At 38.6% G+C, this 72089-nt stretch overlaps 3 protein-coding genes across 5 annotated transcripts; 2 read left to right on the forward strand and 1 right to left on the reverse strand.

Moving 5' to 3' along the window:
* Positions 1-23226: 23226 nt before the first annotated feature.
* Positions 23227-27759, forward strand: LOC107809991 (glucan endo-1,3-beta-glucosidase 14). Of its 2 annotated transcripts, none has more exons than XM_075237195.1 (4): positions 23227-23384; positions 23921-24951; positions 25105-25252; positions 27408-27759. In XM_075237195.1, exons 1-3 carry the CDS (start codon positions 23327-23329, stop codon positions 25159-25161), a joined length of 1146 nt encoding a protein of 381 aa, XP_075093296.1. In that variant the 5' UTR covers positions 23227-23326; the 3' UTR covers positions 25162-25252; positions 27408-27759. The 2 variants fall into 2 exon arrangements, with proteins under 2 accessions (XP_075093296.1, XP_075093297.1); XM_075237196.1 differs by lacking the exon at positions 27408-27759 and adding an exon at positions 26326-26450.
* Positions 27760-34194: 6435 nt separating this feature from the next.
* Positions 34195-36594, forward strand: LOC107809990 (biogenesis of lysosome-related organelles complex 1 subunit 1-like). The gene is made up of 3 exons (XM_016634710.2): positions 34195-34354; positions 34510-34715; positions 36344-36594. Exons 1-3 carry the CDS (start codon positions 34249-34251, stop codon positions 36431-36433), a joined length of 402 nt encoding a protein of 133 aa, XP_016490196.1. The 5' UTR covers positions 34195-34248; the 3' UTR covers positions 36434-36594.
* Positions 36595-36863: 269 nt separating this feature from the next.
* LOC107809992 (putative calcium-binding protein CML48) lies at positions 36864-42809 on the reverse strand. 2 transcript variants are annotated; one of them, XM_075237197.1, is made up of 6 exons: positions 42282-42809; positions 41305-41351; positions 40438-40613; positions 40331-40349; positions 37383-37462; positions 36988-37120 (listed from the first exon to the last, which is right to left on the reverse strand). In XM_075237197.1, the coding sequence occupies exons 1-5, from the start codon at positions 42721-42723 to the stop codon at positions 37406-37408; spliced, it is 741 nt and encodes a 246-aa protein (XP_075093298.1). In that variant the 5' UTR covers positions 42724-42809; the 3' UTR covers positions 36988-37120; positions 37383-37405. The 2 variants fall into 2 exon arrangements, with proteins under 2 accessions (XP_016490198.1, XP_075093298.1); XM_016634712.2 differs by lacking the exon at positions 37383-37462 and having other exon boundaries at positions 36864-37120; positions 42282-42804.
* Between the last annotated feature and the right edge of the window lie 29280 nt (positions 42810-72089).

A 72089-nucleotide genomic window follows, 5' to 3' on the forward strand; every position in this document is an offset into this window, starting at 1 on the left:
GGGTGGTCACCGGCGTCCTTGCCGCCGGCTTTACGGTGAAGGTGAAGGGTGGCGGCTAGGGTTTGGGAACGGGAGGTCTGGGTTTGTGTTTGGGACGATGGAAGGGGGTGTTCGGATAGGGGGGCTGGGTAAAGGTTTAGGTTTATATACGTAATGGGCAATTAGATCCTGGCCGTTGGATGAATCGAGATTGATGGCCAGGATCTTTCACTAAATACAGAACGACACCGTTTGGCCTTGGTTGGGGGTCTGTTCTAACCGGTTACTGGGTCAGGTTTGGAAACGGGTTGCTGAAAGGGGTCCTGGGCCGTTGGATTGACCTGGACGGATGGCTCAGATCAAACGCCCTATGCGGCATCATTTTGGGGATGTGCCTGGGCAGGCCTAGTTTGGACTGGGTCTTTGTTTTGGTTTTGGGCCTCATTTTGGGGCCCAATCCGATTTTCCACAATCATTTTTTCTTTAAGAACCAAAATTAAACAAAATTCCTAAATAAATTGTAAAAAAAAATTAAAAAAAAAATTACACACATATTAGTTAACACCTATAATAATTAACACACAATTTAACATAAAAATCCATTAGGGACAAAAACATATATTTTTTGATTTTCTTTTTCTTTTGGAGTAACTTCCGTGAAGCAAAAATCACGTGCTTACAGCTGCCCTTCTTTTCCCGAAGACACGAAGGGTTTTCATGCAAAGATAAAGTGAGCAATTTTTGCTTGTCCGTGTACTCCTTGTGAAGCATTTTTTTGAAAAAGATTTGACAGAACCTTTGCTAGAGAGGTTTCCTACATATCCTGGGCTGAACAGGAATCAGGTCAATGTAGTTCAGGAAGTTTTGGTAGCTGGGACTACCATGTGACTGTCATGTTCGCTGTTGTTGTGTGCTGTTACATGCTGCTGTATGCTGTTATTGCTTTACCGATCTTCTTGTTACATTGTGCTGAAAAAGAAAACAAAATGCTAGGCTAGACTACGGATCATAGGATCTCATCTATCTTCAACTTGTTCATGTTGCCTTGCTTTCTTGTCGGCTTGTGCTTCCTTGGTGCTTTTCTTCCGTGAATTTGGGGATGACACTGGTCCTTTGTCTTCTGAATACCAGCTTTCATCATTTTGCTTGGTCCGCTGAGGACATGGCTTTCTTCATCAAGCTTTTCAGTGGTTCCTCTGGTGGTACGACTCTCTTTATCAGATTTGCTATGTCGGGCATGATTTGATGTTCACAAGCTGCTTTTTTCAAAACGCATCCTTTCTTTCCTTTTGACACATGCACTTGAGTTTGCAACCTTTTGCTTCCTGGTCCTAGGGATTTTTATTGTTTCCTGCTAGGTATTCCTACTGTAGCCTTTGGTCTTCCGGTGGGGTTACTGCTCTCAAAATCTAAAATATTTAAACTAAAATATGAAAAGTATTCCTCTCGTTATACAGGTGGACGCCTACTACGACTGAAAAGTATTCCTCTCGTTATACAGGTGGACGCCTATTTAAACTAAGACTGAAAATTATTCCTCTCGTTATACAGGTGGGCGCTGAAAATTATTCCTCTCGTTATACAGGTGGGCGCCTATTTAGACTAAGACTGAAAAGTATTCCTCTCGTTATACAGGTGGGCGCCTATTTAAACTAAGACTGAAAATTATTCCTCTCATTATACAGGTGGGCGCCTATTTAAACTAAGACTGAAAATTATTCCTCTCATTATACAGGTGGGCGCCTATTTAAACTAAGACTGAAAATTATTCCTCTCGTTATACAGGTGGGCGCCTATTTAAAATAAGACATGAAATTATTCCTCTCGTTATACAGGTGGACGCCTATTTAAACTAAGACATGAAAGTTATTCCTCTCGTTATACAGGTGGGCGCCTATTTAGACTAAGACTGAAAATTATTCCTCTCGTTATACAGGTGGGCGCCTATTTAAACTAAGACATGAAATTATTCCTCTCGTTATACAGGTGGGCGCCTATTTAAACTAAGACATGAAATTATTCCTCTCGTTATACAGGTGGGCGCCTATTTAAACTAAGACATGAAAGTCATTCCTCTCGTTATACAGGTGGATGCCTATTTAGACTAAGACTGAAAATTATTCCTCTCGTTATATAGGTAGGCGCCTATTTAAACTAAGACATGAAAAGTATTCCTCTCATTATACAGGTGGGCGCCTATTTAAACTAAGACATGAAATTATTCCTCTCATTATACAAGTGGGCGCCTATTTAAACTAAGACATGAAAAGTATTCCTCTTGTTATACAGGTGGGCGCCTATTTAAACTAAGACTGAAAATTATTCCTCTCGTTATACAGGTGGGCGCCTATTTAAACTAAAACATGAAAAGTATTCCTCTCGTTATACAGGTGGGCGCCTATTTAAACTAAGACATGAAATTATTCCTCTCATTATACAGGTGGGCACCTATTTAAACTAAGACATGAAAAGTATTCCTCTCGTTATACAGGTGAGCGCCTATTTAAACTAAGACTGAAAAGTATTCCTCTTGTTATACAGGTGAGCGCCTATTTAAACTAAGACATGAAATTATTCCTCTCATTATACAGGTGGGCGCCTATTTAAACTAAGACCGAAAATTATTCCTCTCATTATACAGGTGGGCGCCTATTTAAACTAAGACTGAAAAGTATTCCTCTCGTTATACAGGTGGGCGCCTATTTAAACTAAGACTGAAAAGTATTCCTCTAGTTATACAGGTGGGCGCCTATTTAAACTAAGACTAAAAATATTTGAATCTGTTTTCTCGTTCCTCCGAGAAAATTTTTGACAACGACAGAAAATTTTCTGCCCCGGTTTTGGTGACCTTTCTGGCATCGCGTCCTGCTGCCATCATCAACCTTTATTTTCCTGCAGCAGACAAAAGGATTTAGTTAGTTTTAATCATGGCGGGCAGCGGTGTCCTTGCTGGGGGATGATTTTTCCTTTTCTGTTCCTTGCTCTGTGCTCCAACAATTGGTTGGTGGATAAAGTCGCTTGCTGGGGGTACCCTGCCTACTGGGGATGGTTTTCCATTTATCCCCTTTTCTGCTTTCTCTTTATAGGACACGCTGTGGGAGTCCACTTTAATCCCGAAACCACTCCCTTTAGGAGTTTACTTCCTCCCAGAACTGCAAGGCACAACATTGCATCGCCTGGGGCTAGCCTTTAGGACGGTTAGGGTTATCTTGCATCGGATTAATTTCCCTTTCCTGTGGCGTCTGACCACTTCGAACTTGGGCCCGTGATTTGTCGGCATTCTGCGGGGACACCTTCTCAGAATTTGGTCCACAAGTCCTTCACCCGTTTTTTCCGCTCTCTTTACCCTTAACTTTCTGCACAATTCGTCCTTTGGTTTTCTCAACCGATGCCTTTTGTCCCATTGCCTCGGCCTTTGGCCTATCCTCTCCGTATTTTGCTTTTGTACCCCTTCGGCCTCTGGTAGTAAACTTTGAAAAATCCTTTTCAAAACGAATTTTTAGAAAGAAAAATGAAAAAGATAGAAAAGGAGAAAAGTCTTTCTGAACCAATACTTGGTGGAAAAAGGAAAAGAGAAGAACTTATCTGGATGACATGACTGGTCCTTGTGATCATGACGTGCACCGTAGATTCCCGACCCAATCTATTTGTATCAATCAACTTGCCTGATGACCTTACTTGTTGGGGATAAATGGGTGTCTATTTATTTGCGAACGTGGACCCTTTTGTTGATCTGTCTTGTCGCCTCATAGTGCCCTTCGAGGGGTTTTCACTAATGAGACTCTCTCTTTTCTCTCAGCTCCCGGCGCCTTATGGTACATGTGAAGGTTTTCACCGATAAGACTCTCTCGTTTCATATCTCTCATCTTTCGTCGCCTTGTGGTGCCTGCGATGGTTTTCACCGCCAAGACTCTCTCATTTTATTTCTTCAACGGAGAATTGGAGTGCCGTCGATATGACCCTCTCTTCTAGAGATTCCTTTGGACTATCAATTCCTTTCTAGTTTTATGATCCTCTTCTTTGTCGGGGATCAGTGTATTATTCTCGGCTTTATTTGCCTGACTTGGAACCTCTTGGAGGTTGATCGGGAGGTCTTTTTTGGACATCGATGTTGGTTTTGGTGTGGGGCTAGAAGAAAAGCTATCAAAAATTTGAAATAACTCTGACGGGTGAACCACTACAACTTTTGGAATCAAACCTTTGTTGGAACTTTAAAACATAACTTCTGCCCCAGTTTTCTTGCTTGGGGGATTTTATTTTTTACACTTTGTTGAGCTACGTGCGTTACGCACACTGTGCCTACTATGCACACTTATATACACTATGCACACTATGACCGAGCCGTGAGGCGCCTACGTATCCTCTTCGAGGAATCAGGTCAAACGTAGTTCCTAACGGTTTTGTATTTCTTGTGATTTTTATCTCTTTTTTTTCTCTTTTTTTTCATTTTCTCTTAAAAATTTTCTTTTCTTTTTCTTTCTCTTTTTCATATCTTTTCCATTAGTGATTCCAAAAGAGGGGTATGAAAGAATAACTTAAGGCTCAAAAGGGGGAAACAAGGGTTAAAAGTGTTTGGATAGAAGAAAGAATTGCCTCCGTCATTTCATTATCCAATAAGTACCAAGTACAAACAAACGAGCCAATAATTGCCATAATCAAAGAAATTACGCATAATATCTCTTGACTGCATCCGAATTGATAGCCATGTCGACACATCTTCCCTCGATATCCGTCAGACACAAAGCACCGTTGGACAACACTCTGGTCACGATATAAGGCCCTTGCCAATTTGGGGCGAACTTGCCTTTTGCCTCGACCTGATGCGGGAGGATCCGCTTCAATACTTGCTGCCCTACTTCAAACTTCCTGGGGCGTACCTTCTTATTGTATGCCTTTGCTATTCTCTTCTGATACAGCTGACCATGGCATACTGCTGCCAATCTTTTCTCGTCTATCAAGCTCAATTGTTCCAATCGAGCTTTGACCCATTCGTCATCATCAATCTCGGCTTCCGCAACAATTCGGAGGGACGGAATTTCGACCTCTGCTGGTATTACGGCCTCAGTTCCGTACACCAACAAATAAGGAGTCGCATCTATGGAAGTCCGGACGGTAGTGCGATAACCTAACAAAGCAAAGGGTAATCTCTTGTGCCATTGTCTTGATCCTTCCACCATCTTTCACAGTATCTTCTTGATGTTTTTATTGGCTGCTTTGACCGCTCCATTCGCCTTGGGACGATATGGGGTGGAATTGCGGTGTGTAATCTTGAATTGTTGGCATACCTCTCTCATCAAGCTGCTGTTAAGATTTGCACCATTGTCTGTAATGATCACTTTTGGGATCCCAAATCTGCAGATGATATGGGAGTGAACAAAATCCACCACTGACTTTTTAGTTACCGACTTGAAGGTTTTAGCTTCGACCCATTTGGTGAAGTAGTCGATGGTCACCAAAATGAACCTATGGTCGTTGGATGCCGGCGGCTTGATAGGCCCAGTGACATCCATGCCCCATGCAACAAACGGCCAGGGTGCTGACATCGTATGTAACTCTGTTGGCGGCGAATGAATCAGATCTCCATGTATCTGACACTGATGGCATTTCCTCACGAAAGTGATACAGTCATGCTCCATGGTGAGCCAGTAATACCCTGCTCGAAGGATCTTTCTTGCCAATACATATTCGCTCATATGTGGCCCGCAAACTCCAGCATGTACCTCTGCCATAACCGTCGTGGCTTGACCGGCGTCTATACATCTTAACAATCCCAAGTCCGGGGTTCTTCTGTACAAAACTCCTCCGCTGAGGAAGAAACCATTCGACAGACGCCGAAGGGCTCTTTTTTGGTCTCCAGTGGCCTGTTCCGGATATATCCCCATTTTGAGGTACTCCTTGATATCATGAAACCAGGGTTTGCCATCTGCTTCCTCTTCCACCGCGTTGCAATAAGCGTGCTGATCACGAACCTGGATGTGCAGAGGGTTGACGTACATTTTGTCGGGGTGGTGTAACATTGATGCTAAAGTGGCCAATGCATCCGCAACCTCGTTATGAATTCTCGGGATATGTTTGAATTTCACCGATAAAAATCGCTTGCTCATATCGTGCCACATTGGAACTGGTACCACATTGGCCAACCACTCGGGATATCGAGTGACCCGAATGACCTTCGCCTGCAGCTGCTTAATCACATCTTCTTTGATCTTTACACTCATTTCTGTTTTAAATTTCCTTAGCTTTTGCTTGACCGGAGGGTATGCCGGGTCAGTGGGCAATTTGTGAACCACTAAATTGGTGCTTAATCCCGGCATATCATCATATGACCATGCAAAAACATCTTTGAATTCCACGAGGGTTTTGATCAATTCTTCCCTGACATTTGGCTCAATGTGGATGCTGATTTTGGTTTCTCTGACATTATTAGCGTCTCCTAGATTCACAGCCTCAGTGTCATTTAGGTTAGGCTTGGGTTTCTCTTCAAATTGGCACAGTTCTCGGTTTATCTCTTCGAAGGCTTTATCTTCGTCATATTCAGATTCATCATCATAAACGACCTCTTGTATCATTAAGTCGGATTCAGATTGATTTATTAGACTAGGTCGAAGATCCGCTGTGCATGCCATGTCATTAGAACCAGTAAAAAGAGAACTGTTCAGAAAGAAAAAGAACAAAACAAAATTAAAATGAGACAAAATAAGAGAACTTTATTAAACTTGCCAGATAAAAGGGTTCACACTTTTACAAAGCAAAAGTAAAATTTGGATTACACCCTGGAATAATCCGAACAAATCAAAACAAACAAAAAACATAAATCAAAGCCTACTACCAAGACTCCCCCCGGACAGGAAGAGGAGTAACCGTCCAATTGTTGGTCTTGGCCTCAGGCCCCACAAATTGTATCTCCGCTCTGCTGGAACTCTCTCCAGCTTCTACCATACTGACATCAGCGAATAGCCTCTCAAAACTCTGATTTAGGTCCCCGTCCATCCCGATCAATGGTCCGAGAATCTTTGGGACCGGTGGCCCCTTGGCACTTGCTCTGACAAAAGACTTTGAGAGACGTGGCACAGGTTTGGGAAGATACCAGACTTTCTTCTTCATTTTCCGCGCTTGCTTTACATCTGCTGCACTTGGCTTGAACCCCAACCCGAAAGTTTCCAAATTTTTAGGCAGGGAGACAGGTTGGACAATCCCCTAAAGCTCGACTCCCAAGCCTTTTCCCGGCACAAATCCATTACCCAGCATTTCCGAGACCATCATGACTGTTGCGGCAGCTACCCTAGGGTGCGGGATGATTTCTCCTTCAGAAATTTTGTTTGCCGACACTGTATCGAAAATCTGGTAGACCCAAGGACCTTTGTCATCATCGGTCTCTATGAAGGGCGCAATGGCGCCACCCATGCTGCACGCCGTGTCTTCGTCGTGCAATACGACCTCTTGTCTATCCCACTCGAACTTAATCATCTGATGTAGGGTGGAAGGCACCGCTTTGGCTGCATGAATCCACGGCCGTCCTAACAGAAGGTTATAAGATACTGTGGCATCTAGCACCTGGAACTCCATGGTAAACTGGATCGGACCGATGGTCAACTCAAGTACAACATCCCCTACAGTGGCTGTTCCATTTCCGTCAAATCCTCGGACACAGATGCTATTCTTGCGGATTCTTCTGTGGTCGATCTTTAACTGGTTTAGGGTGGACAATGGACAAATATTGGCACTTGAACCGTTATCCACCAATACCCGAGTAACTACCGAGTTTTCACATTTGACAGTTAGGTAAAGAGCTTTATTATGCTTCGTACCTTCCACCGGCAGATCATCATCTGAGAATGTTACCCTGTTCACCTCGAAAATCTTGTTGGCAATGGTTTCCAGGTGGTTTACAGAAATCTCGTTGGGCACATGAGCTTCATTCAATATCTTCATCAGGGCCCGACGATGTTCCTTAGAATGGATCAATAATGATAGCAGCGAGATCTGGGCTGGTGTTTTCCTCAGCTGTTCGACCACGGAGTAGTCCTGCACTTTCATCTTCCTCAAGAACTCCTCAGCCTCTTCTTCAGACACAGGTTTCTTGGTTGTAGCGGGGTTGGTTCTTCTCAGCTCCACCGGAGCAAAACACCGCCCAGATCGAGTCAGCCCTTGCGCTTCACAACTGACTTCCTCCACTTGTTTTCCTTTGTACATCACCACTGCCTTTTCATACTTCCAAGGCACGGCCTTGCTATTAATCATCGGCAGCTGGACTACAGGCTTTATGGTGACCAGTTCCTTGTATACCCTTTTCAACACAACTGCGGGTGTGGGTGGAGTCCCTGGTATTACCAACTTGTTTGGCTCGGGCTCGCTTGTTATGGTGGATGGGCTCTTTCCCAATATCACTACTAGCTTGATGCCTCCTCCCTGCGACTGTAACCCCGTTCCTCCACTGGTCAATCCTTCTTTCAGAGCGGCCTGGATCATCATCACTGTCTATGAGGGCTTTCTCAGCTCTCCTCCCTCGTACACCAACTCGATCATGTGAGTCTCGTGGTGCGCTGGCAGTGGATTCTGGTTGATGTTAGGTGCCTCTGGCGTCTGGACCTCGATTTTGTTATCATCAATGAGATCTTGTATAGCCTGCTTCAGCCTCCAACACTTTTCAGTATCATGTCCCAACATTCCTGAGTAGTACTCACAGCTTATTGACCTGTTCACATTTTGAGGTGGGGGGTTTTGCTCTCTAGGTTCGACAGGACTCACCAAACCCAACCGTCTCAATTTGTGGAATACGGCGGTATAAGTCTCTCCCAGCTCAGTAAAGGCTCGATGTTTCTGCAGCCTATCACTTTTAGCAGCTTGACTCCCTCAAAAAACCCGTCCCTGGAGGGTTCCTGTGTGCTCTTGGTGGAAGGTAGGTATTTTGTGGTGGTGGGTAGGTATTATGGGGAGCTGGCGCACGCCATTGTGGGCGAACTGGAGGTTGGGTGTATATCTGGGCTTGATGGACGGTGAAATGCAGTTCTTGGGGTGGATAGTAGTGATGTGGTGGGCTGTATGGGTAGTTTGGCCTGTGGGGTTTGGGTTGGTTGTAGTGTGGCTTGCCGGACCCGGACCAACTGCCTGCCTCGATCGTGGCAATTTCTTCTTTCTTTCTTCTTCCCAGCGCACCTCCCGTGCCGTTCTGAATAGCCTGGGTCGTTTCCTTGAGTGCTGAGTAATTCAGGATTTTGTCAGACCTCAGACCCTCTTCTATCATGACCCCTATCTTCACCACCTCGTTGAAGGATTTTCCAACCGTCGTCACCAAGTGACCAAAGTAGGTTGGATCCAATGTTTGCAAGAAATAGTCCACCATCTCTCCCTCTCTCATGGGAGGATCGACTCTGGCCGCTTGCTCTCTCCAGCGGAACCCTGAACTCGCGAAAACTTTCCCCGGGTTTCTTCCCGGTCCTCAACAACGTGAGACAGTCAGGGACTATCTCGAGATTGTATTGGAAATGACCTGCGAAAGCCTGCGCCAGATCATCCCAGGTGTACCACCTGCTGGAATCCTGCCTGGTATACCATTCTAGTGCCGATCCGCTCAGACTTTGGCCGAAATAAGCTATCAGCAGCTCATCTTTGCCGCCTTCCCCTCTCATTTTGCTGCAGAAACCCCGCAAATGTGCCATGGGGTCACCGTGCCCTTCATATAAATCAAACTTAGGCATCTTGAACCCAGCCGGGAGTTGGACGTCCGGGAAAGGGCATAGATCTTTGTAGGCCACGCTGACCTGGTTACCTAATCCGTGCAAGTTCCTGAAGGACTGCTCCAGGATTTTGAACTTCCTTAATACCTCATCTTGTTCAGGGGCTTTAAACGGCTTTTCAATCTCTGTCGGTACCTCCAAGTGCGGATTGTAGGCATGTGGTTCGGGAGCATGAAATGTGGGCTCAGGGGATAGTATTGCGTATCGTGAGCCTGAAACAATGGCTCGCTGGTCGTTCTTTGCAGGGTGGCTGATGTGGGTCCCACAAAAGTGGGAACATTTGGTGTCGGTAGAGGTTGATGGGGTGGTGGAGCTTGGGAATCTTGGGGGCTTCTTTCCTGATGATAACGGTGATTCCGGAGGCTTGTTGAAGGGCCGGAGTGAGGGTATTCCGGCATGTGCCCTAGTGGCTCAGGGCTCTTTTGTGCTTTGGCTAGAGCTAGCTGCATTGCATTCATCTCTAGTCCCATGCTTTCAATCTTTTCCATCGCTTCTTTTAACAACTGGCTCATCGGCCTTTCTTCCTCGGTACTATTCTCTGAAGTAGTCATGCTCGTTGTTACCGGTCCTTTGGATCTGGTTTGGTAAGGGTGTGTTGCCAGAATTCTTTAACAACTAACTATCTGGATGCTGACAACAACAAACTTTGTTAGCGTTAGATTTTAACAGATTTGATAACAACAACACATTGAGGATGCCATGCTCCTAGGCAGTTAACCGTTTCTACATGCTTTACTTCAAACAACCTGCGTCATCCCAGCTTGCTCATTTGTCCTTTTAAGGTACTTTGGGAAACCCAATATTTTATTTTATTTTTGTATTTTCTTCTCTTTTTTTTCTTTCTTCCTTTATTAAAGGCGGTCGAATCTTATGTGGATTGCCTACGTATCACGTCCCCGCATGAATCAGACCGGCGTAGTTCTGCCATAAAGTAAAGAAACACAAAATTCTTTTGGAATCATTAAATTCATCCTCAAAATTTTCTATTACAAATTACTTCAAACGAGGAACAGTAATAGTACAGACTCCACAGTTCTTAACCCGGTTTGACTAAAAGAAAAGAAAACAACATATGGGAAAACAACAAAGCCAAATAAACAGGACTCGACCAAAGATTAACTTTCCAACTTAGGGGCCCACGAGGCATCATTCGGCCTTTTCGCGGTTCTAGGTGTGAGGTCTCTCTGCAAGCTTTTCAATTCATTCATGATCCGGTGGACGCAGCCCATGATGGAAACAAGGAGGGTTTTTCGAGGCATTTGCTCGCATGCTAGGCATCTCATGTAGATGTAGTGCCCAATCTCGTCGATCCTTCCTCGAATGTTGTCCCTTTCAACGAACAGTTGCTTTATTTGCCGGTTTTTTAATCCCAGTGCTTGAGCATTGTCGGCAAGTCGATCCTGGAACATCTCCATTTGTCTTTCCATGCAGGCCATTGCATTGTAACAATGTCTTCTGTCGGCCTGGGCATCTCGTGCTTGTTTGATGATCTGATTATGAAGAGTGACGTTCGTTTTCCTTAATATCCCGATGCTCATTTCATAATCCCTTATGACCTGTTGCAGACGCTGCCTCCGGGCCATTGTACCTTTTGCCCATCTGACCTTCATCCTTGCTACGCAAGCTTCTGATTGTTCTAATTCTTCTTGGCTTTGAATGACCTAATTTCTCAAACTTGCTATCAATCTTTCGTCGGAGTGACATTTCTGTCGGTCAATGTTACTCTTACTGGCTTGGCGAATGCGGTCCTTTAGTGTCTGGTTTTCTTGGGCTAACTTGTTCTTCTCAACCCGCTCGGAGGAGACTTGCACGTTGTTCTCAAATACAAGCCTTTCAACTTGTTGTTTTAGCTTCCCGATTTCAGCCCGGTAGCCTTCCTCTCTTTTTAACCAGCCCCATTGTGCATGTGATGATTCCTCAAAGTCTTGGATGTGAGCTCTCTTAATTGGTCTCTGGTGCTCAAGCTCTCTTCGGTACCATCTGAGGTATTTTGGCGACACTTCGCCCTTGGCCCTGTCTTGTACACAAGTATCTACCTTCAAGGTTTGACATTCATTCCAGATGCGCCGAACGACCGCCTCAGGGAACTGCCTACCAGGCCCGATTTCAATCACCTGGCTATTGAGATCCTCTTCTTTCGGGATTATTTGGTATCGTCCCAACTGTCTCAACACTCTGCATGGTGCGTAGGGCTGGATACTTTGGAGACCCATCAACAGCAAATAAGATTCGATGGCCAACATGTGTATGACTTCCTCTATAGGTAGCCATTCGAATGCCCACTCTATCTGGTTTGCTAAAATAGAGCGCACTAGTGTGACCCATTCGGCGACCCCTTCCGGCAATCCGAACCCGTCGATCCTGGTGGGAAACTCTTCTATACAAGTCTTTTGTGATGACCCATATTTCAGCAATTGAGGGCGATGACATAGATGCTCTATCATCCACATTTGCAGTAGTATGTTACATCCTTCGAAGAAACCTCCTCCGGTTTTGCAAATAGTGAGTGCGCGGAAAATTTCCGCAATTATCATTGGTGCTAGAGTGCTATTTTCTTGTCTGATCAAAGTATTGACGACCCCAGCGATTTGTATGTTAATTTTTCCATCTCTTCTAGGGAACACCAGAAAACCCAGAAAGGCTATCATAAAAGCAATACATCTATGCCTCTCCCATTCCAACCGGCTCTCCCCACTGCAGATCTTACTCTCGGGATTGTTGAACCCTCCCAGATGACCATATCTGTCATACAGAAATGCCAAAATACAAAACCCTTTTGATAACTCTGGGTTATGTACCGTTCTGCGGATCTTTACGATATCCAGGAACTTGTGTATGGTTACGGCCCTTGGTGCGATGAGATACTGCTCTTTCATAGGGATGTTAGGACATCCAATGTACCCTGCCAACTCCTCCAGTGTCGAGGTGAGTTCGAAATCTGAGAAGTAAAATACATTGTGGGCCGAGTCCCAAAATGAAATTAGAGCCCTGATAACGTCCCCTCGCGGATCGATGTCCAGCAATCCAACCAAATTTCCCAAGTATATTTTGACCGTATCTTGCCCTGATCCTCCCAAGTCGTTCCACCACATGCGTAAGCCCAAAGGAACTTTGTTTATAATGGCCTCAGATGAACTCCTACTTGTGCTCATTCTGCACATTTATTAAGGTGATTTTAGACAAGAAAGAAAAGATTTTTATTTTGACTCCAAACATTTTTTTTTGAAAGAAATAATATATGTATATACATGGGTATATATATATATATATATGATTATTGGTAAAACAAAATCGGGGAGTTGGACCCGATAAGGGTTGCCTACGTATCCCACATCCGGTGGGAATCAAACCGACGTAGTTCAGGTAAGAAATTTATCTAAATCACGGGTTTTCTCAAAAACGAAAAATATTTGGACATTGCTTTTAAGTGAGAAACTTTTGAATTATTTATTTATTTATTTATTTATGTTTTCAAAATTCTTGTTATCACCCGCTGGTCAACATGCAAATTCGAAGCAAATTAAATGCGATAACAGGCAAAATGCCACATGATAGTTTCCGTTTTTTTGTTCCAGGTTGCTATTCCTAGACGGGCCCAGCCCCTATGTTGAGCCCCCTAAGTCAAATGCAACGTGATGCAAATAAGCGTTTTCCTACTAGGGATCCGGCATGAAGTTATGTTTTACTAAGCTTCAAACTAGGCTTTGTTCTAGACCTGGCTTGCACGAGCGAACAACTCAAGTCGAGGAGGGGGCTACATACCGGGGACCCGCGGGGTCGTCTGGCTTTGTAACTTATCCGAGCCTCTTTCTACTTGGGTATGACACTAACAGAATAGGGAGTCTCGACCAGCGAGCTTCTCCCCGGAGGTAAGAAGAGAAAGGTTTCAGCACAGTTTATATATACAGTCAAATAATATCAAAGCGGTAACAAACCATTTTGCACATGAAGCACATATCACATAAAGATATCAGATAATAAATAGAGCCAAATAGAACAATTATTCTAGGCTCGAATTTCTAACCCTGATCCGGTGGTTCTGGGTCATTTATCCCCAGCAGAGTCGCCAAAGCTGTCACACCTCCTTTTTCCGCCCCCGCGAGGGGCGTAGGAGTTTTTTTCCAATTAAAGGACAATCAAAACGGGATTTGTTTATTTATTTCAGAGTCGCCACTTGGGAGATTTAGGGTGTCCCAAGTCACCAATTTTAATCCTGAATCGAGGAAAAGAATGACTCCATATTACAGTCTGCGTACCAGAAATCCGGATAAGGAATTCTGTTAACCCGGGAGAAGGTGTTAGGCATTCCCGAGTTCCGTGGTTCTAGCACGGTCGCTCAACTGTTATATTCGGCTTGATTATCTGATTTTATACAAATATGAACTTATGTGCAAATTTTAACTTTTTACCGCTTTCATAATTATTATTATTATTTTTTACAAGGAATTGCAACGTTGTGAAAATATATCTCGAACCGCGTTACAATCAATGTACCCGCAGTCGTCGACACACTTTGACTCCGTTGAGATTTGGATTTAGGTCACATCAATGTGCACGCGTGTTTAAGAAGGTTAAATTATTAAAGGTGCGCCTAAAGCAACTAGCGTATTGTTATTTTGGGAAGGCTGTAAAATTCGCTAAACGGCCTGTCCCGAATTCTAAGTATTTTAATATATACATTTAGAGGGCCCCGCAGCTTGTGCATTTTTGTTTGTCGAGGCTCGTCTCATTTTTATTTAAAAGGATAAACCTACAGTGACTATATTTTTTCTATTAAGTTCGTCTCTAAAATAAAAGAAAGTTTCCTAATTATTTACATGCTGAAAAACGTAACTTATTTATTAGTTCACGACTAATGCGAATGGAAAATTGCGATCGAGTTTGTACAAAGAAAAACTGCTTTCATTCTATATTCTATTATTCATTAATACTAGAACATGAGATTGACGCACAATAATATCGAAACAGATTATCTATTTTTAGATGAAGAAATTAAATGTATGCAACCTTATTTATTGACGGGCACACATATGAGGTTCAATTAAGTATTCCTACACACAAAGGCGAAAAGACCAAAACGACCTTATCTAACTTAGGTGGTATTACTACCTGTTTTAGGCAAACTTTATCCAATAATATAACCTGCACGATTTTGTTGTTTATACATATATTTTCCCAAATTGCATAGCATGCTTTTGAAATATGCGTTATATACTGGTGAGCCAAGGTAAAACAAACGTGATTACTACATTACCCTTCTTAATCGACCCTATACGAAACCATTTGTTGATCGAACATCACTGATACACCATTAATTTTGATTATGATACACCGTCAAATTACTGGACCACACTCTTATAGAATGAAAACTACTCCATTACACGGTATGGGGTCAAACTTTACATGTATACATAATGCTTTAAACTGTAATAGTAGAAGATGAAAATCACTACACTAAGTTCAAACAACCATTCTCTTTAGACTCTTAATCATGCTCCAAGTTCATCATTACACCAGTGCAATTAGAATGTGTACCTGGATGCTGGACAATAAGAATGAGAAGAAGAAGAACGATATCAGCAACAATCGAACAGACAGCAGTAACACAACAGTATCACAGCAGCAACAAACAGCAACTATACAACCACTAGTTCACGAACAACCAACAGTAGTTCCCACAATGATAAACCCACAAATGGTCGGGCATCAATCAACAAACCCAGAACAGAGTGGTAGACCAACAGAAAACCCAGGATGTTTGATGCAATAGTGCAAACAGTTCACTAATCACAACAACTTGACCAATAACCAACAACAAACTCAATAACAATGAGACCAATTCGATCAACAGCAAACAGAGGCCCAAATTACCGTAGTACTCTCACAGGGAAATCAGAATACCCTAAAGAGATAGTAACAGACCAACCCTTTAGAACTAAACAGTTTTGTTCTTCTCTGAGCACTCTATAATTTTTCAGTCTATCTTTCAAATACTCCCTGACCTCTCTGCTTTTCAGAACCCTTTTCTAATTCAGAACTTGCCTCTTTTTTAGCCCCTCTTTTCTTCTTTCTCTCTCTCTCTCTCTCTCTCTCCTAACTAATGGAAGCTCTCCCCCTTTTATAGTTTTCCTTAGATCATTTAAAACCTGTTAAACCATTCAGATTCCCTCCATCCCTGCTGTTTTTCCACTCAACTATTTATAATAACCAAACCTCCCATGAGATTCCCCTAACAAAACTATTAAAATGCCTTATCACTTATTAAACTAAAACCAAGCATGGGCAGCAGGAATGTATTCCTGACAGCACATACTGTCCAATTGACCCTAATTCATTAAAGAAATACAAATTGCCATGCCTTTCTGATTTCCAGCCATTAAAGGCACTTAATATGTCATTACTTCCACTATTGGTTAATTAATTCTATTAGTTGAATCAATGTTTTAGTACCTCATTGTCAGATCATCTTGCCTTTAAGCATTTCAGGATTTTATAACCCCAAACTAAACCTTTTAACACCCCTGACCATTACTGTTTTATCCCAACTTCAACAAAAATGAAATTCTGAACTTATGGGAGTTCAAATTCAGCAACTATCCTATCTGAATTCCAACTATTGTATTATAGCTAGCAAGCCATTCACAGATAGTTTTCAAGCAACCAACTAATCAATACTGGTTTGATCAAATCCTATGAAGCTATCAGGAATCAGGACATTTGAACATTCAGGCATAGAAAACTAATCGACGACGTTTATCGAATCGACTATACTAATTATAACACGGGACAAGCAGTCGACTAAAAAAACAACACAAAACAAAGCATAACACTGTTCTTTGACACTTTTGCACGATATTAGAAAAACCAGACATTATTGATTCGACGATGTTATCCTGAATTGAAATAAACATACTACCACATAACGGACTAAACAAACAACCAAGCAAAAGGTCTTATGGAGACGGGGAAACAAACTGATAACAAAAATCCCAGAACTAGACAAACAACTAAACATGCTAATAAATTAATCTAAATAACAAAATGGACGATAAAAGGGACAAATGAACAAACCTGAAAAGATTTAAACATAGTTGACCCTAGGCCCGGGATTGATTTGCCCGTTTGAAGTCAACAAATCCTAACCGAGGTGTTCTCGACCGAGAACACTTCGATTAGGGTCTACTAGACCCCAAACTTGTTTAAATTTAAACAGACCCCACAAAATCTTTGTGTTCTAGGGTTCGATTTTTTCCAAATTTGATTTTTTTGGATTTGTGGGTAGAATCGGACCAAACCAAGCATGGTTTGGTCACGAGGGAGGTCGGGGGAGCGCCTGGCATGCATTTGGGGTGGTTTGGTGTAGATCGAGTTTTGTCTCGAATCTTCAAATGAAGATTCGAGAAGGTGGGGGAGGATTCGAGCCAAGCTGTTGGTGGATTTGGATTCAGGGGGTTGAGGTGGTTCTAGGATGTAAAGGGGGTGGTCACCGACGTCCTTTCCACCGGCTTTACGGTGAAGGTGAAGGGTGGCGGCTAGGGTTTGGGAACGAGAGGTCTGGGTTTGCGTTTGGGACGATGGAAGGGGGGTGTTCGGATAGGGGGGCTGGGTAAAGGTTTAGGTTTATATACGTAATGGGCAATTAGATCCTGGCCGTTGGATGAATCGAGATTGATGGCCAGGATCTTTCACTAAATACGGAACGACACCGTTTGGCCTTGGTTGGGGGTCGGTTCTAACCGGTTACTGGGTCGGGTTTGGAAACGGGTTGCTGAAAGGGGTCCTGGGCCGTTGGATTGGCCTGGACGGATGGCTCAGATCAAACGCCCTATGCGGCGTCGTTTTGGGGATGTGCCTGGGCAGGCCTGGTTTGGACTGGGTCTTTGTTTTGGTTTTGGGCCTCATTTTGGGGCCCAATCCGATTTTCCACAACCATTTTTTCTTTAAGAACCAAAATTAAACAAAATTCCTAAATAAATTGTAAAAAAAAAAATAAAAAAGAAATTTACACACATATTATTTAACACCTATAATAATTAACACACAATTTAACATAAAAATCCATTAGGGACAAAAACATATATTTTTTGATTTTCTTTTTCTTTTGGAGTAACTTCCGTGAAGCAAAAATCACGTGCTTACAGCTGCCCCTCTTTGCCCGAGCCTAACAAACTTTGTCTTCCTTAAACTTGATGTTAGGCAGATCTATCACTAGGTCCTTGGAGACTAATTTGTTATGTTGACTTAGACTTGCATGTCCAAGTCTTTTGTGCTAAAGGAGGGAATTATTGTCCAACACACTTAAGCAAGTTAGTTCATTTTCTAAAAGAGTGGAAAAATCTACAATGTATATATTGTTTACTCTTTTTCCCTGAAAAACAATCTTGTCAGTGGTAAGATTTATCACAAAATATTTGGTAGAGGTGAATACTACCAAGTTACCTCTGTCACACAGTTATGATACACTGATTAGGCTATATTTCAAGCCATCTATCAAGTAGACATTCTTAATGGAGTGAGTACGTCTTACCTACCTTTCCAACCCCAATAATCTCATTTTTATTGCCATTTCCAAAGCAGACATTACCTCCATTTAAGTCCTCAAGTGAAAAGAACTGGTTCTTGCTTCCAGTCATATGCTTTGAACAACCAATATCCATGTACCATATTTGGATGCTCCCTTTCACTTGGACCTGCAAAGAGAAATCAGGGGTTAGTCTTAGGAACCCAAACTAGTTTGGGTCACTTTCTATAGGCAAAATGGTGAATTAAATTCTTTTTAGCCCATCCTGGCAGCCTATTTTTTCCTTGAACAAAAGTTTTGTTCTTTTGATTGGCCTTTTCTTTTGCAGTACACTCACTTTTGTAGTGACCAATCTTTCCATAGTGTATGCAAATTTTGTTCTCAAGAAGAGTGATGTACTTGCTTTTGGGATCCCACTTAGGTGCATGGGTCCCATAGCCAAGTCCTCTCTTATTGCTACAATGGAGTTCTTGATGCCATGATAGTGTATTCTATTTCATTTACATGTTCTGTCTAGTTCATGCTTCACCTTGCTTAGATCTTCTTTTAGGACTCTTATCTGCTCATCCCTTTTGTACAACTCATCCTTCATTTTTTTTAGATTTTCTTCTAAGGTGAGATGTGTGTGATCAACTTTCTTTTTACCTGTTCCTAATTTCAGTTTTAAATTTTCAGATCTAAGCTCTAGCATAGTGGAATCGAGTTCAAGAACCTAGTTCTTCAAATCAGCATTTTTACTATCACTTTCACTAGTCCTGAGTTCCAGATTTTTGCACTTAGCTTTCACAATTACACATTCTTTAGATATCTGGTCCTTTTCGTTGTTTATGACCTCAGATTCATCAATGAAATCTAGCAGTAACTCAGATAGATTTTCATTAGACAAAAATTTAATCTTGTCTTTGAGATGAATCATACTTAACTCTGATTCCTCATCAGATTCTCCAATGGCCATAAGTGCTTGTTCATCTCCATCTCCATCTTCTGAATCCTCATCTGAGCTCTCTCCCCAAGCAGCAACCATAGCCTTTGTTGATCCTTTGTTTTTCTTGGGATGAACTTGTTCCTTCTTCCTGTTTCTTCGTTCAGCCCTTTCCTTCTTCCATTCAATTTCCCATTGAGAACAGTTTTTGATCATGTGGTCAGTCTTACCACATTTGTAACAGCCGTCGTTGGTCTATTTTTCAGGGACTCTTGGTTTGTTCTCTTGAAGAATCCTTTCCTCTCATTAGATACTTCTTGAAATCCCTTGTGATCAAAGCCATTTCATCCTTCTCTAAACTGCACCTTCAGCGATTCTGAGAGCTAGGCTCTTTTCCTTCTTGGGTGCATCCATCATCATAGTTTTCCTTCTAAGTTCATAGGCAATGAGATTTCCGATTAGCTCGTCCAACTTGAGAGTGGAAATGTTCTTTGATTCCTGAATATCAGTGATTTTGCTTTCCCAAGTAACTGGCAAAACTCTTGTCAATATTTTCTCAACCTTGTCTTCTTCAAGGATTATCCTTCCAAGAGACTTAAGTTTATTTGTTAGTGTTATGAACCTTGTATACATCTCTTGGAAAGTTTTTCCTTTCTTCATGGTGAAATTCTCATATTGAGAGTACAATAGTGTTCTTCTTGATCTCTTCACTTGATGATTTCTTTCATGAGCCACTTGCAAAGTGTCCCAAATTTCCTTAACAGTAGTATAACTTTGAATTCTCCTGTACTCGTCTGGACTAAGTCCACAGACAAGCTATTTCTTGGCCTTAGCATTCTTTTCCCACTTTTTCAAGTCCTCGGCCATGCAGTCAGCTCTTGTTTTTGGCACTTCTACTCCTTCAACAGTCTTTTTCATGGTAGCCAGGGGACTGTCAGTGACAATGTTTCATAGCTCATAGTCTTCTTCGATGATGTGATCTCTCATCCTATTTTTCCACCAAGAGTAGTATTGGCCATTAAAGAGTGGAGGCCTAGCGGTGGATTGCCCTTCCCAGTTTTCAGGTGGTGCGCTAATCTTGATATGTTCTTAAGGTGTTAGTCTCTTCAAGGATAACCTGCTCTGATACCAATTGATGTTTTATACTTCAATACCACACAAGAGGGGGGTGATTTGTGTGGTGTCCAATTTTTTGCTTAAACTGATTATAGAAGGACCTGGTTCTTCTATGTATTCCAACTACTACTGTTGCGAAATAATAAGTACAAAAATTAAAGAACACAGAAATTTTACGTGGAAAATACCTGGCTCAAAAGGTGAAAAAACCATGACCTACTTTCCAGTAGAGTTTTCCCAAACACTCCACTAAAATCACTGAGTCAAAAACTGCATTTACAAAAACTCTTTAGGACTAACTTTAGTCCCGTTGTAGCACACAATCTCAACTGTTGCGACAACTTCAAATTAACTCTAACTTGAAAACTCTGAGTACATAATACAATTGCTTCTAGATAAAGCTGAGAGGTACAATATGAAAACACATACTACAATTGAACTAGAATAAAAGACCGACACTTGGAACTGGTTATTCTATCTGGTTCAAGTAGCTTCAGGTTTGCACGCTTGAATCACACACAAATTGCTTGCAAAATTGCCTTGTTATTTTGCTCTCAATTCACATTTAACTTCTGTTTATGTGCGTTCCCTGTACAAGAGAACAACATTAATATTTATAGAGTTAGTAAATAGAGATTGACTAGAATTCTGATGCTACTCTTCCTTGGTGGAAAAGTTCTAGTTGATCTCAACCTCTAACTCTATCCTTCTCTTAAACCGTGTTCTCTTTGAGTAAGGAGTCCTTCTCCTCATCCAATATGCAATCTTTTCGATCAGGATCAGGAGATATTACTTCATTCAAGAGATATCTTTTCGATAAATTTATCTCCTTCACGTGCATCTCACATGCTTAAGTTTGTCCATATCTGTGCACTAGGATGAACCTGGCTCATGTCTGAGTTCCTTTGTCAATCTTCAAAACTTAACCTTTACTTGGGCCAACTTAAATACTAATCAAAAGATCTCATTCCATGTATATATTTGACATCTTTTTCCAATTACACCTAAGTAATTCATATGCCAAAATTAGGAAGTATATTTGTGTGGTTCCTCTAAAACGATAAAGATGAGACAATAAATGTGTTATTAGTATGTTTTCAATGTTTAGGAGGTTGAGAGAAGGTTATAATTCAATTAGCTCGACTAAATTTGAACGGGTTACATTTAACGAATGAAAATTAAAACCCTAAATTTCCCATAACACTTTTATTCTACCTCTTAATATTCGTCCGGCTCCACAACTCTGATACCATATTATGATAATCCATTTGGTACATTACAGTCTTGTACTCTTTCCGTTCACTTTTAGTTGTCAAGCATTCCAAAAATAAATTTTTATTTTTACTTGTCACTTTTTGCATATCAAGAGAAAAATAATTTATTTTTCTTGTTTTGCCCTTAGTATTAATTATTCATTTCAAATTATTTTTCAAATCCATTAAGTCTATAAACCAATTAATACAAGTATCATGGTAAATTATGCACTTTATTTATTATTTCTTAAGGAGTGTGCAAAGTTAATAGTGGACAAGTAAAAGTGAATGGGGTACCATTTAGTCTAATTGACCTCACGAATTTGTCTCTAAACTCATTAATTGTTGAGTCAACTTCTCTGTTTTGTTGAATAATCACTACAAATTTGAGTTCGACACATTTTAATAAATTGTGCATAATTACTAGCACAATAAATTAAATAAAAACCGCATTTTTAGACAAGATCTTAGGGCATTTACTAAAAGATATGGAAATGGAGCTAATATGCTTTAGCATTACATGATCCTTTGATGAATTTCACACAATGATTAAGTTGAATATAAGTATAATTTGTGTTGAAACTATGGTACTCAATATTTGTTCATATTAATCACAAAGTGTGGTAAGTTGTATTTATCATTAAAGATTATTCATAATTTTATAGTTTAACCTAGCTGTAAATTGCATCCTCGCCATTTCACTCGGAAAAAAAGAAGAGATGATCTACAAATCAATTGACTAGAAAGAACAGTATGATCATTTTCCACTACATAATTTGGACCAAAAGAAAAATGCATAAAACGGGAAGTTTTCTTTTAATCACGCGGTAATTGTTGGGAAATGATTATTGCACTTTAGGAAACAAAACAGAAAGTCATTGCAGCCAAAATGTAATAATGAAAAACTTCAAGGGTCTCTTTGAAAATAAGAAAGTTATGTCGGTAAATTTCACGCGTCAACTACATACAACGGCCCTGATACAGAAAGGAAACCGAGAACTTACGTGTAAGAAAGCGACTGGAAATAGTCACAAAATATCTTAACATAGATTTCACCAAAATAATTTGTGCGTTGCTGCTAGCTAATAATACTACTCCATATAATATACTTATCGTTTTATGTTCATAAATGAATGGTCAAGTGGTCGAGACACGAAAGTAACAGTATAATAATTTAAAGTTAAATTACAGTTAGTTTTTGATGCAAGTTCATCTACTTCAACTTTGCCAAATAAATTATTTTATTAACATGTACTTGCAAGTTTAACAAATTTAGATGCCTTTAGTTAGACCAGACAACACCTATATATAAAAAATTATATATAATAAGATATTTTTCGTAGGCAAGAAGATAAATGTGTAACTTATGATCTTGAATGTCATAAAAGGACAGTATGATTCACTAAGTTCCCGCTATGTCCAAGGTTTGGAGTAGGATCGGACTACAAGGGTCTATTGAACACAACCTTATCAAGCATGGCTGCAAGAGACCGTTTTTTCGGCTCGAACCTGTGACCTCCTGATCACATGACAATAACTTTACCAGTTACGCCAAAATTCTCCTTCATTTGGAATATGTATCTTTAATTTTTCTTAAGAGTATAACTAAAAGTCTTAAATTATTTTTATATATAAAAGTATATTTTCCTTTTAAATAGGGCTTAATAAGGAAATAATATATAATACTAAAGGAAAAAGAGAAATAAAGGAAGTTTTTGCATGTAGTATAAATAAGGATACATATACATCATTAAAGAGCCGTCGTGGCTGAGATTTAGCTAGGCTGGCAAAGGGGGAAATGGCCATCCTCTTCAACTTCCTCAAGCCTCTTCTTCTCCTCCTCCTTACTCTTTCAGGTTTCTCTTTTTCTAACTAACCTTTTTTGTACAAATCTTGCATGTCCTTTTCATCAACTAGTTTGTTTTTATGCTATTTTGGTTCTTGGGTGAGGTAGTTTGGTGGGGTTATCTGGGGGGTGGGGAGTTGGGACTGCCATTTTGGTTATAAAGATTCAGTCTTTTTAAGTTGGTTTCTTGTTTACTTGGTCGGAATTGTAGTATTGCTTGGCCTTTAATGTGAATATGAATTCTTGCTCAAGTGTTTGTCACCAGATTTATGGATTCTTGGTCCTAAGGAATAGGGAATATGTGTTTCTTTATTGGATTATTCTGTTCAGTTATTGAAGATAGAATTGAAGTTATCAGTAGAGGATGGTTTTAGTCATTTGATTGGAAAAACAGAGTTTTTGTTCTGATTTTCTTGGTGAAGTATAGGTGGATATGTGCAGTAGTTAATTTTCTACTGGTAGGTAGTTTCTTAATTGTTAAACGATCGTGTTTTTCACATATTTTCCCCCATAAGGTATTTACTGTTATTTCAACTGTTTGATCAGATTTATTTGGCAGTACCCTCAGCCTTGGAATTGGAATTAACTATGGCCAAATTGCCAATAATTTGCCAACACCGTCGCGAGTTTCCTATCTCCTCAGATCTATCAATGTTACGAGAGTAAAACTTTATGACGCTGATCCAAACGTGTTAAGCGCATTTGCTAACACGGATGTGGAATTCGTTATTGGACTTGGGAATGAGTACCTACAAAGAATGACTGATCCTCAACAAGCTCAGGCTTGGATTCAATCGCATGTTCAACCTTACCATACTCAGACTAAAATCACTTGTATTACTGTTGGGAACGAGATCTTAACGGGGAACGATACACAGATGATGAATAACCTCCTCCCGGCAATGCAAGGTGTATATCGGGCTCTTGTTAATCTTGGCCTTAGCAATGATATATATGTGGCACACGCCCACTCGGCTGGGATCTTGGGCAACTCTTTTCCGCCTTCCTCTGGTTCATTTCGACAAGATCTTGCTGAATACATTCATGGCATTCTCAATTTCCATGCCCAGACCAAGTCCCCGTTCCTTATAAATGCCTATCCATTCTTTGCATACAAAGACAGCCCCGATCAAGTCCCGCTTGATTATGTACTTTTCCGGCCTAATGCTGGTACGATTGACCCAATCACAAATTTAAAGTATGACAACATGTTATATGCACAAATTGATGCAGTTCATTCAGCGATTAAGGCAATGGGCTACTCAGACATTCAAGTTAAGGTTTCTGAGACAGGGTGGCCATCGAAGGGCGACCCAAATGAGTTTGGAGCAACACCTGAAAATGCTGCACAATATAATGGTAACTTGTTTCGGCGTATACAGCAAAATCAAGGAACTCCAGCAAATCCATCTGAGCCCATTGATATATATGTGTTTGCGCTCTTTAATGAAAATTTAAAGCCTGGTCCAGCATCAGAGCGGAATTATGGCCTCTACTATCCCGATGGAACTCCAGTTTATAACATCGGGTTACAAGGATTTCTTCCGCGTATGGATTATTCAGCTGCCAAGAAAAAAGTAAGGAATCTGTTATTTCTTTCTTGCTTGACATGTCGCGTATTTTCTACCAACTTCTTTTAATTCCAAGACTTGTTTCCATGATTTTTCTGAATGTTGAATCTTGCGTATTATACATACTCTTCTAATGTTATCCTTTTATTTTTGTTTCAGGCCTTGTCTGTTTCTGCTTTTCTTCTGCTTGTTCTGGTTTTCTTGATACACTTCTGAAAGTTGTACAATAGATCAAATATGGAGATACAAGTAGATTAGAGATTATTCAATTTTGTCAAGAACTTTTGCTGATAGATAGGTATTAAAGGTAAGAAATACTGTCAACCTCATCTTTCTCCTTATTTATAGGCTTTCGTTATTCCCTTAATTTTCTTAAATCAGTGTGATGTAGTATATATGATGCTGCTTCAAAGTTGGTTTCATGAATTTGCAATTTGTAAGCTGAAAGCCCACCTTATAATATTCTAGCAATAGTCAACTGTTAATCACAGTTGATCATGAAGGGGAGCCTTGGAGCAACAGTCCCTCCGTATTGATGCTTGCATTAGAATAGATTGTTTATATTACACACTTCTTGGGGGTGCGGCCCTTTCCGGATCCTCCGTGAACGCAGAATACCTTGTGCACCGGGCTGCCCAGTTGACTGTTAATGACCTACTTTCTAGGATACCTTTCATTGTATCATTTCTTTATTGAAGATATGGTAATGGGTCTCATCACCCTTATCTTATTTCCACTAGCAATCATGCATATGAATCTCATTTTTACAAAATTCCCATCATCTTCACGAAGACAAAAGTCCATATTGGCTTGTATTGGAAAAGAAAGCCACCCTCTCTGAGTCCATCTATCAACATATTCTGAATTATTTTTCACATTGAATATAATTGCCAAGTGGAAAGGCTCATTAGTTTTTGTATTTGCTGGTGAAGCCTATATCTGATTATGACATCTCGTGTCTTTCTTTTTTATCATTATTTTCAAATAGAGTATTTGTTGCATCAATCTGATGTGGAGCAGTCAATGTTGGCGTCACCTATCATCCTCGAGTCAATTCTAAGTTGCCTCTCCTTTAACTTCCATCACCTTCTTTTTTTCCTATTTAATACTATAATATATTCCTTCTACTTATCCAAATTACAAGTGAAATTCTTGGTTTTGATAGAACAACCAATGTAATTTTGCCAAGTCGCAGAAAGTGGCCCGTGTATTAGGAGAGAAGTGGGAGAGGGGGGCACAATAATATGAGTTTTATGTGCTTTTTGATGTGGGATTAGTGCTTAGTAGACCTCTTCATCTAGCTATCTCAGGCTGCTTTTTTGTGTATAGTGTGTGTGTGCTTATTCTCTTTCCTTATTTATTTATTTCATTTTCTTGTAGGTCGAGAGGGGGGTCGGGCATAAAAGGAAAAAAAATATCCCTTTAGATATTTATTTTGGTTTTCTTGTAGATAAAAGTATGTGCTTATAAAGAACTGATCTGGCATGATGGAAATTTTTGGTTGGCAAATTCTTGAAAAGGTGTAACACAGTAGGATTCTTTTAGCAGCAAAGTTGGCTGCGTGACTTTAAACATGATGGAGCCCATTTGTAATCTTTTCTTACATCAGCAATGGCTTAATATGAGTAGATAAACTTGACAAATGGAAGAATCCACTTTGGCATTTTCCACATACTGCCTTTGCTATATTCCCACTGAATTTGATTCTCTAGTTGTTATGGCAAACCTTCACCACATCTAGTTAGTTTCAGAAACTAGTACTACCACTTTATACCCTCTTTGCTACAAAGTTTTCTCTTGCTTTGCGTACCGATCAGAAAAAGTTCTCTTGCGCTGCCAGCCTGCCCTTCACTACTGGACATGTATCTACTGACCGGCCCTTGGTTGTGTTCAGCGGCAGAGCTAGTATTTGAAATATATGGGTTCAGGATTCTGGTCCTTTTAAGTTATTAGATTCTAAATTAATAATTTATTCATATTCAATAGATTATTTAAGACAAATACAGGATTTAGACGGAAGCTACTGCAAAGAGGAAGCTCCGCCCCTTGTTGTGCTGCCGGACATGCAGGCACTTGTCGTGATCTTGATATAGAACTTGACATAGAAACCTGATTAGGGCAAGAAACGCTTGATTATGAAGGTCCTATATCTCTGTGTTGTTCCATTGATACAAATATTTCGACTTTGGATATCTTTAGACCTGCCTAGATTCCATCTGGGGCGGGAGATACCCTGCGCGCGTTTAACAGATCACTAGTGATCGCGACAGGAAACAGCTTTGAAGCGGACATATTCGATGCGTTTAATTTTGTCTTTGACAACAACTAATTTTCAAATTTGGCTGTGAAACATGCATGGCTGCTGAAATATATGTTATTATACTCTTCAGCAGATAATGATGGTTTCTTAGTCTTGATTCGGTTCATGTAATGTGTATATTAATTGAATTTTGCTTGCACAGGTAGTCGAAGACGGCGCAGCTTTTATTTTCTATTTCACACTGCTAACTTGGCTGGGGAATTGCTTATTGGACTTGAAGTCATGATCAATATACATTATATTCATACCAAAAAAAATTCATAGATTAAAAAACTCAAAAAATTAGTTGAATAGTTGATTCGTTTACAAATTGAATAAGAACAGAAAAGTTTCTCTGGCAATAGTTGTCATCCCATTTTATTAGAATTATTATAATAAGGGAACTATAATTGTGCTGACATATCATAGATTATGACATATTGCATAATTGTAATACTAGCCACTAGCCATGTTTTCTTTTTTGTTTTTTTAATCGTTGTTATGTGGTTGTGACTTGTCATTGTCCATTTCCAGTTTCTTTTATGCTTCAATTCCAAAACTTCCCAATTTTCAGAATTAAAGTTGCGTTTATTTCAAAAATTGTTGGAAAATATATATTTGAATATCTTTTCAACCAAACGTCAATATAGAAAAGTTTAACTTTCTTAAAAAATAAAATAAAATTTACGTAATAATTCAGTATTTCTAACTTTGATGTGAAATTTTATCATCAAGTTAACATTAAATCATTACTATCATAATTTTCTGCATTATTGCTGGATTTTAAATCTGATACGTTCTTATATCAAATAAAATGGCAGAGAGGGCGCAGAACAAAACTCACGACAAAAGAATAATAGAACATTACCCTTACTTTAGCCTACTCAGTGCTGTTATAATTACCATTAAGTATCATTTTCCTCAGTTCTGATCCAATTATAAAATATCCATTAGTTTTACAAGACTGCAGTACTTACCAAAAAATATGGTTTTATACCTTTCTATGATATTGTTGTCGAGATATAAAAATATAGCAAGCAGGGTGAAACAAGCCATAATGTGATTTAGAATGATCTGAAGTTTAAAGATACGTTAAGGTACATTATAAAGATATTTTGGAGATTTTGGAATGTTGAAATTTAATTAAAGCTTACAGGTTAAGAAGGTTACATAGCCTCAATAAAGATTAAAAAGAAATTAAAAACACTAAACTAAGAACATCTCTGTCCATCAATCTTCATAAACAAATATCCTTAAAAAGGAAGAATTTTTTCGAAGAATTGAGGTAAATATCTCTAAAAAAATATTTGTCAAATTTACCATCAGTGAAATTAAAATTCTTATAGTGGGGACTTGGGGATATATGCTTAACAGATATAAACGTTAAAATGAGAGTCACACGTACCACCAAAAGATGTGGTGCATTGGATGAGACTGCTCTTCCCTTAACCAGAGGTCTCGAATTCGAGTCCTGGGTATGGAAAAATCCTTGGTAGGAAGCGCTTCCCCCCGAATGGGGCCCTACGCAGCGCGAATTTAAATATAGTCGTACTCCAATGCGGATACCAGATACCGGATGGAAAACCAAAAAACCAGATACCGGATGGGAAGCCAAAAAAAAAAATCCACGTGTTTTCCCGACGGTGTTGCCTTTTATTTTTATTTTTCCCGTGGAAAGTATTTTCTAATATTGAATAAAAATAATTGCAAAAATGTGTTTATGTACGTTTTTGGGGTAATGTATAAAATCCTCCCAGCGTATAATCACCCAATTTCTTATTATTTTATTAGTTCCCTTTTATTTTCAACTAGTCTCTTCTAAGTTATTCATTCGATCTCCCATCTTCAACGGTCGAAACCAAATTCTCAATCTCCCATCTTTGACTCCTTCACAAAAATCACTCCAATCATAATTTTCTCTTTATTCTATTGCAAAATCGGCTCTAATATAATGTAAGTATGTAGTCTCTAACATTGTCGTTTATCGTCTTCGATTTCAGTACGTCGTTATAATCTAGGGTTTTATTTGATACCGTGGTGTTATAATCAAGGTCAGCGCAGAACCATTAGCCATTTATTGGTCACAAATCAAGACTAAAGGTTAGTTCTTTACCATATTCAATTGATTTTTTAGCAGTTTAGGGTTTTTTAATAAATTTGTTGTTATACAAAATTATGAGATTTTGACTATGAAACTGAGGGGTTTGCATGTCCATGTTAATACTAAAGTTTTGATTTTGCGTGTTTACACTGATGTGTTCCTGGTTGTAAGTAAATAAATAGTTTTCTAGTGCTGCCCTATTTTTCGGCATAATAATTTTGTTGTTGGGAATTTGTATTAATTTATTGTTATTGTTTATTTGCATTCAGGTATGAGTGTGTTTATATTGGTGACTTTAAGATTGTCTCATGGTGAGGTCTTAGAGGTTGAAAGTGGGGAACCAAGATACGTGGGTAATGACTAAATATGTGAATGTTGATGTAGATACAATATCTTATTTTTTGAGCTATTGGATTATATTAAAGAATTAGGGTATAACACAAGTTGCACATTTAGTGTTAGGCCAACCTTACTGTGACATTATAGAGAACAAGAACAATGACAGGGAGCTTTCAAGAATTGCACAGTTCTTGCAAATGGAGCTATTTTAGAAGTATATGTCCAACACATGGGTGGAGAGGAATATGGTTCAGATTTTAATAAAGAGAATGGGACCATTGAAGGAAGTGTTAATCAAAATATTGGGGTTAGTGAGGAGGCTTTAAATGGTACAGTTGCAGCTTCACCTACACCTATTGATCCAGCAGCTCCTCTACCATATCTAGATTCATCTTCAACTGAGGAGGAATCTGATAACTCAACTGAAGATAGTTCAAGTTAAGAAGATAGTGATTTTTTGGTGAAGGTGTAGAGGATTATGGCAGTGATATACATGAAGATTTCATAGAGTTTAGGGCTGAAAGAAAGTCTTTCCAGAGAAGAAAAAGAAAGGAGAGAGTTCTTGCTGACCCTAAAAATATTCCATGTGGTGTAGCTGGACCAGATCTGGGGTTTGATGAGACTGAAACATGTAAAAAAAAGTATAGAAGGTAGGATAGGAGGTGATGAACCATATTACCCAAGTTCTGATACATGTAGCTTTGAAACAGATGAAGATGAATGTTGGTTTGAAGATGGGGAAGAAGTTAGGGTAAATCTACCAAGAAGGGGATCTTCTTCTACAAAGAAGGTGATTTATGGTCCCACAAGTAAAAAAGTTGTGTGGCAGCTGGGTATGATTTTTGCATATGTGGATGAACTTAGATATGCAGTAACCAAGTATGCAGTTCAAAGGAGGGTTCATGTGGAACAGTACGCGAATGAGCCAACGACAATCAGGGTAAGATGCAAGGATAGTTGTTCATGGTTGTTGTATGCAAGCCTTGAAATATCAAGTAATAATTTTGTGCTTAAGACTTATAATTCAGTTCAAAAGTATAATACGGCCACCAAAAATTATTTGTGCAACTCTAAATACATGACTAAAGTGTTTAAAGATAAAATAATTGAGCAAGCAAACATAAGAATGTTCAAGTTACAAGAGTTAATTAGAAAGAAGTTTAAAGTGCATGTTGGCAAGACCAACACTAGGAGAGCAAGAGCCAGAGAATTGAAAGAAATTATGGGTGACCCTATTCTTGAGTTTGAAAGAATTCTTGATTATAGGAATGAATTGTTAAGGACCACCCTGAGAATACTTGTATGGTGAAACTTTGTGAAGCTAATGAATCTGGTAAGACAGTATTTTAAAGTTTCTACATCTGTTTTGGTACATTAAAGAATGCATTCATGGGGAGCAGAAATATATAGGTTTAGAAAAGAGGCAACTGAAACAAAAAATTCTGGAAAGTTGCCTAAAAATGAACTTGTCATGAGGTGTAGCATTTGCAAGAGTAGTGGTCATAACAAGAGAGGGTGTCATAAGAGTGCTAGAGAACCATCAGGTTCAGGAACTGCTGCACCATCAACTGTAACTTCTAGTGATGCAGAACCGTCAGGTTCAGGAAGAAATAGAGTCAAATCAAAGGTAATATAGTATATCTAACTATATCTACTTTCTTTTAAATTCAAATACTATATCTAACTATTTATCATCTGTTAGAAACCAATAAATTTAGAAGCTGAACCTACTGCAAAAAGATGGAAAGGAAGACCTAGAAAATCAACATTTATTGCACCTAATACCTCTATTGCAGCTAAATTTTCAACAATTGTAACTTCTGTTGCTGAATTTTCATCAACTGCATGTACCTGTTGCAACAGCTAGTATAGAAGGGGAAGGGGAAGATTAAAGAGTACAATTCATTCAGTACCTAATGCAACATCTACTGCTAGTAGAGATAGGGGAAGGGGGAATCTAGAAATGCATAGCTGCAACTAGTAGAGGTAGGGGAAGATGAAGATCTTGGAATGCAAGTCCATCAACACCTAATGTAACATCTACTGCTCATCATTCACTTGCCAGTTGGTTTGAATGTTCTGCACCTAGTACATCATCAACACCTAATGCATCTGCTACACCTAATGCCTCTACTACTACACTAAATAGAGGAAGGGGAATGATGTGGAAAATACAAAAAAATGTAAAAGGCTAAGAGTGATGGGATGAGTGTGTTTCAAGCTGAAAATGGCTTCAAAACTTTGAATGTAAGTGTATATGTATATTTGTGTTATTCAATTTGCTTTGTATATTTGTGATAACTTATTAAGTTATTCTTTCTTTGCAGTCTAGTATGCCAAGTAGCAGAATAGTATCCAATGATCCAATAATGGTAACAAGATCAGTTGATGTAGCTAGTGACATTGGTTTCAAACCAAGTAGTGGACTAAAATGGAAGGGGAAACCATCAATCACAATAAGAAGGCTTCAAGAGATTAGAGGACAACATAGAATTCAAATAAGGACTGGTGGTTCAAACAACCTAAGCCAGAATAGCAATTTTTTACATCCACAATAGATTTGGTTATTTTTTTTGCTGCAATCTGCAAGTAAATAATTTTTTGATGTTTTTGGTTGACTGCAAGCAAACATTGTTTATCCTAAGCCAGAGATGTTGACTGTAATATGCAGTTTTTATCCTTATAGAACGATAATTTATTAGTATTCAAATGCTACCTTAGTACATAGGATGTTTTGTTTACTAAATTTGGTGGTATTTATGAAATATTGCAACTTTATTTCTATTAAATTCAGTGTTATCTTGCATTTAAATAAAGCTTAGCGAGAATCCACTTATTGAGATTTAATATTGTATTGTCATTTACACAAAAGCTCAATGTGATCTCTGTATTCATCAAATTATTGACTTATACATAGTAGTTGAAAGAATCAAAGAATCGATCATAAATCCAATTCATACATAATAAACTTCCAGATAGCATATACTAAAATAAAGTTAAATACCACAATAACAATAAAATAGAGTTATTACAGCCTTAATCAAACACTTCTAAATAATTGCTACAAACACAAAGCAACTGCTATTGCAGCTTTATTTGATCACTCTCCAAGTTGCCAACTTGAATTAGGATGTTGATACACATAGCAACAAATACATATCCCAATACACAAAATGAACTTCCTATTCAACCAACATTAGATCATTTTCTTTTTCTCCTTTGGCCCCTTCTCTTTTTCATTGTCAATCATAGCCAAATTAATATCGGCATTTTTCAAACTTTCAAACTCAACCAACCACCTCTTGAGGCTTCCATAATGCGTCAAACCTTCTTCCATCTTTTTAATTTTGTTGAACAATCTTGGAAGAATAAATTTCAATCTTTCATCAACTTCATTGTCCCTTCATTAAGAAAATTTGCAACACTTCGCTTGAAATTTCAAAAATTGGAATCAATTTAATGACAAAATACAGAGTTAGTCAACTACAATAGATGGACAATAAATGAACACATTGAAAAAATTTGCAACTCTTCGCTTGAAATTTCATAAATTGGAATCAATTTAATGACAAAACATAGAGTTAATCAACCAAAATATATGGGCTATAAATGAACACATACGCCATAGTAGAGGCAAGACCAAAATCTTCTACCAAGATTACGCTTTGACCAAGAAGTCTGCATTTGCAACAAAATTTCATGTTTGCATCGCACTTCAATATTGAGCATTAGGTCTTCATCTTCCATACAAAGTCTATTCAAGTTGGTATTTGCCATTTCATAATCTTAATATCTAATAGATAAAAGTTGGGGAAAAATATTCAAACCCTAAAATAAAAATAAAAATTCGAATTGACTAAAGATTAGTAATTTATGGTCTATTGATTAGAACTCACCTCTTCAATTTCAGCACCACCAGTAGAAGCTCTTCAACAATGGCAAATACTTTATATTTAAGAGGAGTGATAAAAAAATGGGGTTAAATAAAAGAGCTGAGTTTTACGTTTGAGAGCCTTTCTTATGGCTTATTTGGCATAACACAAGGCGATTATATAGCAAATGAAACTTTGAAATTTAGTCCTTACGCGCTTGGCAGAAGTGTAGTCACGTACGGGTTTAATTAAGCATATAAGGTTAAATAAATTCTGGAAAAAAATAAGTTTAGGGGAGGGAGGGGTAGTAGGACCTCCGAAAAGAAAAAGCGCATATTTGATAATATGGTCATAGGTTGGGGAGGATTTGATGCCTTATCCCTAAGTTTTTCAAATAGTTTTCGTAAAAACCCATTTTAATGTAATAAAACGTTTGAGGGCGGTTTGTTAAAAGAAAAATTCAGCTACACACAAAATGCTAACAAATCTATAAAAACTAAAATTATCCAAACATGTTTGCTTTTTGTGTCCAAATAATTTTTTTCCTTCAAAATTTGTCCAAATTGCTCCTTAAAATAACTTTGGGCCACATGTTCACATTCTGAAAACTATAAGACTCAATTCGGAGTTTAACAAACTTCTGAGAATTTAAGCATATACAATCTAAAGCAGCAATTGCAGTGTGGAAGGAGATGGATCGGTCAAAACAAGGAGATTCTGCTCATGGCTTAGAAGCTTCACTCATTCAATTCATTAACCTTCACCATTCTTCCTCTGTCAAGCTCCGTGATGCCACCGGTCAGTCACACAAACACACAAATCGGTTCCAATTTGTTTAATTATTTTTGGGGCATTTTTTGGTTATGGGTATTTTGGATTTTTTTTCTCAATTGGGTAATTGAAAGTTCGGATTTTATGAATTGGGTTATGATTTTCTTGAATTTTTGTTACAGAGAAGGCGAAGAAGGATGCAATTCGAAGTGCGAGACGGGTTTCAGAGCTGTTGGTGGACTCAGTTAATAGAGAAGTGCAAGAATCTTTTGTAATGCAAAAGAGAATTGAAATGGAAATTCGAGCTTTGGCTGCAACTATTTTGCAATTTGGGAAGCAAACTGATCAGTGGCTTGCTGCTTCTCACTCCATTAATACTGCAATTAAGGTCAGTCCATATTGCTATGTGTGTTGTCTTAGTTTCCAATTGCATTTTTGTTTCAATTTTATTTGTGTTTATAGTTTTCAAGATTGAATTCTTCTGATGAATATGTAGCTTCTAGTGGAGGGAAACAAGTACTCAGTATTGATAAAAGGAAAAAAAAATGTAGCTTCTAAGCTAAAACAGCCAGCCAATGTAAATGGCACCTTGTTTTAGTAGAACTAGTATGTTCACTTATTTTTCTGAGCCGAGGTGTACCGAAAACAGTCTCTCCACTTTCTCAAGGTAGGGGTATGGACTGCGTACGCACTAGCCTCCCCAGACCCCACATGTGGGATTTCATTTGTTATTGTTGTAGTAGTATGTTCACTTATCATTATAGAACTGTTTGAGGCTTGAGCATAGTAGTTCTTTTGGACTATTATTTGAGGAAAGTAACATAACCAAAAAAAGGAAGGAAGGGCAACCCCAAGAAATGTCTAATTTTGTGGTCATACATGCTGATCTTCGGGGGATGGAATTCGATTTTTTTGTTACATTTACTTTGCTAAAATTCCATTCCACTGGTATAACTTCAGGAAGGAAATTAAAATCAAATAACACCAATGAGTGATTCGCTTTTTGAAGTCTTAATTTCCAATTGCAATTTTCTTTCACTTTACTTGCCTTTATGTTTTCAAGATTGAATATTGTACGAGCTAGCACAGTCAACAAAGTGCTAGGTGATTGCTTTGCATGTGTCTTAAGTCTTGGTGGGTAGAGTTACCGTTACTTGCTAGTGGGAGTTAGCAAGTACCGGTACTGGTGAGCAAGACACCACCCGTTATCGAAAAAGAAAAGATTGAATATTCTGATGAATTCCCAGCCAAAGTAAATGTCGCCTTATTTTAGTAGAACTAGTTTGTTCACTTGTAATTATAGAACTGTTCTAGGCTTGAGCATAGTAGTTCTTTTGGACTACTTTTTAGGAAGAGTAAAGTAACCAAAATAGAAAAGTGAAAAATGGGAAATCGGAATAGAAGCCTATAATTTTGTGGCCATACATGTTGGTTTTTTGTGGATAGAATTTGAATTTGCAATCACATTTACTTTGCTAAAGTTCCATTCCGCTGGTATACTTCAAGATGGAAATTAGAATGAAATGAAACCTCAGTGATTCATTCATGATCTTCTATTTAGTTGACTTGGCATAGTTTATCAATCTTAGTCTTCACTTATTGAGAAGTTCACAATCCTTGCATATGTTCATATATTACAGAAATTTAATTATGTAATAGTAGAAGCATATTTGTTAGTTGCTCTTCGCTCAGCTAAAATGTCATAGCCATGGTTGTTAGAAACCCAATTTAACTCCGACAATTTCCTATTTTTCATGATTAATCCAGATCCCAGATCCTGTGAAAATACTTTAGTTTTGCTTTTTGGTCCAAACATTGTGAACCTTTTATTATGTGAAAGACCTGACTATTAGATTCTCCTTTTGACCGAATGTTGGTGAGGTGTAGCAAAATGAGATGCTTTTATACAGTGGAAAGTGTGAATTTTTGTATTGATATGATGTATGTTGGTATTATCCAATTCCGCAGATACATATATATATATATCAGTAGCTTCAATGCACTTTTTTGGCGCAGGAAATTGGAGATTTTGAGAATTGGATGAAGACAATGGAGTTTGATTGTAAAAGTATTAATGCTGCTATCTGCAATATTCACCAAGAATGACATTTGGACCTGAGTTTTCAAAGGCCTATGATCTGTATCTAGTAATTTAACTCTGTTGACACTCTGTACAGGATATTCTTTTTGGATCAATGATATGAGATTGTGTTGATATCCGGACAATGACTTGCATTTGGCAACATGATTATAATCCTTTTGGCCAATATCACTAGTATATTACAAGTCTTGCAGTAATACATACAAAATTTCGTTATTCTCTTCAATTCCTCTCGAGGCAGCTGCAGCCTGCACTAGAATACCAACTGAACCATATTTTTGCAAACGAGGAGATTAAGTTCTTTTGATTCCCGAAATCCCAAAATAATAGAAGGGATAATAGCCTAACAATTTATCGCGCTACATATACTAGAAACTATACACAACCATACTTGAACAACACATCTTCTAATATACCAGTCGAAGAATAAAGAGATGATCAAAATGTAATTGAGGAAGAATAGACATGAAAAAACTTGTACAGACGATTGTACATATACAATGCCAACTTTAGACATTCCCTCCAAAACCGGAAAACGTGTCAAATAATAAATAAAATAAAATAAAAACTGAATCTCTAACATCCTAGTATGACACAATAAAAGGTAGGATCATGGACATGAACTCATCATAGGTCAGTTTTGCCGAGCCGGTATAACGTGTGTCTTTCTCCTTGAACTTTTCAGTCAAGCCCTGAAAATGCAAAAACAGAAGGATTCAGAGACAGTAACATCAAGGCAAAATACTTACTGTTGACAAATTTAAAAAGAATTCCATGTGATGTGTGCAAATATTATATTGAAGTTGAATTCCACCTCAATTCATTTCACTTTTTAAGGCAATATATCAGATAACGCACACTATATCTATTAGCATCTGGATGATCTTCTATGTTTCTGATATATAACCATTTTAACTTATATTCGGAAACACAGAGAAGTTCTCAATGCACAACCTATTCCCAAGAGATCCCTATGATCAACAGGCAGACATACTCTGACTGACTTGAGAAATGTGCATTTGTCCTTCATAAACCTGTCAAATGTCTATGATCTGAGGAAGTACATAATTCACATCAATGTTTTAAGGGCAAAAGGAGAAAGGGAGAAGTTTCACTCTTCTTGGGCAAGGAATTAGCCTTTCGAGATCGATTTATTTTAATTTTTGAAACAAAAAAGAATCTACACAAAATAAAGGATAAAAATCAATAATATAACATAAAATTCAAAAGAAAATCTGGAAGATTAATAAAGATTATTACATATTTTCTCAAATAATGCACAATACGCTGTTCCTACTGTATCCAAATAATGCACAATACATTGTTCCTATTGTTCTGATAAGACAATTGATTTACTTCTTAGACACAGTTCCATGCTACATCCTATTGTTCCTACTCCATTGCACTATCCACCATTATTTTTATTGTCAGACAAATAACAAAGAATCCCGACCCTAGAGTTTGGGGCCTGCCTTAAGGACCAAGTGTAATGGCAATGCATTGCCTCCAATGTTACAATCACCTTAGGATACTTATTAAAACATCAACTTCTTTGGCCTATTAACCACCAAACTATTTCTTTGCATAGCCTATATTAACCAACTCCTTCCTCTCAGCAATCATCTGCTCATTACTCACTGTTCAGCAAACTATAGTGCTAGTTTCTTGATAACCCAACATCTCAATCGTCATCGCTCACTATCAGCGAACCTAATCATACTGACCTACAAGACCACCACTACTAGCCCTATAGCCATTAATTTACTTCTAATAAGCCATGACATGCTACACCTTTTTGTTCCTATCTATAACACTTTCTACCATTACCGTTCACTTATGCTGGCCTGCATCGAGGATCAAGCTTCACATCTGATAACTTGTCCACAGAAAATGCAAGGTAATCTAACTTGTCCACAGATTTGTTGTCAAATTTGGTTTGTGAGGTAGCTAAAATAAAAGGAGAACCATTTCTTGAATGTCCTCATAGATTCCTCTTTTTTCTGTTGCTTCTCTTTTGTTTTGTTCTGCTTTTTCTTCTTTTTCTTCTTTTTCTTTTCCTTTTCCTCCTTTCCCAAAACACGAATTCACCATGCTTCAGTTTTCCAAAGTGGATTTGAGAAGTTTCGGTACTAAGACTAATGAATGCAAAATGGAGAAGCTAAGCTGATGGTGTGTGGACAAAGGAACAAGGTGAAAATCTTGAGAAGTATTTAAATTGATAAACTGAATTTTCAACTTCATAGCGGATCCTAAACAGTAACAGTATCGTGTTAGTTGTTAAGGATTGGTAGCCATGGCAGAAGGTAAGGTTATACTAGTGAATTCTCATTCATAGGTTCCTTCCAGGTGGAAAGGTCTGAAAGCATATTGAGAAGCTTTACATAACTGATGAGGGTTACTTAACAGAAGAGAAGATCTAGGGGTGGACTAAGCATGATTGGACAAAATTCAATACCAGAGCTTCATCAACTTGCCTCTTAGATGGACAACATACAACTCCAAACTATTTTTAGAAGTTCCATTAACCACCCTCCTAGTGAAATACCATAGTGCAGAATCCTCTTCTATGCTAGTTGATATACATGCTATTATTTACATATTATATAGACGTTACACGCTTTTTTATTCAGCGATCACCCTCCTAGAATTTATTTTTCACCTTTCTCTACTTGAAATGAAAAGAGTTCTAGGTAACTAATGCTTTTAGAAAAGGCTAGCTAACACAAGACAGTTACAAAGATTTATCTGAGAGGCAGATAAGGGCTACCACTTCGTGGACAAGGAGTAACTTGACATGCAAAAAAGGCAGAATCCAATCCTCAAAGGTTCTTCTGAGAAGCTGAAGATGGATGTAGCCCAGGATATACAACTTTCTCATATTTTAACCGTGTAGCTATAAAAGCTTAATTAGAAATCACATTATATCCCTGTCAAACGTAAGCAGCCAAGGGAATATTGGAGAGTAGAATTTCAGTTGACCCAATGTTGATCAAGGATTTTCAAGTCAGTAAGGATTGAACTCCTAAAATTTGATTTCTTTTATTAGGAAATTAAGCAACGGGGATTCTTCAATTCAGTAAATTAAGGTTAAAATTATTAGCAAGGGTTAAACATGATTATCAACCCCAATGATGGGAACATGTTAATTCCTCATGCTTTTCACTCGATAACGCAAGGAAGTGATTGGATTGACTAGTTGTAGTAAATACCAGTAACTATTCGAGCTTAGAGATGAGGAGAAACCTATCTTTAATTGATTTATCATTACTAGCATGATTTCTCAGAAAGTATGTATGTTTTTGGACAGAATTATTAGATCTCATATTTTAAGTACGTTTTATTTATATGCTTTCCAACCTGCACATGCAAGGACAACTTGATGCTTGTATTGGCGTATTTTAAGTTTCGGCTAACAAATTGAGTAGCTTGATTGATACTATATTTGATGATTGCATCATGTGTTTATTGCGGTTCTTAACAAAGTATAGTTCAAGTTACATGTGTGTACTCATAACCTTTTCACATATGTTCTAGACGTCTTGGGATACATTATACTTCCTTATATGTTGTTTACACGCCTGAAGTAAATTTGTGTTTCTCGAGGAAACTCTAATAGGGGGAAGTTGGTATCACTTTCTGTAAAGGGGCAATTTCAAAGAACAGTACACATAGGGGTGTAGCAATTTTAGTGTATGCAACTCATATAGTAGCTTAAGATTCATCTTTATCAAAAAAAAACAGTAGCTTAAGATTCTGATGTTCTAGCACCCCCTAGCTAATGAGGGTAATGTCAGACCAGTGACTAAAATGAGGAAAGAAATATATAAAAGCCAGGCAGATGTATTACAGAAATTGAGATATCAAGTAGCAAAGTATTTATAGAAAGAGATCAGTTATTTTACCTTCACAATCATCCCACATCTGCATCATTAAAACATAAAGTTCAGAACATAGCCAACTTAAGAACCTATCTATTCGATGAAAAGGTTTATTGCAGAATGAGGCTTACTCGACAAAGCTATCAAAACATAGTTCAGGCCTCCGACTGCATCCGTCAGTATATCTGGAGATCAAAACTTCAAGAACAGAAGGTGGCACCATGTATCCAAGACTGTAGAGAGCATCCCTTAGTTCTGTCGCATCAATCTTCCCACTTCGATCTCTATCAAATCTCTCAAATATTGCCTACAAACAAGAGGATCAATGTCAGAGGCAGTAATTATAATTTGCAAAGTGGTAAAGATGATTTTGGAAACAAAAACGGAAGGCAGTGGTAAGGTGAGAGTGAGGCACAATGGTATATCAGCCACTATGTTATCCTCAATACTGCGCTCCATAATTTTTTTAATTGTTAATATTCTCCTCCATAATTCTTTTGGAGGCAAAAAAGAATTCCTAAACTCATCCATAGTAAGTCCACAAAAATATCCACACTATGAGCATCTTTCAAGTTACACTATAAGAACGAGAACTGTAAAGCTTTAATTTTTACGCATGATAAAGATGAATGTCTGTTCTCAGAACATCTATAATTTCTCTCTCCAAATTGTACAAAATGTTTACAAACCACTTTCTATACTGCAGTAGCTTCTCTCTCTAATGTTCCATAGGTGTCGAAAACCTAGAAAATTACCCCAGGACAAGGACTTATTGGGCTGCATATAATTTATTTAGTGTCATTCTCTCTCTTCCCCCCCCCCCCTCCCTCCTTCCTCAATCCCCTCCCACCCCTCCATCCTCTACAGCCTGCTACTACTCATGTCAACCTCCATTTCTGATATCTTTTTTGTCTTCCTGATAGAGGTTTTGATACTCTAATTTCTTGACTGTTAATACTTAATAAAAACCTAAAGTAGAAAGCAATTGAACTGTGTACCCTCCATTGACCAAGACAACTCCATAGTGCAGCAAATTCCTTTGGTCCTGTTCAACAATACATGGCAAAGCTCAATTAAATAAGATATAGCAAAAACAATATTTGGAGCAACAAAATTAGACAGCAATGTCATATAGCTAACACCCACAATTTTTTTTAGAAGCAAAGAAAAATACAAGCGATATATTGTACTCATTATTTCTGATCAGAACAACAAAATCACCATTGTAAATTTGAACTACATTGATAGAAAGGAAAAGTTATATACGAACTACGAAGTGATTAGACTAATAGCAAAAAGCGAAGACCTAAATTCAAAAAAAAAAAAAAAATGAGTAAAAATTGAACTAACTCTTGCCAAGCCGTTTGGACAACTTTTTGAGAAACTTTTTGCATATTTTCAAAAAAGATATATGTTTGCGCAGCTGTATTTTTTTTTAAAGATTTCGGACTGCTTAGTGGGTAGAAAAAGAGCTTTTCTCAGAAAGAAAATCCTCCAACCACCTCTTTAGCTAACTGATTGTTTTTTGGGAAAATTAATGTGCAAAAGTTCTTTAAAAGAAAAACATCTCCCTCTGCTCCAATTTGTTGGCACTATTTCCCTATGCATACGTTCCAAAAGATTGATACAATTTCTATATCCGGAAACATCTAACTTTAAAATTCTCATTTGAAAGTCAATGAGAAGCTTTTGTAGCTACACTAATGTTATGGCATGTAAGACCACACATCCCAAAAGTCTTGTAATTATACAAATGTTATGACATGTTTAAGACCACAAGTTTTAAAAGTACTCATTTTGTCTTAAACTTAGTGTTGAATCAAACTATAGGGAAGAAATTGGAAAGGAGGGGTAATCCAAAAGCATACTTGGGATAAAGAACCCGACAACTAAAAGCATGGCAAAAAGGGAAACTTATTTGTAAAAAATGACCAAATAAGAAACCCAAGAAGGGGAAAAAAAAGAAGAAGCTTACCAATGCGTGGGAACTGGTCAGAGGGATTTTTGAAGAGAAAGATGAGCAAACGAATAGTCCTAAGCCTAAACCTTTGGTAACCCGAAGAAAGAGCCTCTTGTAACTCCTTCTCTTCAACAAACCCACTTTGGTCCCTGTCCACCATCTGGAAGCTCTGAATAACTTGTGGGTCAGTCCCTGGTGGAAAAAAAGCAGCATAATTTGGAGTAGGCTGCTGGTAATTATACCCATAAGAAGAAGAAGAAGTAGGCCCATATCCATAACCACTACTCTGTGGCTGTGGCTGTGGCTGCTGAGACTGAGGGTAATTTGGGTAATTTGAGTAATTTCCCGAAGAAGAAGAAGGAGGAGGATGATAGGGATGGGCTACTGGGGGCTCGTTTGGGTCGGAGAGAGGTGGTGCTGAAGGAGAATAAGTTGCTCTGTTGCCGTAGGATGACATTGTTGTGTTGATCGTGAAATGGATTTTCTCTGGGTAACGTCAGAATAATGGTGGTTTAAATTGAAAAAAATGGGTTTTTATTGTTGTAGTTGTGGATTTGAACAGCGGATAGAGTATTGCGTGTGTCGCTGTATTGACAACTTGACACGGTCAATGTTTGGGTTAATGCTGCTCGGTGGGCCGGGCCTGAATCGGACCGGACCGGGCCCGTAGTTCTAACGGGCCTGGTGGGCCGGTCTTGGGTGGGCCGGTCTTGGTGGGCCTCCTGAGCCCGTCACGGGCTGGTCTCCATGGGTGAGCCCACGAGCCCGGGACCGTTTAGCCCGGGACCGGCAGGCGGGCCTGGGCCGGTCCTGGCGGGCCCAACGGCTATTTTTCAAAAAAAAAAAAAAAAAAATCTCCAACGGCCATATTTAAAATCTAGCCGTTTGGGCTGAAAATATGACCGTTTTTTAAGTTAAAAAAATGGCCATTTGGCCCCCAAACTTTATATAATTACACTTTTCCCCATTTCTCAACTATAAATACCCCCTCATTCTTTCATTTTTATTCACCAATTCATCAATATCTCTCAATATCTCTACTACAATTACTTAATTTATTGTTGAAATTTCGTGAAAAATTGTGAAGTTGTTGAATTGAAGTTTTCAAGTGTTCAACGATTTTCAATTTTCAAGAAGTTGTTCGGCAATCCGGTAAACTCGTTTCAACTCTTACGTTTTTAGAATATATTTTTGTGTGGTTTAGTTTGCATAATTATAATTAATATGGCATTTACTTTGAAAAAAATGTTTGGTAAAGGAAAAGATAAAACCGGTGAAAGTAGTGGCCAACCAACTACCCTTCCCCCGGCTCCCCGACCTAGAAAAGATAAGCAAGTTGAAAGTAGTCGCCAACCTAGACGTCCTCCTCCTTCCGTAATTCTTGATAGTGATCACCCTTGTTTTCAATTTACCGATAGTGAATTTTATCATAATGTTGCACCAGGTGATAGATTAGATGATGAAATTATGAATGCTCTTTATCCTAATGAAACCATCTTAGAAAATAATGAGGAAAATGAGGATGATGATGAAACTCAAGCACCGGATTTAGATGATACACCTACTAGTCCTCTTAATAACCCAAGTGATGCACCGGTCGACCCACCTGTAGAAACTCCTACTTTTAATAGAGAACCTGCTAAACGCTTAGAAACATCATTAGTTTGGAATTGTTTTACTCAAGTAAGAGAAAAAATAAGGCTAAGTGTAAAACTTGTGGGAAATTAATGTCGCATAAATATGTAGGAGACCGTAGCGGCACAGGTAGTTTGACTAGGCACATAAAAACACACCCTAGAGATAAGGCTAGATTTTTTCAAATGAAAGCGCATCTAGAGGGGACAAGTGTAGATTCTGCGATTAACCCTAGTACAGGTTCAAATCTAGTTCAACCAGGAATTAACACTGTCACTGGAGGTATTTTATATTACGATCCAAATAGAGATCGTGAAGAATTAGCAAAGATGATTACTGTTATGTGCTTACCTTATACTTTTGCTTCTAATCCTAATTGGGTTCATTATATTAGAAGAGTGTTTAATCCTACTTATAAAGGTTGGCCTCGCGCAACAGTTAAGAGTGATATTTATAAATTCAAACATGAATATGAACAATATTTGCGTTATTTATTTACTCATATACCTAATCGGATTTCTATTACTACTGATATTGGTAGAAGTGGTAATGATTGTGATTACCTAACTGTTACAAGTCATTGGATAGATGAGGAATGGATAATGCAAAAACGCATAATTGCATATAGAATAATTAATTCGCGTCACACAGGTAAATTTATAGCTAACACTGTTGCAGATATTTGTAGATATTTTTGCTTTAGCGATAAAATAATGGCAATTTCAATGGATAATGCTTCTAGTAACACCAGTGCTATAGGCATGCTTACAACAACACTAAATCCTGCATTTACTAATATTTTCCATGTTAGATGTATTTGTCATATTTATCATTTAATTGTCGGTGATGGTATGCGAATATTAAACATAGAAATTGAAAAGGTTAGAATGGCTCTTAATTGACTTTTTTATTCAAACCGTAGAAGTAGACTTAGAGAGTATTTTAAAAAATGTGATGAATATGGCCTTAGAGAAAGAAAGGTTCCTAAACCTTGCCCGACTAGATGGAATTGTATGTACGAAAGTTTAGTAGTAGCATATGAATATAGAAACCCAATTAATGCAACGTTTAATTCTCGGGTAGGTGGTGAAGATGATGATGAAATGCTTACCACTCAAGATTGGACTAATGTTAAAATTCTTTTAGATTTTTTAGAACATTTTCAAATTGCAACAAATGCATTTTCTGGGCAATATTATCCTACTATTTCAAACTGTTTAGTTTATATTGCAGCACTATCTGATTTGTTTGTTGAATTTAGTGAGGGTGGGGATATTTATGAACTTGCTATAAATGAAATGAAACAAAAGTTTAAAAAATATTTTTTTCCTATCCCTCCTATTTATGGTCTTGCTGCAATGCTAAATCCTACAATGAAATTGGGAGGTCCTCATTTTTGGTATTCAAATATTTATAAGGCTTTAGATCTTTCAAATGAGGAAATTGCGACACTTGCAGATGCAAAAGCTTCAATTAAGATTAACGCTCAAACAGTTTATAATGCTTATCAACTTGCCTTAGAGCATGCTAGGCCAACTATTCCAACTCCTACTTCTAATATAGCCATGATACTACAAGAAATTGTCTAAAAAAAAAAAAACCGCTAGGCCCGCGAAGCCCACGAGCCCGGCCCGTTAAGCACAGGACCATGTGGGCTTAGGCCCGTCATGGGCCTGTTCCACCCATTAGGCTCACGAAGCCCGGGACCGCCAGAGCCCGGGACCACGAAGCCCGGGACCGCGAGGCCCGGCCCGTTAGGCCCACTAAGGCCCGGGCCCGGGACAAAATACAGCATTAGTTTGAGTCGATCAAAAGAAGCGAATCGAACTCCTGTTATTGGCAAATCACCACGTAGTCGGAGTCGATCACTTGCAAAAAGTATATTTTATATGTATTTGATTTTTTTTTGGTCAACATCCCTCCGGAGCGAAGCCACCTTTTACACCAAAATATTACGAAAAATTACATTGTATATACAAGTAAAATACTGATTTTAGATGTATAAAATATATATTGAACACCATTTGTCGGGAATTTCTTTTTAGTTCTTTCAAGTTTGAACACTCTTGGAAACATTTCTGGCTTCGCCACTGCTCCCTCCGTTCCAATTTATGTGAACTTGTTTGACTGGACACTGAGTTTAAGAAAAAATAAAGACTTTTAGAATTTGTGGTCCTAAACAACTCAAAAAGGGAACCAGAATATTTGTGTGGTTATAAAAGCTTCTCATTAAGGGTAGAATTGTAAGTTTAAGCTAAATTGTTACCAAATTTAGAAAATAGTCATTCTTTTTGGAACTGACCAAAAAGGAAATAGGTTCACATAAATTGGAACAGATGGAGTATTAAATTAAAAGTAAGAGCCAATACAAGGAGCAAAGTGTACGCTTTGCATATTGTTACAAAAAGAAGTAATATTTGGACCACTATAATGATCCCTAGATGAGCTACAATATTATCGCCACTGTCATGTTCATGCATACAAAAGGATATGTTGTTTGTTGATGTAGGCATTGTTACGTTTCTTGCGTAAGCGCTACCCTTTGGTCGTCCAGAAGTTGCTGATTCAAAAAGGTGGGTGGTTGTTGTAGGATGAGAGTCTGCTCCAGTGAGGATTGTGTGGCTCCATATTGTGCAAGTTTATCTGCAACGCGATTCTTCTCCCTGTATGTGTGCTTGATGGTTGGGTTACCCAATTGTCGAAGCAAGTACCTACATTCCATTAGTATTGATGAGTAATGTAAATTGTGATGGTTTAGCATCGAGATTACCTCTGTAGAATCCACGTTGATTTCTAATGGGATGAAGTGATGATGTCGTGCTAATTGTAATCCCTATAATAAGGCACATAGTTCCATATATGCAGAGTTTCCTGTGGGTCTTGTGCCCATGAATCCAAGTAACCAATGTCCTATATTATTTCGGAAAACTCCACCTATGCTATTTCTGGGTTGTTGGCCTTTAGAGGATCCGTCAGTGTTTAATTTAATAGTACCATGTGTAGGAGGGTACCATTTGACATACATGGGTGTGATTGTTGGTTTTTGTGATTGCTTCTGAATAATAAAGTTATATTCAGCTGTTTGTGAAATTAATTGCTGAATTTTTGGGATGGGCGTTTGATGTTGGAAAATGAACCAATTACGTAGGTTCCATATATTCCATGTTGTATATGGACTTAATAATCATGAAGGTAGGTTTAACAACAGATTATTAGTGGTGTGAAGTAATGTGTGGATGATTTGAATATGTTGTGTGCTTGGAATATCCATACAGTGTAGGTCGTTTGTGAGGCCTAGTTGAGTCCATATGCGGAGAGCATTTGGGCATTGGAATATGAGGTGATTAATTATTTCCTCACCGTGTAAGCAAATGGAACAGATGTTTGAAGTTGTGATATGTATCTTATAAAGATGAGTGGCGGTGGGCAACCGTTGGTGGGAAATTAACCACAGGAAAAGGATGATTTTTGGAGGTAGGTTTAATTTCCAAAGTCAAGGTAGGAGTATTGGTTATGAGTGCCAGTTAATTTATTTTACAAAGATTTTACTAAGAAATGTCCAGAGGATGTAAGGCCCCAAATTATTTGATCAAAGGAATGGAAGTTAGCAAGTGTTGGAACATGAATTTTACGGATTAATGAGAGGGTTTGGATAGGTAGGTCAAAAAACAAATTAATAGTATTAATCATATTATTTGTAATGTGTTGATTGACCTTGGAATCTTCTTCATGTTTGTGTAATGGCCATTCTATGACTTTTCTATGTGTGATATTTGGTCCTATCCAAGGTTCATTCCAGAAGTTAATATGCTGGCCTGTAGCGATATGTCAGACAACTCCTTTTTGGCAAAACTTCCAGCCTAATTGGATAGCTTTTCAGATGTTGGAGGTTTGGCTTTGGTGAGTAGAGTATCTAGTTAGTAGTAGGGAGGCCTATAATGAGCCAGGGGATTTTAAAAGTCACCATGCTAAGTTTCCTAGTAGGGCATTATTCTTGGTGTTCAAATTTTGAATGTATAGGCCTCCTTGACATTTTGATTGTTGAACGAGTGATCATTTGATAAGGTGAATTTTCTTTTTGTGTTGAGTAGTACCCTAAAGGAAATTACGTTGATAACGGTTCATTTTAGATATGACCTGTTGCGGGAGTTTAATGACTTGCATTACATGATTAAGGAGTGTATTCAGCATAGATTTAATTAGGGTAGTTCGCCTTGCTATTGTAAGCATATTGACTTTTCACCCCGCCAATTTTGTTTTAAAGTTATCCAAGATGAACTAAAAGTCGGATTTGATGGGGCTTTGTACTAATAAGGGAAAGCCCAGATATTTTCCAAACTGGACTCCTTCTTGCATATTGAAGGAGGTTAGGACAAAAGATTTATCTATTTGAGTTACATTTCTAGAGAAATAAATTGTTGACTTAATAAAATTAATGCTTTGTCCTGATTTTTGTGTGAATTGATTAAGAGTATCTATAATGGAGTGGACACTCGTAGTGGTTAACCTGGAAGTTAATGTGATATCATCGACAAACAATAGGTGAGAAATTTTTGGGCCATTTCTTGAGATCTTTATGGCCTTCCATTTTTGATAGTCAACTAAATAATGAATTTGTCGTGATAAATGTTCCATGCATAATATGAAAATGTAGGGAGATAAGGGGTCACTTTGGCGAATGCCCCTTGTGGTGTGGGTGAGAAGTATGGTCTTGGATGACCATCTAGAAGGATAGAGATGAAAGTGGTGCTGATGCATGACATAAATTGGTTTATGAATTGGCTTGGAAAATTAAAGAAGTGCGAAATTTCTTTAATGAAACTCCAGTCCATTTTATCGAAGGCTTTTTCTAGATCGAGTTTGAGTAAGAAATTAGCATACTTACCTTTCTTTTTATGAAAAGAAATAAGGATTTCTTGGACTATTATGGCATTATCCGAAGCTCGTCTTCCTTTTTGTCATGACCCAAAAATCCCTCCGAAGGAGTCGTGATGGCACCTAGTCTCTAAACTAGGTAAGTCTAACATTAACTGAGATAACATTTATATTTACTAACTTTAATTTAAATAACTCTTAACAAATTTCAATTTCCTAAACTGGTGGTACAAGTCATAAGCCTTTCTAAGAGTAGTTATACAAAATAAATACATCATTGTTCCGAAACAAAAGAAACAAATGAAAATAAGTACAAATGAAGGTGACTCCGAGACCTGTAAACGCTGCAGCAGGTTTACCTTGAGTCTCCACCGCAACGACCCGCACAACTACTACCGATCAAATACCTGAATCTGTACACAAAAATGTACAAAAGTGTAGTATGAACACACCACAACGGTGCCCAGTAAGTATCAAGACTAACCTCGGTGGGGTAGTGACGAGGAACAGTCAAGAAACCTACTGGTCAAATAGATTAAACATGATATGATAACAAATATCAAGATAAAGGTAACAAGGTAATATCAACAACAGGGATAAATCAAACTACAAATTGTCGAAATAATAAAAGGGGACTCGGATAGAAACGAAAGATAACCAAGTAAATTAACACCAACATAGCTGGAACACAGACAAGTAAAAAAATGTACACGAAAGGCGATGTTAGCTCAATATATCATATCATTTCTAATACACAATTCCAATCATCTCAAACTCGATGTCTCATATCATAATCTCAATTACCAAACCTTTAGCACACCCGGCATCTTGTACCCACATATTTCTATCTCTCTTTGCACAACAACGTTCTCATGTTACTCAGTACATAGGGTCCATAACCAATATACTGAGTACAACATAAAGTAGAGTACAACTTCTAAGCCAATTAAGAACTCAACAAGAAAAGATGAAGTTATTTTTAGAAATCATTTGAATAAAGAAAGTACCATTTTCAATTAAAATACAACATCGAATGAATTATTATATTTACCATGGGATTTAATAAATTAACTTAGTAGAAATATTTTTTTAAGTAAAATACAACCTCAGACGGTTTAAGAAAATTTAATTGAGTAACTAATTGAATTACAAATGAACAATTATTGAAACTTGAAGTATTGAAATATGTATATAAATAGGGCAAAGTATCGAAAAACACTATGTGGTTCCATCACAAAGGATCACAACAGTAAATGAATCTAAACAATTAAAACACTTGAATTGATAACCACAAATAAACACAACAAACAGAAAGTGAACGACATCACCCTTTGTGCTTTATCACTCTTCCTCACTATATGCATAAACAAAAATGTGCACGACATCATACTTCGTGCTTTAACTCTCTCATAATCATGGCACGACATCACCCTTCGTGCTTTTACTCTCAATAATATGGCACGACATCACCTTTCGTGCTTTACACTCTTCCTCACAATATCATGCACGACATCACCCTTTGTGCTTTACACTCTTCCTCACCCAAACAACAGAAACAATGACATCCCGGTAAGGGAATCAACAATAGAAATCAATAGAATCCTGGCAAGGGAATCAACAATAGAAATTAATAATATCCCAGCAAGGGAATCAACAGTAGAAACAATAACATCCCGACAAGGGAATCAACAATAGAAACAATAATCTCTCAGCAAGGGAATCAACAATAACCAATCTTATTTCAACAGCTGGCTTCGCAATATAGATCTCAACTTGAGTCAATACTCAACAATGGTCAATTACCAAGAGAATGTCATAAGTCTTGTTCAACATGAATAATTGTCAATTTAAGCATGAATAATACGTAATAAGGATCACGGAAAAACCAAGAAGCACAATAACCTTAACAAAACAACAAGACATAATAAGCATGTAATAATTACACCGGTAATCACAACAATTGGACATGTAACAAATTTGCACGAAGTCATAGAGGAATTCACAATCAAGAAGTATCAAAACAATAAGGAAGGCAATCACTTCAATTAAGGCAAATAAGGGTCAAGTAGCAAGTAAGAGTGAGAGGAAAGCTAACAACATCATATGGAGCATATGGAAGTGAAACAAGCAATTAGGAAACCCAATCATATCAGAAAAACTCCCCACTTAATGAACATAAGGACCTAAGAATCCTAAAAGTAAATTTTCCCCAAATAAGTCCGAGCACACACTCGTCACTTCGCATGCACGGACTACAATTAGCATAGAAGACTCAAATCCTAAGGAGGAGTCCCCCACACAAGGTTAGGCAAGATATTCACCTCAATCTGGCCAATTCAATACTCAAATTAGCTTTTTCTTTACCAATTCATTAATGCTCGGCTCAATCTAGCCAAAAACAACTTGAATACATCAAACAATGAAAGAGAAAACAATTCCAATTAACAAAATTATGATTCTTATACGATTTGCAAAAAGTCAATAAAAGTCAACTACCCGGCCCCGCACCTCGGAATCCAACAAAATTTACAAAAACCGAATACTCATTCCGATACGAGTTCACCCATACCAAAATTATCAAATTATGATACCATTTGGTCATTCAAATCATCATTTACATTTTGAAAGATTTCCCAATTTTTCCTAAATTTTCCTTTAGATTCTCATGAATTTGATGTTAAATCTAAGATATAATCACAAAATATAGTTGGAAATTGATTAAAAACACTTACCAATGATTTGGTATGAAAATCTCCTCTCAAAATCGCCCACTCTCGGAGTTAGGGTTCAAAATTATGAAAAATGAGAAAAAACTCGGAATACTCAGCTTTTAGCAGGTTGCAGATGCCGCATTTGCGACACTGGGTTTGCAAATGCGAACTCGCAAATGTGGAGATAGCTTTGCAAATGCGAAGCCTAGAATTACCCTGCTAAGGTCGCATTTGCGACAAAATCTTTGCAAATGCGATGAAGGACTTTCGCAATTGCGACAGAGTTCTTCGCAAATGTGAACTCTGCCCAGCAGCTCGGACCTCACAAATGCGAACTCTGCCCAGCAGCTCGGACCTCGCAAATGCGATGGCTGCTTCGCAATTGCGGCTGTCGCATTTGCGACCAATACATCGCAAATGCGATGATACCAGTACCAGCTATCAAGACTATGCAAAAATCATTCTGGAACTCATCCGAGCCCTCGGGGCTCCAAACCAAATATGCACACAAGTCTAAAAACACAACATGAAATCGCTCGCGTGCTCAAATCATCAAAATAACTTCTAAAATCATAAATCGAATGCCAAAATGCATGAAAATCAAACTTAAACTTCAAGAATTTCTAGAATTACAACCAAGCGTCCGAACCATATCAAATCAACTCCAAACGACACCAAATTTTGCAGGCAAGTCCAAAATGACATTATGGGGCTATTCCAACTTTCGGAATCGTATTCCGACCTCGATAACACAAAAGTCAACTATGGGTCAAACCTCTCCATTTTCCAATTTTCAACTTTTCCAACTTTCACCGAAATGCCTCAAATTAACCTACGGGCCTCCAAATCCAAATACGAACACACGCCTAAGTCCGAAATCTTCATACAAAGCTATTGACATCATCCAAAACTCATTCCGGAGCCGTTTACTCCAAAGTCAAATTCCAGTCAAATTCCTACCGCTTAAGCTTCAAAACTAGATTTCTTCTTCCAATTCGACTTCGATTTATCCGGAAACTGAATCCAACCATGCACACAAGTCGATATACATAATGTGAAGCTACTCTTGATCTCAAACTGCTGAACCGGATGCAATTGTTCAAAACAACCAGTCGGGTCGTTACACTTTTAAAAAAGCCGACTGCCGGGGGCTAATTATTTTAATTATAATAGATTGAGTCTAGAAACTATTATTTTGGTAATAATTTTATAGATAGTATTGAAAAGGCCAATTGGCCATTATTGAGTAATGGATGAAGGATGTTTAACCTTGGAGATAAGGCATATATAGGTCTTGTTAATTTGTGGTGGGATACGTTGATTAGTGGAAGCGTCATTACAGAAGTATATCACTGAATGGGCAATTTGGGGCTAGTAGGTTTGATAGAAGAAGGGGTGTGGACCATATGGCCCTTGAGCTTTGAGTGGTTGGAAAGAGTTTATGGCCTGGAATATTTTCGTTAGGGTAAGAGGGCGAGTCAGAGTGGCATGATCCATGGAAGTTGGTGTTCGATATGGAGATGTATCATAAGACTTTGTGGATTGGGTTTGGATGGTGATGAATAAGTTTTAGTAATAATGATATATCATATCTGTCGCACCTCCTTTTTGCCGCGCCCGCGGGGCACGTGAGGAGTTTTCTCCAATTAAAGGACAGTCGAAACGGGATTTATTTAGTTATTTCAGAGTCGCCACCTGGGAATTTTAAGGCGTCCCAAGTCACCAATTTCAATCCCTGAATCGAGGAGAATATGACTCTGCTTATTATTCTGCGAACCAGAAATCCTGAGTAAGGAATTCTGTTAATCCGGAAGAAGGTGTTAGGCATTTCCGAATTCCGTGGTTCTAGCACGGTCGCTTAACTGTTTTTATTATTGGCTTAATTATCTTGATTTTTATTAAATATATTGATGTTACATGATTTTTGCTACCGCTTATACTTACTGTGTTTGAGGATCCTTCTTTGAATCGAATTACGCGTACGTATATTCGTGTTTTAAAAAAAATGGCGGACTTGTGTCACGCGTACGTGTACACAATAACTTTTGATAATATATTTATTAAGCAATCATTTTTCAAAATTGTGTTGAATCAAGAATATTTGTTTTTCTTGAATAGTAAACCGTACATCTTGGGTTTTTATGAAATTGATTTAACGCCTTTGGAAAAATCCTTTTATTAAATATTCGTTCGAAATTACGCGTACGCATAATCCGAATTTTTACTTTTAAAAATATAATCAGGGTACGCGAACGTATCCCTAGTTGCGCAAAATATTTGTAATGGTTTATGGATTTTCCACAAATTGTTTATATTTATGTATTTCTTTTATGTGAAAATCATGAGAAACTCCTATTTAGAGGCCTATAAATTCTTTGAAAAGAATTCGCAATCTATTAAAGGTTGTTCGTCGATTATGATTTCCGAATATAAGTTATATTCATTCCAACTATTCAAATTCAAAGAACATAGTAAAAATATGATTTATTTTTTTTAACAAATATGTCATATATATATATATGCCAAAGAATAAATTGCATATGAAACTGAAAATAAATGATTCATAAAGGAAGGAAATATTTTTCGAGAATTTTTATTATTTACTTAATGCAAATTCTATTTCTAATTATCATTGATGTAAAGTGTGGCAATTTATGCTTGTACATCTCTTCTCATTCTCATATACTCGCTTTTAATCTAATAGGCCTAATTATTTGGTCACTTTGTTTTATGAAGGCAAATAGGCATCGAGTTTATAGGAAAGGAGTTATTATACAAGTTACTTCAATAAAATTACCTTACATACAACCTAACTGTATTTCGTAAACATTCATAATGTTTTAATATCGTAACAAGATATATCATATCACCTTTCACCAACGCTTATACACACATCTATTATCTTTATAAACATATACCATCAAGACCATCTAAACCTTATTTAACAATAAGAATTAGTAGTGTAGTTTTCTTGATATTTCTACATTACTCTTTACTTAACTAACAACACCATAAAATTTAAATAATGGCCCACTTTATGCCATTGTTTCCTATCTTGACAATCTTAATCACAACCATACTTTAATGAAAATTTAGAAAAATTAACCTTGTTACAACACTTATACAGTCTTCAATAAAAGATATTTAATTTACAATCATTCTATTAACATATACTACTTATTTGATCCAGAAAATAAAACTGAGTTTTTAATTAAAGAACTCATATGAATAAAGATAGTATTACAATTCAATCTTCATTTTATCCGTCATACTGAATCTCTTTCCAACATAGAATTTAAAAGGATATGTACCTGGAAATGGAGGTAGAAGAAGTAAGTTTCAGCAGTTGCAGCAGTAACTAAATCAGCAAAATACCAGTATTCCCATAGATTTAAACAATAATAAGACCCAAAGAACCCAGATGCACAGTGACAGCACTCTTTAGGAAATTTCAGAATTTTTAACTGAACAATGTTATTGAACAAATCCGAACAGACTTACTGAAAAGAAATAATATCAGATTTCAGTTTTCTTTCAGTTTCCTAAAATCTGCCTTAAGCTCTATCTCTCTGTCTGAAAACTGCCCCTAAAAATCTGTTTGCTTCCCCAATTTCACACTCTCTTTTTCTCTTAAAACTCCCTTTTTTGAGAATCCTCTAAGGTCTCTTCAAGTCTGCCCCTTTTAAGCTGTCCAGCTACTGTATTTATACAGGGCTGATTGCACCTTTGTCATGGTGGCTGGACCCTTTATCCCTTTAAAAATTAGAAAGTTTCCATTAAAAACTACTTTTTAATACTTTATGTGATCCTAACATGATTTTCAGCAGCCCCATTATCCCTTGTTCCCCTTTATTACTTAAATTATAGTCATTACATTCCACTTTCAGCCCACTACTATTATCACATTACCCTACTGTTTCTAACCCAGAAATACCTACTGTGATCGCTATTATTACTTCCTTAAATGTAAAAATCATAACAGAATTTACAAAACAGATTTAAAAATCTGTTCAAACTTAATTATCAACCTGATTTAACACAGCTAATACCAATTCTCTTAGGTTCTGGACTGAATCCTAAGAATGTAAACATTCTATCACAATTACATCTAATCATCATTTGTAAACTTGAACTCAAACTTGACAATATTACACTGGGTTCAGCATAATAATGCAAACTGAACTTATAATTAAACTAAGATCAAACATACACAGGAGCATTGTCAATATACTGACAATGCCCTGTTCAGAAAACAACATATACAACATACATTTGAATTCACTAATTCACAAACAAACATGATTTAATTGACGAGTATTAATCAGTTGACTATTTACAACATTTGTCAATAATTAGTCTAAAACAATAGAAGCAGACTGTTTTTTTATTAGCATTATCATAAGTGAGAATTCATAATATAACTAATCGACGAACTTAATCGAGTCGATTACTTACATTATGAACAATCACAACCAATTGAAAACAGTTTCATATTTGACCATATAGACGGGCATGAGACAAAAGTGACAGAATTAATCAAATAAAATCATGAAAAATTAACAAGCTATTAAGACAAACAACAACACACGTAGAATACACAAAATAATAGAAAAAATACCTTTGAATCTTCAATTTTAATCCGACTCGAACTCAGCTTGGATTTGGATTTTTGTTTGAAATCAAACAGACCTTAGTCGAAGTATTTTCCACTGAAAATACTTCGACTAAGGTCGATTGAACCTCAATCTTTACTTAATCTGAACAGAATCCGAAAGTTTGGTAATTTTTTAGGGTTCTTAAATATTCGATTTGGGATTTAACCATTTCTGGTCAGATTCGAGAAGACCCAAACATGACACAAGGGTGAGGGTAGCCTAGGGGTCATTTGGTGTCAACTTAAAACAAATCTGAGCTTGTTCTTGTTTGGTCCGAATCTTCAAAAGAAGATTCGAGAAACTCGGAACTGATTCGAGCCAAACAAACAACAGATCCATACTCAGGATGACTAGGGGAAGCTATGGTGTTAACTAGGTGCTGATTGGTTTAGATCAGGTTTTCAGGCCAACCTTCGATTTAAGATTCGAAGGGTTGGGGCCTGATTCGAAGGAATCTAAGGTCATATTCGTGTAGGGGACGTTCAGAGGGTTCTGGGGTGTCAAGATGGTGACCGGCGGCGTTGATGCCGCCGGGTTTCAGGCGGTGGAATCCTAGGGCGGCTAGGGTTAGGAGTGGGGGTTTGGGGGACGATGATGAACAGTGTAGGAGGAGGGGGGGTGTTCAGTTAGGGGCCGGGGTAAGGCTTGGGATTTATATAGGGGTGGGGTGGATTGGTATCGTCCGTTGGATCAAGTAGAATGGATGGCTAGGATCAATCCACTTAACCAAACGACATCGTTTGGTTTAAGTTGGGGGACGGGTTGAACCGGGGCAGTGGGTCGGGTAATGATCACGGGTTAGGGTGATGAAATCTTGGCCGTTGGATGGACTTAATCCAACGGCCCTTGATGAATGATCACCAAACGACGTCGTTTGGCGTAGCTGCATTGAATTGGACCGGACAGGCTATTTTGGATTGGGCTGGGGGGAATTAATTCACTTGGGCCTAGATTTTAATCCTGGTCCAATTTCCTTTCACAATTTATATATATATTTTCTAATTTTATTTAAATTATAAAAAATCCTAATAAAAATTATAAAATAATTTTTAACCTTACACAAAAATATTAATTACTTCATAACAATTATTTAACACATAGTCAAAAACATTAATCACACAGTGGGATATTTAAAATAGAACTAACGCATATATTTTTTTTTATTTAAATTATCTTTTAAAATGCATAGTTATATCCTATATGCATGCAACATGTATTTTATTTTATTTTTCATTTTATCATGACAAAGTAAACATTTACGGACATAAACAAATATTTAACACCACGCAAATTCAGAAATTACACAGTAAAAGAAATTTATTTTATTTTTGATTTATTTTGGAGTAGTTTTTTCGTAAGGCAAAAATCACGTGCTCACAGCTGCCCCTCTTTGTGCGGAAACTCGAAGAGTTTTCGTGCAAAGATAAAGTGAGCGGATACGAGCGATTTTTGCCCGTTCGAATACTCCGTGGGAAGCATTTTTAGAAAGATTTGACCGAACCTCTGCTTCAAAGGTTTCCTACATATCCTTGGCTATAAAGGAATCAGGTCAATGTAGTTCGGGAAGTTTTGGGTAGCTGGGACTACCGTGGGACTGTGATGTTACTGCTGCTTCGTGCTGTTTTTACTGCTTGTTGACCTCCTTATTAAACCTTACTTTAAAGGAAATACAAAATTAAACTAGACTATGGTACATGAATTATAAAATCTTATCTAGATCATGCCCTTGCGTTTCTTGTTGTCTTGGTATCTTGGTGACTCTTGGGCATTTGTCTTATTCCATATTCCTTTTGGAACTCTTGTTGTTTCTTGTTGGGGATTTTGTTGGACTCCTCTGCTTTATTGATTCTAAGTGTGCTCCTTTTTCATATGAGCGGGCTTTTGATTTCAACACTTCAATTTCATTCCCTCGTTCTTCAGGTGGGTGCCTTGACTGCTTCTTTTCTTTCTTCATCCTCATTCTCCAGGTGGACGCCTGACTTTTTCAATTCTTATCCTCATTCTCCAGGTGGACGCCTGACTTCTTCAATTTCTCATCCTCATTCTCCAGGTGGACGCCTGAGTTCTTCAATTTTCTCATCCTCATTCTCCAGGTGGACGCCTGATTTCTTTAATTCTCATCCTCATTCTCCAGGTGGACGCCTGACTTCTTCTTTTTCTCATCCTCATTCTCCAGGTGGACGCCTGATTTCTTTAATTCTTCATCCTCATTCTCCAGGTGGACGCCTGACTTCTTTAATTTTCATCCTCATTCTCCAGGTGGACGCCTGACTTCTTTAATTTTCTCATCCTCATTCTCCAGGTGGACGCCTGACTTCTTCAATTCTCATCCTCATTCTCCAGGTGGACGCCTGACTTCTTCTTTTTCTCATCCTCATTCTCCAGGTGGACGCCTGATTTCTTCTTTTTTCTCATCCTCATTCTCCAGGTGGACGCCTGACTTCTTCAATTTTTCATCCTCATTCTCCAGGTGGACGCCTGACTTCTTCAATTCTTCATCCTCATTCTCCAGGTGGACGCCTGACTTCTTCTTTTTCTCATCCTCATTCTCCAGGTGGACGCCTGACTTCTTTAATTCTTCATCCTCATTCTCCAGGTGGACGCCTGACTTCTTCAATTTCTTCATCCTCATTCTCCAGGTGGACGCCTGACTTCTTCAATTTCTCATCCTCATTCTCCAGGTGGACGCCTGACTTCTTCAATTTTCTCATCCTCATTCTCCAGGTGGACGCCTGACTTCTTTAATTCTCATCCTCATTCTCCAGGTGGACGCCTGACTTCTTCAATTCTTATCCTCATTCTCCAGGTGGACGCCTGACTTCTTCAATTTCTTCATCCTCATTCTCCAGGTGGACGCCTGACTTCTTCAATTCTCATCCTCATTCTCCAGGTGGACGCCTGACTTCTTTAATTCTTCATCCTCATTCTCCAGGTGGACGCCTGACTTCTTCAATTCTTCATCCTCATTCTCCAGGTGGACGCCTGACTTCTTCTTTTCTCATCCTCATTCTCCAGGTGGACGCCTGACTTCTTCAATTCTTATCCTCATTCTCCAGGTGGACGCCTGACTTCTTCAATTTCTTCATCCTCATTCTCCAGGTGGACGCCTGATTTCTTCAATTCTCATCCTCATTCTCCAGGTGGACGCCTGACTTCTTTTTTCTCATCCTCATTCTCCAGGTGGATGCCTGACTTCTTCAATTTTTCATCCTCATTCTCCAGGTGGACGCCTGACTTCTTCTTTTCTCATCCTCATTCTCCAGGTGGACGCCTGACTTCTTCAATTCTTATCCTCATTCTCCAGGTGGACGCCTGACTTCTTCAATTTCTTCATCCTCATTCTCCAGGTGGACGCCTGATTTCTTCAATTCTCATCCTCATTCTCCAGGTGGACGCCTGACTTCTTTTTTTTCTCATCCTCATTCTCCAGGTGGATGCCTGACTTCTTCAATTTTTCATCCTCATTCTCCAGGTGGACGCCTGACTTCTTCTTTTCTCATCATCATTCTCCAGGTGGACGCCTGACTTCTTCTTTTCTCATCCTTATTCTCCAGGTGAACGCCTGACTTCTTCAATTCTCATCCTCATTCTCCAAGTGGACGCCTGACTTCTTCTTTTCTCATCCTTATTCTCCAGGTGGACGCCTGACTTCTTCAATTCTATCGGGTATTCCCTGATACAAATATTATACTTGCCCCTGTTTTAAATCAAAGAAAACTTTGTTAGTTTAAAGCAGGGTGGCTGGCTGTGGTATTCTTGCCGATGGTGATATTTCTCTTCGTCTCTCTTTATTGCCTTGGAATGATTGAAAAGACTGTTTTGTCTTTGTAATTGATCCTTGACTATAGGATTCCCCTCTGTGTGTTTTCCTTCAAAACCTTTTAACTGTAATCATATGCCTCTTCTGACTTTGCTGATCCACTTTTGATTTCATCTTTCTTACACCCATATTTTATCTCCCACCTTTCGTGGCCGTATTTTGTAACCTTGAATCTTGGTAGTATACCTTGACATTCCTTCTTATTTGTTTGGATTAAAACTCTTTTCAAAGCTTTTAGAAAAGTAAGATTATTAGTGACGAAACACGTTGATTTCGACAATTATAGAATAAAAAGAAAAATCCAATTTTGGATGACTGTTGGAGCAAGAATGAAAACTTATCTGATTGGAGTTACTGGCACCAATGATCAGGGTATGCATTTCGGATTAATCAACCCAGTCTTTTAATCAATCTCCTTTCAATTGTCTCATTTTTGTTTTTGCCAAAATTTCCATAACCCAACTTCATTTCTCATTTCACAGACCTGTTGGACTTGCAATGTCTTAAAAAGTTTTCACTAATAAACTTTCCTTATTTGTTTATTTCTCACTTCCTTTTCGCCTTATGGTGCCTACAAAGGTTTTCACCAATAAGACTCTCTCATTTTTACTTTTCTCTTAACTTCCGTCGCCTTATGGTGCCCGTTTGGGTTTTCACCTATAAGACTCTCTCGTTTTTACTTTCTTTTCTTGTTTGTACCAGAATGTTATGAACCATCTTCATTTGCTTGACTTAGCATTTTTCTAAGATTGGTCGAAAGGTCTTTATGGTATGGGGTTAGAAATGGAAAAGCTAAACAATTTTGGTATGTGTTTAAAATTACGACTCTTGGAATCTTTTCTTGTTTCCTATACAATTCTTGCCCCAGTTCCTTGATTGGGGTTGCTTGATGTTTCTTTTTGTGCACATTTTATGTATATTGTGCACCCTATGACCGAGCCGTGAGGCGCCTACGTATCCTTCTTTGAGGAATCAGGTCAAACGTAGTTCACTACATAATAGTGAAGATTTTGATCATTTTTTTTTATTGATTCCAAGAGAGGGTAGGAAAGAAACAAGTATGGCTCAAAGGGGAAGCAAATGGTATAGTGTTTGGATAGCAGAATAAATTGCCTTTGTCATTTCAATCTTCGAAATAGTGCTAAATACAAACATTCAAAAAGTTATGCATAATATCTCTTTACCGCGTCAGAATTGATCGCCATATCTATGCATTTGCCTTCAATATCTGTTAAACATAGTGCACCATTCGATAATACTCTGGTCACAATGAATGGTCCTTGCCAATTCGGGGCAAATTTGCCTTTTGCTTCAACCTGATGTGGAAGAATACGTTTCAGCACATGCTGACCTACTTCAAACTTCCGGGGACGCACCTTTTTGTTGTATGCTCTTTCTATTCTTCTTTGATATAATTGACCATGGCATACTGCGGTCAATCGTTTTTCGTCAATCAAGTTTAACTGTTCTAGACGGGTTTTGACCCATTCATCATCATCAATCTTTGCTTCGGCGATGATCCGAAAGGAAGGAATCTCAATTTCTGCAGGAATTACTGCTTCAGTGCTGTATACCAACAAATAAGGAGTTGCTCCTACTGAAGTGCGAACAGTAGTGCGGTATCCCAATAATGCAAATGGTAGCTTTTCATGCCATTGTTTTGAACCTTCTATCATTTTCCGAAGTATCTTCTTTATGTTTTTGTTGGCTGCTTCTACTGCTCCATTCGCCTTGGGCCGATATGGGGTAGAGTTACGATGTGTAATCTTAAACTGTTGACATACTTCCTTCATTAAGTTGCTGTTAAGATTAGCACCGTTATCTGTGATGATCACCTTCGGGATTCCGAATCGACATATGATATTTGAATGGACAAAATCGACCACAGCTTTCTTGGTCACTGACTTGAATGTCTTGGCCTCAACCCATTTGGTAAAATAATCAATAGCTACCAGAATGAACCTATGTCCATTGGATGCTGCCGACTCAATTGGTCCAATCACATCCATGCCCCAGGCAACGAAGGGCCATGGTGCCGACATTGTGTGCAACTCGGATGGTGGAGAATGAATCAAATCTCCGTGTATTTGGCATTGATGAAACTTGCGTACAAAACTGATACAATCTCGCTCCATGGTAAGCCAATAGTAACCGGCTCGGAGGATTTTCTTTGCCAACACATATCCACTCATGTGGGGTCCGCAAAATCCCGAATGTACTTCAGACATGACAGTTGTAGCTTGTCTGGCATCTATGCATCTTAATAATCCGAGATCTGGTGTTCTTTTATACAAAACTCCTCCGCTTAAGAAGAATCCATTTGCCAGTCGCCTTATGGTTCTCTTTTGATCTCCTGTGGCTTGTGCGGGATATATACCCATCCTGATATATTCCTTGATGTCGTGGAACCATGGTTCTCCATCAAATTCTTCCTCAACCACATTGCAATAAGCGTGCTGATTGTGGACTTGAATATGTATTGGATCTACATAAGCTTTGTCCGGATGGTGCAGCATTGATGCTAGGGTAGCCAATGCATCGGCAACCTCATTATGGATTCTTGGAATATGTTGGAATTCCACTGATTGAAACCGCTGACAAAGATCATGTAGACATTGTCGGTATGGTATGAGCTTCAAGTCTCGGGTTTCCCATTCTCCTTGAATTTGATGTACCAAAAGATCCGAATCTCCCATGACTAAGATTTCTCGGATACCCATGTCCGCGGCTAGCCTTAACCCCAAAATGCAAGCTTCATATTCAGCCATATTATTGGTGCAATAAAATCGTAATTGAGCCGTAACAGGATAGTGATGCCCTGTTTCAGAAATGATTACAGCTCCTATTCCGACTCCTTTCATGTTAGCGGCTCCATCAAAGAAAAGTTTCCAACCAGGTTTTTCAATTTGTTCCGCCTCATCGATATGCACTGTTTCTTCATCAGGAAAATAAGTCTTCAACGGCTCATATTCCTCATCGACCGGGTTTTCGGCTAAATGATCGGCCAGTGCTTGAGCCTTCATTGCAGTTCGAGTCACATAGATGATGTCGAATTCTGTGAGTAGTATCTGCCACTTTGCAAGTCTTCCTGTTGGCATAGGCTTTTGAAAAATGTATTTCAATGGATCCAACCGAGAAATGAGGTAGGTAGTGTAGGATGACAAATAGTGTTTCAATTTTTGAGCTACCCATGTTAGGGCGCAACATGTCTTTTCCAGATGAGTATACTTAACCTCACAAGCCGTGAACTTCTTGCTAAGGTAGTAGATGGCCTGTTCTTTTCTGCCAGTGAGGTCATGTTGTCCCAATACACAACCAAATGAATTCTCCAAAACCGTTAAGTAAAGAATCAAAGGTCTTCCTGGCTCTGGCGGGACCAACACGGGTGGTTTCGACAAGTACCCTTTTATCTTATCAAACGCTTCTTGACACTCATCAGTCCATTTGACCGCAGCATCCTTTTTCAATAATTTGAAAATTGGCTCACAGGTTGTTGTGAGCTGAGCTATAAACCTGCCGATATAATTTAATCTTCCCAACAAACTCATTACTTCAGTTTTGTTTCTTGGGGGTGGCAGTTCTTGGATGGCTTTGATCTTTGATGGATCTAGCTCAATGCCTCGTCGATTGACTATGAATCCCAGCAACTTTCCGGATGGAACTCCAAATGCGCACTTGGCAGGGTTAAGCTTGAGGTTGTACCTGCGAAGTCTTAAGAAGAACTTCCTCAAATCCCCAACGTGGTCGGCCTGATGCTTTGATTTTATGATCACATCGTCCACGTATACCTCAATCTCCTTGTGTATCATATCATGAAACACTGTGGTCATTGCTCTCATATAGGTTGCTCCGGCGTTCTTTAAACCGAATGGCATTACTCGGTAGCAATAAGTTCCCCATGGTGTGATGAATGCCGTCTTTTCTGCATCTTCTTCATCCATTAGAATTTGATGATACCCGGCATAACAATCCACGAAAGACCCTATATCATGCTTGGCACAATTGTTGATTAAAATATGGATATTGGGTAATGGGAAATTATCCTTTGGACTTGCTTTGTTGATATTGCGATAGTCGACGCATACTCTAATTTTGCCGTCTTTCTTTGGTACAGGAACGATATTAGCTAACCAAACAGGATATCGAGTGACTCGAATGACCTTTGCTTCCAATTGTTTGGTGATTTCTTCCTTAATTCTCATACTCATATCAGGCTTGAATTTTCTCAGCCTCTGCTTGACAGGAGGCACCGTTGGATCGGTGGGTAATTTGTGGACCACTAAATCAGTGCTCAAGCCCGGCATGTCGTCATACGACCATGCAAAAACATCTTTGAATTCTATGAGTGCTTTATTTAACTCCTCTTGGATCTTTGGCTCCAGATGGACACTTATTTTAGTTTCTCGGATATTACTCGTGTCCCCTATATTGATGTCCTCGGTATCACTCAAGTTAGGTTTGATTTTTTCCTCAAAGTGAATTAACTCTTTACTAATCTCTTCAAAAACCTCATCTTCATCATATTCTGATTCATAATCACAATATATTTCTTGAATTATTACTTCGGAACCAGATTGATTTTTAAGACTGGGCTGAGGATTCCTCATACATGCCATATCACTAGAGCCAGCGTAAAAGGAACTGTATAGGAAAGAAGAAAAAGAAAAGAAAACTATCAGGAATGATAATAAAAGGAAACTGCTTTTTATTGGATGATGAAAGATAACAAGGTTTGCACACTTCAAACAAACTGTAAGATAAACTTTGGGATTACAACCTTGAAATAACCCAAACAAACTGAAAGAAAATCAAAATAAACTACCAAGACTCCTTTCGAATTGGGAGAAGAGTGGCTTTCCAATTATTGAGCTTTGTTTCTGGTCTAACGAATTGAACTTCTGCGTTGCTACATCCTTCTCCGCCTTCCAACATATTCACATCACTAAACAATTTCTCGAACCTTTCAATTAATTCCTCCTCAGGATTGACCTGGGATTTAGGAATTGTTGTTATCGGGCGATTTTTAGCACCGGTCTTGACAAAAGACTTCGACAGCTGTGGTACTGGTTTTGGAAGAACCCATGCTTGGTGTTTCAACTTCCTGGCCCTTATCACGTCATTGGCGGTAGGTGTGAACCCTAAACTGAATGTTCCCCAGTTCTCGGGGAGAGATACTGGTTGTACAATTCCTTGCAGAGATAAGCCCAGACCTTTGCCGGGTATAAAGCCATTCTTCAGCATTTCATAAGCTACCATGACTGATGCAGAGGATATCTTTGGATTCGAAAGGTGTTTCCCTTCTGGACTTTTCTCTACCGACACCGTGTCGGACACTTGGTATACCCATGGTCCTTGGTCAATTTCTGTTCTCTCGACCGGTACAATGGTGCTGTTGTGAGCATTTAAACTTTCTTCTCCATGCACGACTATTTCTTGATGGTCCCATTCAAACTTGACAGCCTGATGTAGTGTTGACGGGACTGCTTTAGCAGCATGGATCCATGGTCGACCCAACAACAAATTGTAAGAAACAGTTATGTCCAACACTTGGAATTCCATTGTGAATTCAACTGGCCCTATTGTCAGTTCCAACACTATGTCGCCAAATGAATCTCTGCTTCCACCGTCAAATTCTCGTACACAGATACTATTCTTCTGGATCCTCTCCTCTTTAATCTTTAATTTGTTTAAAGTGGAGAGAGGGCATATGTTTGCACTGGACCCATTGTCAACCAATACCCGGGTTACTACAGAATTTTCACATTTCACGGTGAGGTAAAGAGCTCTGTTGTGCTCGGTACCTTCCATAGGTAATTCATCATCAGCAAATGTAATTCTGTTTGTCTCAAAGATTCTGTTGGCTATTTTTCCCAAATGATTTACAGAGATCTTTTCAGGAACATGAGCTTCATTCAGGATTTTCATCAACGCTAGACGGTGTTCCTCTGAATGGATCAGTAATGATAACAATGAAATTTGAGCGGGGGTCTTCTTTAATTGATCCACAACAGAATAATCATGGAGTTTCATCTTTCTTAAAAACTCCTCCGTCACAGCTTTCTTTGTTGGCATTGGATTGTTTTTAGTTTTTCTTAGCTCTTCGGGAGTAAAACATCTTCCCGAACGAGTCAAGCCTTGCACCTCACACACTTCTTCCTTGATTTCTTTGCCCTTGTACATTACAGTCACCCGTTCATAGTTCCATGGGATGGCTTTGTTGTTGATGATCGGCAGCTGGATTACAGGTGCAATAATAACCCGATCTGTACGTGCTCCTTCCACGAATACAACGGGTTTGTTAGCAACCCCTGGTACTATCACTTTCGGCCTTTCTTGTTTTGCGGCAACTTTGCTCGATGACCCCTCATCGACTATCATAGACGGTTTATCACCATTTTTGTTCTGTTTAGTCACCGGCTTCTCCTCCATCAACTGCTTATCTAGCTTGGTTTCATGAGACTTGATCATCATGACAGTTTGTGACGGCTTCTTTGTCTCTCCATCAGCTTGTATAATTTCTATCATGTTAGCCTCTTGATGGGCTGACATTGGATTTCTATTGATATTTGGAGCTTCGGGGTTTTGAACCTCGATTTTATTAGTATCAATCAGCTCTTGTATTGCATTTTTCAAATGCCAACATTTCTCTGTATCATGGCCTGGTGCACCGGAGCAATATTCACAGCTAATGGTGTAATCCAGATTCTTTGGTGGAGGATTGGGTAGTTTGGATTGTATTGGTCTCAGCATGTCTAGCTGTCTCAGCCTGTGGAACAGACTAGTGTAAGACTCTCCCAATGGAGTGTAAGTTTTCTTTTTCTGTTCCCTTTCTCCCCTGAATGCTGGCCTAGGCCTGAAACCTGGTCCGGGATAAGCTCGTGGGTAAGTATTTGGTGTGACAGGAGCACGCCAATTGGTGTGAACAGGTGGCTGATTGTATGCTTGAGCATGGTTAATGGCAAAATGAGGCTCTGAAGGGTGATAGTAGTGTTGGGATGAATCATGGTGGTAAGCTGATTGGCGAGGTCGTTGTTGATTATAGTAAAGTGGTGAACCTCTGGGTCCCGGCCAAATTCCTGAATCAACTACTGCTGCTTCCTCCCTTTTCTTTCTTCCGATTCCTCCTACCCCGCCTTGAATAGCTTGAGTAGTTGCCTTAATTGCTGAATAGCTCATGATTTTATTTGTTTTGATGCCTTCTTCCACCATACCTCCCATCTTTACTACCTCGTTGAATGATTTTCCAACCGCTGAAACCAAGTGGGCATAGTAAGTTGGTTCCAAGGCTTGGAGGAAGTAATCTACCATTTCGCTCTCCTTCATGGGAGGATCCACTCTTGCTGCATGTTCTCTCCACCGAAAACCATACTCTCTGAAACTTTCATTGTGTTTCTTTTCAAATTTGGTCAAAGATAATCGATCTGGGATGATTTCCAGATTGTATTAGAAATGGTATGCAAATGCCTGTGCCAGGTCATCCCAGGTGTACCATCTTCCATGGTCCTGGCATGTATACCACTCCAAAGCTGATCCGCTTAAACTTTGACTGAAGTATGCCATTAATAATTCATCCTTTCCCCCAGCTCCTCGCATCTTGCTACAGAAACCCCTTAAGTGGGCTACTGGGTCGTCGTGCCCGCTGTATAGGTCAAATTTGGGCATCTTGAAGCCAACTGGCAATTGTACATTAGGGAATAAGCATAAATCTTTGTATGCTACACTGACTTGCCCACCTAATCCCCGCATGTCTCGGAACGATTGTTCTAGACTTTTGACCTTCCTGAACATCTCTTCTTGTTCAACATTTTTGGCTGGCTTGTCAATTTCGGTTGGGAGATCAAACCGAGGAGCAGTTGAATTGATTTCGGAGGCTTTGAAGGTGGGCTCCGGGGGTAATATTGGTTGTCCTGGGCCTGGAATGTAGGCTCGCTAGGAGATTTGTGAAATGTAGCAGGGGGAGGTGCTACGAAAATAGGAGTCATAGGTGGAGGAAAGTACGGAACTGGTTTTGGAGGTGGAGACTGTGGTGTCTGAGAGGTGGTGCCTCGGTAGTGCTGATAAATGGGGAAACTTGGGGATAATTCGGTGGTGATATTATCCTGAGTTTGGGTCATTGATGGAGCAGGGTTATTTGGGTAAGATGGGGGTAACTGTCCTGTAGACCAAGCTTGGTACATCTCAGCCATTTGCTGCTTGAGCTTAAACATCTCTTCTTTCATTTTCCCGACATCCATCTCTTCTATCTCCATACCTGTGTCAACATCTGGGATAGACATACTTTCGGGTATTGGTCCTTTTGATCTTGTGTGATAGTGATAATATGCCAGTATACTCTTTAGAGAAACTAACTGCTTGAATTTTGGAAATGGACAAACTTGTTAGTTTTGAGAGTTTAACACATATATAATCACACGTTGAGATGCAATGCTCCTAGACAAATAATCCCTTTCTATTATGCATTCGCTCGGTTGCTTGTGTCGTCCCAGCTTTCTTGAAATTGAAAAATTGTCATTCACTTTTATTTAATATATATATTTTATCGTGGTGGTCGAATCTTAGAGATTGCCTACGTATCATGCCAAACATGAATCAGACCTTGCGTAGTTCGGACCAAAGGCGATCATTTTTATTCATTACACAAAGATGGAATTACATTTGAAAACTTTAAGAAAATGGCTTGAAAACACACACACTTAAATAAAAGATACAATTCATAACATCTCACAACATGCCCCACTTTCCATTTTTGTTGTCAAATATTGGATTATCTGCTCAATGTGGTGCTTGACCCGGATGGCCTCCCAGCGTACGATACATCCTCTCCAACTCCATTGCTAGATGACGAGCAAAAGTGGGCGCATGCTCAGTAAATCTTTCATAATCCATTCCTTGGCAGTTTACATAACTTTGAGATGTGAAGACTGCCAGGTCGTGGATTTGTGCCCTGAAACCTTGGAGACGTTGGTCTTGGTCTTGCAATTGCTGCTGATGAGTGGTGGCTATATCTCTGACACGGTTCTCACGATCTAGAGCTGATTCTAACAAAGCTCGGAGTCTGGCCTGCTCTAATCTTGCTTGCGCTCTTTCCCTGTCGAGGTCTGCTTGTTGGTGTTCTTTGTTGCATCTTCTTGCCTCTTCTAGTTGTGCACGAAGCTGGTCTTCTGATCGCATCCAATAGTCTTTTTCCTTCTTGAATTGTGCCTTGTCTTTTTCAGATTGCCTATCTTGGCGTTCCTTGTTAGATCTGGCTTCTTCGTTTAATTGTTGGATCTTTTCTTTTGCTTTGCTCAATGCCCTTTCATTTTCCGCAAGAATGAAATCATAATCTTGCATTCTTTCAAAGAGATTGGCGATGGTTTTTTGATCCTTCCAGCTCCTCTTTGGCGTTTCAGAAACTCTTTTCATTTTTTGGAATCGAGCATGAAGATTTTCATTCTCACAAGCTAGACTCTTTTTCTCGCCTTCGGCTTCTTGTTCTTGCAAATCTTTCTCCAAACTGAGGCTTCTTAGATTTTCTTTTAGGGCATGGATAGTTGCTTTGTACCCTTTTTCTTTTTCTCCCCAGATCAACCGCTCTTGGATTTTATCATTGAAGTTTTGAACATGGGGTCTTTTTGTTGTCCTTTTTAGTTCAGGTTCTGGTACATCATCCACGCGAGATCGTTTTTCGAACCACCTTGCATATCCAGGATTCATCTCACCCTTTGTAGTGTCTGGGACTTGAGTATCACTTTTCAAGTATCGACACCCATTCCACATCTGCTGAAGTAGAGCTTCGGGAATAGTGGCTTCTGGGTGTAATTCGATTACTTGCATACTCAAATCTTCCTCATCAGGAACTATTTGATATCTCCCTAGTTGCCTTAGGACTCTTAGTGGTGCATACGGCTGAATGCTTCTCAATCCCAATAGTAGTAGATAACTATTTGAGGTTGACATATGTATTACTTCTCTCATCGGGAGCCATCCCAGAGTCCATTCAATTTGATTTGCCATTAAAGCCTTTAGATGAGATACCCATGCTTCTATCCCTTCTAGAGCTTGATAATTTTTTGTTCTTTCCTCATAGCTCTCGATGCAATTAGCTTTGTTCGACCCATATTGTATGATCTTGGGCTGTTGTTGGAGATGTTCAATCACCCACATTTGCAACAAAATTTTGCATCCTTCGAAGACCTTTGCTCCTGATTTGCATAAAGTCAAAGCCCGATAAATATCTGATAGAATGATGGGGACAAGGGTGTGATTTTCTTTGGTGGTAAGGATTTGCACAACTTTTGCGGTGCGAATATCAATTGTTCGCTCTTTATTTGGGAAGACCATGACTCCTAGAAAAGCCACCATGAAAGCAAATCGACGGTGAATCTGCCAAGTGTCACACCTCCTTTTTACGCACCCACGGGCGCAGGGGAGTTTTTTCCAATTAAAGGACAATCGAAACGGGATTCGTTTAATTATTTCAGAGTCGCCACTTGGGAGATTTAGGGTGTCCCAAGTCACCAATTTTAATCCCGAATCGAGGAAAATAATGACTCTATATTACAGTCTGCGTACCAGAAATCTAGATAAGGAATTCTGTTAACCCGGGAGAAGGTGTTAGGCATTCCCGAGTTCCGTGGTTTTAGCACGGTCGCTCAACTGTTATATTTGGCTTATTTATCTGATTTTTAATACAATATGAACTTATGTGCAAATTTATCTTTTAACCGCTTTATTATTATTGTTTTTACAAGAATGTGAACATCGCTTAAAATATATCTTTGGACTGTGTCACATGAAATGCACCCACGATCCGAAACATATTTTATTTGATGTTTTAGGATTTGGATTTGGGTCGCATGAAATGCACACCCGAGTTTAAGAAAATTAAATTATTAAAGACGCGCCTAAAGCAACTAGCGCATTATTATTTTTGCGGAGACCGTGAAATTCGCTAAACAACCCTCCTGAATTCCAAGTAATTTAAAACAAGTATTTACTGAGGGCCCCACAATTTGTTTTTTTTTTTGGCGAGGCTCATCTCATTCTTAGTTTTTTAAAAAGAATTTGCAACGTCATGGAAATGCATCTCGGGCCACGCCACAATCAATGCGCCCGTGACTAAAGACATATTTCGACTCCGTTGAGATTTGGATTTGGGTCACATAAATGTGCACCCGAGTTTAGGGAGATAACATTATTAAAGGCGCGTCTAAAGCAACTAGCGCATTATTATTTTGGGGTAGGGCCGTGAATTTTACTAAACGGCCCGTCCCGGAATTTAAGTATTTAATACATGTATTTTGCGAGGGCTCCGCAATTTGTACATTTTTATTTAGCGAAGCTCGTCTCCTTTTTATTTATTTTTTTATTATTATTATTTATTTTATTTTTTTTTATTTTTACTTTTTTATTTTTAAAGGGATGCCATTTTTACGCTTTTAACCATACTAAACCTTACAGCTTCTTTACAACTAAAATCTCATAACTTGTTAGAGGTTTAATAAAAGAGTTTTAGCGAATGAGTATTTCGGGATTAGTAATAACATGTACTAATAATAAAAAATTTTTTTTTGAATGAACTAAGCGAAGTAAAGGACGAACAAATTAACGTCAAACTTGTGTCATAGAACAACTAGTCAAACTTAATTAAACGTCATCAAATAAATAAGAATAATATAACATGAGAATGAACCAAAATGCAGACAATGAAACATAGGCAGAAAATTTCCATACCAATTTTTATATTGCATCTCAAACATTCAACGTAAGTTTATTTATCTAATACATCGAGGTTTACTAACCTTAGCACCTCGACCAACTCAGAGCGACAAACACGATTCCGACGGAACTTAAGCCAGACCTTTCTGAACGAAGAACAACGACGGAACCTCGGACAGCGCCTCGACGTACCGGACCTCGACGAACAAAACAACCTCACCGGACTGAAGCAACGGCTGAGCTACTCAGCAACGCAGCGACGCAGCAACAGCTGCTGTATTTTTCGACGCAGCAACTGTTGCGAGAAGCTGCAACAAAGGGGTCGTTGGAGGTGATGAAAGGAGCAGCTATGGAGGTCTGTTTGGTTGTTGACGGAGCTGGTTGTTGCTGCATTTGGAGAGGTTGTTTGGGCAGTTGACGATGGGGG

This window comes from Nicotiana tabacum, chromosome 18 (genome assembly GCF_000715075.1).
Source record: "Nicotiana tabacum cultivar K326 chromosome 18, ASM71507v2, whole genome shotgun sequence".
Lineage (NCBI taxonomy): Eukaryota > Viridiplantae > Streptophyta > Magnoliopsida > Solanales > Solanaceae > Nicotiana > Nicotiana tabacum.

What these genes read in the sequence shown, in the direction of transcription:
- LOC107809992 (XM_016634712.2), bottom strand. Translation starts at nt 42,723, where the DNA reads ATGTCATCCTACGGCAACAGAGCAACTTATTCTCCTTCAGCACCACCT. An exon ending in TGACCAGTTCCCACGCATTG is followed by an intron (nt 41,352 to 42,281) that starts GTAAGCTTCTTC and finishes ATTGTTGAACAG; the next exon opens with GACCAAAGGAATTTGCTGCA. An exon ending in GTTGTCTTGGTCAATGGAGG is followed by an intron (nt 40,614 to 41,304) that starts GTACACAGTTCA and finishes TCTTGTTTGTAG; the next exon opens with GCAATATTTGAGAGATTTGA.
- LOC107809990 (XM_016634710.2), top strand. Translation starts at nt 34,249, where the DNA reads ATGGATCGGTCAAAACAAGGAGATTCTGCTCATGGCTTAGAAGCTTCA. An exon ending in CAAGCTCCGTGATGCCACCG is followed by an intron (nt 34,355 to 34,509) that starts GTCAGTCACACA and finishes TTTTTGTTACAG; the next exon opens with AGAAGGCGAAGAAGGATGCA. An exon ending in CCATTAATACTGCAATTAAG is followed by an intron (nt 34,716 to 36,343) that starts GTCAGTCCATAT and finishes TTTTTGGCGCAG; the next exon opens with GAAATTGGAGATTTTGAGAA.
- LOC107809991 (XM_075237195.1), top strand. Translation starts at nt 23,327, where the DNA reads ATGGCCATCCTCTTCAACTTCCTCAAGCCTCTTCTTCTCCTCCTCCTT. An exon ending in CCTCCTCCTTACTCTTTCAG is followed by an intron (nt 23,385 to 23,920) that starts GTTTCTCTTTTT and finishes CTGTTTGATCAG; the next exon opens with ATTTATTTGGCAGTACCCTC. An exon ending in ATTCAGCTGCCAAGAAAAAA is followed by an intron (nt 24,952 to 25,104) that starts GTAAGGAATCTG and finishes TTTTTGTTTCAG; the next exon opens with GCCTTGTCTGTTTCTGCTTT.